This window comes from Corylus avellana, chromosome 10 (assembly GCF_965113065.1).
Source record: "Corylus avellana chromosome 10, dhCorAvel1.hap1.2, whole genome shotgun sequence".
Classification (NCBI taxonomy): domain Eukaryota; kingdom Viridiplantae; phylum Streptophyta; class Magnoliopsida; order Fagales; family Betulaceae; genus Corylus; species Corylus avellana.
Window position 1 is genome coordinate 17,724,466 of NC_142499.1, and position 61,282 is coordinate 17,785,747.

The window sequence follows — 61,282 nt, forward strand, 5'->3', positions numbered from 1 at the left end:
AGGCCAAGCCCATTATCACACCAGAACTAATGAAGAGAATTAAATTTTAATTGGATTATGAAAGTGTTGTGTGGGCATATGTTAAATCTCATATTTGCCGTGTATTAAGTGAATTAGAGTTACATACAGACCTTTATTGCGATTAATCCTTTTGAATTACATCCCTACAAAGTAGGCTGAATTCTTTGCAATTGCTGATTGGGTTGACTATTGAACAACTCTTTTAACACAGATTCACCCCTATAGATGGCCATTTGATGTGGTGAATCATCATGTTAAAATAACATGTTGCAATATTTAGATCGTTGGATTGTAAAGCATCATAATTAGGCTATCATAATTCAAGTCTTGGTTCATGAATTAGTAGGTGACCATGCAAGTTGTCAAGCATAACTGGCTCAACACGAGTTGTATAATTGGTGACAAGTGAGTCATATTCTAGATTCAGCCCTACAAGGATGCCGGATGTCAAGTCGTATTCTTTGACAAGTTCACCAATGGCAGCCAAGTTTTGTGCCAAAGTTTATGCATTTTCAAAGTAATCAAAAATAGACATCGCCAATTTCTTCAATGATGCAAGTTGAAAGCAGGACTGTATTATACGTGCCTTGGATTGAGAGGTAAACATTTTCTCCAAGGCGACCCAAGTTGAAAGCGGGACTGCATCATACGTGCCTTGGATTGAGAAGTAAACATTTTCTCCAAGGTGACCCAAGTTGAAAGCGGGACTGCATCATACGTGCCTTGGATTGAGAGGTAAACATTTTCTCCAAGGCGACCCAAACCTCACGCGAGGTTTTCATGTTAATAACATTTGCCAAAATGTTCGTAGAAAGAGAAACAATCAAGGCTCTTAAGATAAGCTTATCTTGTTGATACCTGAGAGATATTGGTAGTTTCACTAAATAAGCACTAAGTGGCGTTTGCCTTGAAGCTCTGATACCATATAATGAAATATGGATATTGATTGTAAAGCCTTAATTAGGTCTTTATCTTCTCATATATATATAAGTAGACTTACAAGGGAAGTTTGAAATATACAAAATAAATAAGATCTTATCCTAACAACTAGTTTGAAATATACAAACAAATAAGATCTTATCCTAACAACTATGATAATACTGTTACAAGCAAATCAAATAATACAATCAAAACAACCTAAGATACAATCTAAACAAATTGAGATAAGAATATCTCATGTAATATCTGTAATTAGATTATGACATTTCAATAAGGCCCACCAGAAGATATGACTTGAGAACCTTAAGAGATTGCCAACGCACATTTTTCCTTGACTTCCTTAATTCTCAACCTTGAGGATAAGGTTATTTTAGCGTGGGGGAGTGTTAATATTTCCAAATATTTTCTAATTTTTCTTTTATTTTGTCAACTATGCATTTACATTATGTTGATCTTGTTCTCACATTTAGGATTTTCATTTTAAGGTTTTGTCAACTATCAAAGCCTTTTATTGCTCATATTGCTAAAATATTTTTGGGCCTGGTATAGTAACCCAACAGATGTCTACAAGGCCTTGAATATCTCAATTGGTTGAAAATTATGCGTTATGAAATGAGAAGTCACTAGTTCGAATCTCTTTCTTCCCTTTCAGTTCTCTTGTGCGGATATGTAGAAATGCAACTGTGGCTTAAGCCAAAAAACCGATTCCATCACGGTTGTTAACTGAATCTGATCAAAATGTTACTCTAATTAAAATCCATCCTAACCTTTGTTCTACTTGCCAATAAAAAAAAAATCTATGCTAACCAAGCCATCATTTGGTGCACTTTTTATGATTTATTTTGAAAGCACTCCCACTTATTCTCACCCATAAGTAGTTTAAAACTACCATTAAATTTGTAATGAATTTTAATATAGTTTAACAGCTACCTATATATGTGAAAAAATTTATGGGCCTAACTCATCTCATAAAAGCTTATTCAATAAAAGAGAGTTGCCTATTCCTTATAAACATGCTCAAAATCTTGTTCACAAGTAATGTGAGATTATTTCTCAACACCCTCCCTCAGGTGCACGTGCAGGCCATAATTTTTCCTGGTCCTTGTTATGGGGCAAGTAGTGTGAGCTCCATTCATCTTGTGGTAAGCTCTAGGCCTAACTCATCTCATAAAACCGGTTCAACCAAAGAGAATTGTCAATTTTTTATAAACATGCTCAAGATCTTGTTCACAAGTAATGTAAGATTATTCCTCAATAATATGTAAATAAACCCGTGTGAGAAAATGAGTGTACCATTCCGCATATTTTGGATGAAAGTGAATTTGAAATTTTCATTTTTTAACGGAAATGACTTGGATAAAGAAAGACAAGTATAAATCACTAAACGGTTAAAGTCCTAATTTATTATTTAAAATTCATAATACAAATGTTCCAATATGGGTTTGTTATTCCCAGCATTTGCAAGGATAGGCCTAGAGGCCCGACCCTAAACCCTTACGACCAAAAATCACCTGCAATTTCTACGAATGACAAAGCCATATCATTATCTTTCTAAATTAGTGGTCATTCTATGTTAAAAAATAAGTGGTCTTGACATAGCACGCCTTTGCTCCGAAACTTTCCACCTCCGTGAAGGTTTTCCTCCACCTATTGGGGAGGGAGAGACCATGTTCTCCCTCCTCCCCTCTTTCTAGTGCAGCCACTTCTCCTCCCACCTCTTTCAGCTTCAACCTTCTTCCTCCGGTGGTTGCTACCGTTCGCACGAGAGTTCACAAGTTCACATTATGTAACCGCCTTGACAGAACTCGATTGACCAATTTTTCTATAAGTGTATGTAATTTCATATTGTTCTAATTCATTTTGAATCTGATGATGAAAAGCTCACCCCTCTTCAAATTTTAGTATTGCCCACTCTCTCCCTTTTGAATTAGGAGTGAAAAGGATCCTCAGAATCCTATTTCTTTTTCAATTAAAAAAAAAAGGTCGAATCTTTGCCACATCATAGATTTATGTGAATAAGAAAATTTAAAAACAAAAATTCTTCGATCCCATTCTCTGTGACAACAATAACCTCCACGGCCACAATCGACAGAGGGGTCAACTACTCTCTCACACAACACCACCATGGGCAAAATCTCAAGAGAGCCTTTAACTAATTATCATTCAAACAGAAATAAACAAAAACTCTTACAAACAGAGGACATGGGAAAATGTGCAACAAAATAATCGGATGTGATCAACCAAAGGAAAAAAAAAAAGAAAACCAATTCACGAATTAGATGAAAAAAAATAAACCATGGATCAAAATATAATATTGCAGACAAAAAGTGCATAACATAGCAATAGAGAGAGTAGATTCACCAACTAAAAGCCTAAAATATTTAATTTTAGTTCAAAAAACAGAAACTCTTTCACCTTGGGCAGAAATCAAGATAACGAAGTGGGAGGAAAGAAAAAACAATAAGTGATATCTTATTCCCCCCATTTCCTCCCACCTAATCTCATCCATGTCTCAAAACTGTAAGCAAACTAGATCAACACAACGAAAGTAAAACAAATTCTGAATACCAGAAAAGCAAATTATTGGGACACTCCAAGCCACTTGGTGAAGTTTTCGAACTCGGTGTAATCACTATCAGAAATCATAGTCTGGTACCAAGCTTTCCCTGCAGCCTTGATTGCAGCAGCCTCCTCCTGACAGATGAAAAATAAACAAGGGAACAGAAAAATGCCCATTAATAACTGCTGAAAATTCAAACAGAACACGCTGGCCAAGCATTTTCAATTAAACATTTATCATTCATCAACAAGAAAGCTGTAACTAGAACTGTGGCATTCATATAACCAAACATGCCTAGTAGACAAGGAGGCATAGTAAACAAGCACAAACATGTACCACAAAGTTTAGGCTCAATAAGATAAAAAATAAAATTATAAATTTAGAATATGTTGGTATACAAATAAAGGCATGAAATTGAGGAAGATGTCAGATTGTATAAACAATTCTAAAACTTCAAGAAATACAAAATTAGAAGAGATCAAATTTGCAAAATTACTATAGCTAATTCAACATGAATTTGATAGCCAACTAAAAAGAATGGAAAAGGAAACAACAAGGAAAGATGGTATGTTCCAAAACCCCAAATCCCTAAACAAAGAAAAAAATAACATTAGGGGAGACCATGAATTTCATGTTTGAAATGAAAATTGATATACAAACAAGTATTACACCAAAAGGAAACATCAAAAGTTTTGAAGAAACACTAATGCCAATTCACACGTACTCCATCAAGCCTTGAATGGACTTGATAAGAGTAATACTTGGGCCAAGTATTACCAAGTATTACCAGACCATTGTTTAGAAACTTCAAAAGAATTCAATCCCATTTACTTTGGACAAGGATCAATAGACAATAGACACCTAATTCATAAAAAAAATTACACATGCAATTGACATTCTTCATTTCTACTATTTTCGATACCTAATTCATAAAAAAAAATCACCACCTATAAACGATCAGACATACATAATCAGTTATTATACATAATCATGGTAGATAGAAACTATTAATCATTGGAATTATTAAGTAAGCAAATTTCTCCAGTACTTGCAAATGTGAAAGACTTCTGCTGAAGAAATTGTGATTCTCTAGAGAGTTTTCATTCAAGATTCTAAGATTTAGAGATAAAGATAATTAGTTTTATAAATCCAAAAAAGGTTTAATTTTTCCTAAAAAAATCATACTCAACTACATCTTCAATAACATAGACTTTGAAAAAGAACAACAATATTCCCTCCATACACACAATATCATCCAAAATTATATAAACAACAACGGCAATACAAAATTCCTGTTCATTTCACACAATTAATAGCAAGATAACCTTCACAATAACTAAAAGCAGAAGCGACATACCTTAGTGATTGGCTTCCTCTTCTTGTCAAGCTTTTCCTTTTTGGCCTTGACGCGCTCGGCCTCGGCCAAAACAGCCATTCTCCTGGCAGTCTTGGCGTACGGGTTCAGCTTCAGCAGGGTGTTGAGGTTCTTGAGCGGGTTCTTCTTCATAGGCGCCCGCTTCACATCCCTCTTAATCGGCCTCACGACCGACTGAACCTCATCCGAGTTGATAATCCTCGACAGGTCAGCGTTCACCATCTTCGACCTTGGCAGGACATAACCTTTCTTCTTCAACGAGGGCTTCTCGAACGATCCATAGATCGAGTCCAGCTTCTCGAAGGCCGACTTGGTCCAGATCACGAACCGTCCAAGGTGACCACCAGGAGCTAGCTTCAGAAGGTTCAGCCTCTCCACGTTCACAATATCAATACCAGGAATGTTCCGGAAGGCCTTCACGAGTTTAGCGCCCTCGGTTCCATACACAATCAGAGGACCCTTGCGGTTGATGTAGCGGCGATTACGCATCTTACCTTTACCCGGGCGGATCGCGTGGCTGTCCTTCGCCTTCTCGGCGTCGGGAAAAGCTCCGATCTGTTTGAGAACCTTGAGAGCCGCTGAAGTTTTCTCGACACTCTCGACGGAGTCGCTCACCACGAGGGGCAGTTCGGGGACAGACTCGATGCGGTGACCGCGGGCTTGAACGAGAGAGGGGACGGCGGAAGCGGCGATGGCCGAAACGATGGCGTAGCGCTTAAGGTTCACATTGACCTTACGGTGCCACCTTCGCCAGATCTTGGTTGGGGCAAACATGCGACCTCCACGGCACATGTTTCCGAAAGCACCCTGGCCGGCGCGGTGGGTTCCGCCTCCGGGAACACGGGGGATACGGGACACGGCACGCCCTGTTCCCCATGACTCGGCAGATGTCTGGTGGCCCGCCTTCTTCGACACGGCGTATGGTTGCCGCTTGTTCTTTGATATGTTAGCGTGGGTGAAGTTAACGATATCGGGTCGGATGGAGGCCCTCATCACATCGGGTAGATGAACGGTTGGGGAAGAGTCGGTCGCCATGTCACCCTCGAGCAACTGGACGGTAACGAGAGGACGGGCGGCGGCGGCCATTGGTGCGGAGTGTGTGAGTGTGAAAGTGAAAATGAAAATGGGGGAGAGGGGCTCAAGGGTTTAGGGGAGAGAAAGGAAACGAAGTTTGAGCGGCTTTTATAGTGTGGAAAGCTAGGGTTTGCTGAAGTGACTGACTGTTTGGGTGCGGGTTGGGCTAATCCTGAACCTGGTTTTTTATTCTTGTTTGGGTTTAGGTTATCCAAAACGTACTGAGAAAAAAAAAAAAATATATATATATATATATATATATATATATATATAATGTACTATTTCCATCTCTTTCATATACTCTATTTGGATTTCAATTATTTTTGACGATTATTTTATGTTGCATTTCTAACAGAAAATATTTTCGACTGAAAAATCTTTTGTAAAATATTTTTGAGGTGTAACATTTTTTTCGCCTTAAAACTTTTTATTTTCCGTGTATTTAGCAAATAATTTTCGATGACTATTTTTTTTTTTTTTGGGTCTACACCAAACAATGGTGGCCTTAAACGCACCTTATTTTAAACAAATTGTACAAAGTGATGATTGTTTTTTCAAGGTTGCTTGGTTTAATTGAAGTTGAAATATATAATAAACGACTCGGTTAAACCTCACTACTTTTGCTTGCGGCCTCATCGAATCAAACCGAAAATAGTTTATTTGAATAGGAAAACATGCAGTTAGGTATATTTAAAAAGTATTTTTGCATTTTCATTTTTTAAGAGACAAAAATACCCTTTGAATGTAACTAACTGGATATTCAATAAACTTGAGAGGATCCTAATTAGAATCAAACGGTATACATGTTTCAATTCCTTAGGCCATGCCTTGAGATGATCAGGATAGTTGTATGGGCCTTGCATTATTGAAATGATTAAAGAGAAAATGCAAAAATTAAACTTCAAATTTGAAGGATAAATACCAATTCGTCCTTTAGGATTTGGGTTATAGATATGCCCAACTCCAGGCCCAAACCGACTATCCCATTGAAAAAGAGGGTAGAAAAGAGAATTTGAGGAAGAAATCCTCCAACTACTTCCCCCACCCTTTCACCCTTTCAGCCCTGCATATCCCAACCTTTCCCTATCCGCCCAATTAGGGTAGACTTAAAAAATTCATCCGCCCACCCGAATAATGGATCCGACATTACCCTAATGGGTGGGCGGATACGAGCGGTGGAGCCAGTCTGCTCACCCCTAAATTCTAATTAACATCCCAATGTTTTCTTCAATTCTAGCATCTTTAATCAGTATCCTGCGAGAAGTCATTTGGCCTCAAGAACTTTAGTGACAACTATACCAAACTGCTAGACAAAGTAAATTTGCATAGAGAGCATAAAATCAGTCTATATGATCTTGCTAGTGTATGGATTTCCAACCAAGCAAACATAATTAGCAGATCCTTTGGATAAACAGTGTAACAACTACATAACACCCCTAGTCACACAACAAAATTCAATGGCAGCAATTTTATGCCCCCTAGGAAGTGAAAAATGGAGAAGTTCACTCACTCAGCTTCACAACTTCATCACATCACCAGCATGTTTACCTTCATAACACTTAATTTGAAGATACAGAAACCTTCTGGATCATCCGCATTACCTGAAAGAGTAACAATTATAGACAAGTGGCAGATAAAGCAGCACTGTTTGTCCCAGTTTGCCAACTCACCAAAATGAACCTAGAACCTTACAAATCCTAAATGAACTCCATATGTTTATGTCTACTTATCTTTCAAAAAAACAAGTAGCAACTCCTACAGCTTAATCTCTAGCATCTACATGTGTCATATATGAAACATTTAAGGATGTTTTTAGAAGGCACCGATCTAGCCACATGAAGTTAGTGATACAGATCTCTTGATCCTGCATAAACATCCTCTTGCAGGTCCTCAATGCACCCATGGCTCTGCCAATTAAAATCACGCCACAACAGATTGGAAACCAATTTTTAAGCTCTGAAATGAGTGTTTGCTCAATAGAAACTTAATCTTTGAAAAAGCTAAAAAGACTGAATTCATTTTGTCTGAACTTCAATTTCTAAATCGCATCAATCTTGAAGTTATAGGAGTGCAATCAGCAATGGTCAAGGATAGTAATACAGCCGTTAAACAATTGTTCTTCAATTTGTTCCTCATATAGATAACCATGCAAAAATTTTGAAGCATCTCACCATATACACCATCCTATTCATTCATTTCTCATGAATACAGAGCAAGGGGGGAAGAACAATTGTTTAACCATCAATTTTCACTACTTGTTATTCCACTGGACAAATGTCATCAATATATCCCATCTTCATTCCACTTGCCTCAAAAGTTTAGTTCTAGAGCATCTAGGTAAAGTTCTAACTAATGAGATCTTAGACAGCATAAAAGACATCACAACTCTCTTGCATCTCTCTAATGAATTCATTTATAGCCAATCAAAAGAACAAGGGTAAAATACAGCCCACTCAAATCAGCCCATTGCAAAGGAAAATACTCTTGCCTATCGTCAAAATAATTGGAATCCAGCCAACATGCGCAATATCCTTGCAAACACTTTTATTATTTTCTCTTTTATCCCAAACAACCTCATTTACTTTTGATAAAGAAAACTATCATATGTTTGCCATACTGCATATCTTTCTTACTATCTCAAGATTTTATTAAGCAATAAATGTTAAGGGCCTAACCATTGATCCGAAAGACTTAATACTGCTGGATACTGATTTGGTTAAACCTTTAGCCCTTAGGATCGTAACATTTCACACACTTCCGAATATGACGTCTACAGCAGCCCACTCTATCGGCACTGATTCTATGGTAGCCATTTCTCTTTTAGTAGCTCTAATCACTTATTAATATTCAATTACTTAACACTATACTCATACATAATACTAAGACATTTTAATCTAGCCTACAGATCGCCTCCTTTGTGATTTGAACCTGTGACGTGGTACTTACTTTGATACCAATTGTTAAGGACCTAATCATTGAACTAAAAGCCCTAGAATTGTTGGATATTGATTTAGTTAAACCCTTAACCCTTAAGATCGTAACATTCCACACATTTCTGAATCCGACGTCTATAGCAGCCTACTCAATCAGCACTGATCTAATGGTAGCTCTTTTTCTTTTGGCAACTCCATTCACCTGTCAGTATTTAATGACTTAAACACTATACTCATACATAATATTTAAGACATTTTAATCTAAACTATAAATCGCCTCCTCCGTGATTTGAGCCGTGACGTGGTGCCTACACTAAGGGCCTAACCATTGATCCAAAGCCCTAGGACTATTGAATACTGATTTGGTTTAACCCTTAACTCATGGGATCGTAACAATAACACACTAAATCCAAATCTAATCTTTAAACACTATCATGTTGTACTTGTTTTAATTTGTGCAACTCTCACAAAGTTTATAGTTTGAGTTACACTCCAATGCCAGAGTGATCTCTAAAACTTTGAGTTTCTCATTGAAGCTCACATGTAAACTCAATGCTGTAATTGGTGAAGAGTTACCGCTTATTTGCATATTCATGAGAGCTCGCCATTGATGTAGTCCTTTAGCATGTTTCTCACATTCAAAGGATTGCCAATACTGATAAGAGCTTCTTCAAACCGTATAAGTTGCTTCTTCCTCAGCTTAAACACCAAGTAGATATAAGATTCATGATCAATTGCAGCCAGCATTATGGTTAAGGAAGTGAAAATATTATCTTAGAATATAGAAGGTGAAATAACTCTTCAAAATAAGTGACAGAAACTTCAGCCCACAAACAGCATTACAATTCATGAAAATCTAAATCAAACAAAATCTACATTTTCTAACGAATGACAGGCAAAGCCTATAATTTGTGTTCTCAAACCGAGCTAAAATGGGAGGAATTCAAATAGACAATAAAATTGGACAACGAGAGAGGACACACATGTACATTAAAATCAAAAGGAACAGCATGAGTAACTCACAACATTACACTTCTGTTCAAATGTAAACCGAACTCAATAAAGAAGTTAACTTACCTAGACTACTTCAAACACTTAATAACTCAAAAGCACTAGCCTTTTGACCATCAATCATCATCCTCAGAGCTTGCATCCTCACTACTATAATCACTGCTGTCATCGTCTTGATCCAGAATATCCAGCTCAACGTGCCGAACCTGTATTGTCTCAGGTGGCTTATGCTGAGAAGGAGCAATGGGCCGCAATTGCTGCTCATCGGCCCTCGGACCCGGAAGAGACGTGAATGGGGGCAATGGCACGGGGTCGCCGGGCTTCCACCCAGGTGGGGGCATTGGTATATTGATAGGCAACTCCACGGGCATCCCAGGTTTCCAACCCGATGGAACAGTGATATTCGGTGGAAGCAGACCCTGAATTGCACTCAGATTCGAAAGAGGGTTCACCTCCGCTGGCTGTGCAGCCGGGGGCTCAATGATAGCTTCAATCGTTTTCTCGCTTTCTTCTGCTTTGGGTAACCCCACATCGAGATCAGCAAAACTGTACAGCTGCGAGGCGCGCATTTGCTCTTCTTGCGGGGCGGGTGGGAGAGCCCCGCGAAGGGGAGCTTGGCCGGCGCCGAATTCAGGCGGGGCAAAGGTCGTGTAGCTTATCCGATGGGCGCACGACAAAATGTCCGACAATTTCAGCTGAGACGCAACGGTTGTGGTGCACGAAGAATCCTCCTCCATATCATCCTCCAATTTGGATCTCTTGGGGCGGCGATAATCAGAGTAATCATCGACAAGAATATCGAGAACACGCTCGGCATCCTTGAGCTTATTGGCGAACGCAAGAAGCGCAGAATCCTTGGACTGGATTTCGCGGGCGGCTTTCCTCTTAGCATCCTGAAGATCAAGGATTTCTTGGAGTTCGGCGACGGCTTCGAAGAGCTGGGTCTGGAGGCGATTGAAAAGGGAGATGATTTCTTTGGTGGAGGAGGGAGAGGAATCGAGTGGGGTCGTTGAGGGTAGCGCTTGGGTTTGGGAAGAGAGGAAGGTAGGAAGCGAGCCGCGGAAGGCGGTGAGCCAGAGGGAGCGATTGGGCGAGAGCTCGAAGAGTTTGGAGGCCAAGGCGGCCATTTGGAGGAGAAGGGTCTGCGCGCGAGGGAGAGGTGGGAGGAGAGAGAGGAGGGTGGAGGAGGTGGTGGTGGTGGTGCTAATGGCGGATGAGAAATTGGAGGAGGGTTGGAGCTGCTGTGGTTGTTGATGGGGGAGTTTGGGTGGGGTAGGGTTTTGAAGGGAGGGGGAGTTTGGGTTTGTGAGGCCTAGCCTTGCTGGGGATTGCAGCATCTTTCTGTTTGGACGCCTCAATTTCTCCTTTCTTCTTCTTCTTCTTCAGAGAATCCTAAGGCAGGAAACTGAAGGATACGAACATGGTTCTCGCATACTCTGGAAAAAGCTGCTGCCGGTGCCTACTATGGATGGCCAAACGGCGGTTTAAGCACGCGCCTCACAGTAGATCCAAACTGCAAGCCGTTTGTATTTTGACCTAAACGACGTCATGTGGTTTACTTTACGGCGGGCGTTTTCTGTTTTAGTAGTGTTTTACCCGAAACTGCAACCCGTTTTGCGCCCGACGACGATCTTTTTTGCGCAGAAGGTTATTATTATGTCTTCCTTTTACGCTTTCCCTCCATTGTGAATGAAATTTTCAGACGAATTTACACAACTTAATTTTACGATTTCCACGCACTACTTACCACCCCAAAAAAAAAGAAAAAAAAAAAAAAAAAAAGCAAAATCAGTTCTTGATATGAAAGCATTCATTTTGAAAAGGTGATCGGACCACTCTTATTTGACCATTTGAAGGTGGCCAAACCACTTTCGGTAACCATGAGAGTAATTCGATTATTCCTACATCTGCTCATAAGAGGTAGCCAAATGAGAATGGTCTATCACCCCCTTCAATTTCTTTGTTTTTTTATTACATTTTTTTGGGTAAATTAAATGTTTCCCCTTCCAATTATCGTTATATTTACACTTATATTTACACTTACACAAACCCTTTAAACTGACTCGCTACAACTCACTCTTCCAAACCATCTGTTTGTTACAAGTTTGCCCTAAAGTTAGATTTATACGTTTCTGAAATTGACCCTACTCTTTGTTGGTGAAAAGACAATAATACCCACACCTGGTTGCTTTGAAATTTGAATATAAAAATTGAGATTTTTCTGCAAAATACCCAATTTTGAGGCATGAAATTACCATAATGCCCGTATTTAATCGGACATAATAAAGTAAAAAATTAAGAAAAATGCCAAATGGGAGATGATTGTAGTACCCTTAATTAATGGACTAAAATTACATACATAACCGATGAGTGTGCTGGGTAAAAGCTAAAAATATAAACTCATCCATCCATCCAAGTGTCTTTCCCATTATGGATTTTACAACACAAGTCAACAAAGCCTCGTCATAGCTCAAACTAAAAATAACACTATACTTCCAAGTGTTTGTACTTAATTAATGATAAACAGAAGTGTTAGCTAACAAGCACTTCTGCAATAGTGATATGACAATCAAATGAAATAAAAAAAAAGTAAAATTTTAGCACGCAAAAACCCTAATGCTGAAACATAACAACAATAAATATTTATAGATTCTTGTAATTGCACTGCTCCAGAGACGAGCCTACATATAGGAAATGGCATTTTCTTACATATATATGAGATGAGACTACTCGCAAGATATACACACTGGTTTAGTTGAACTCCAAATCAACATAATAGCATCAATCTTTTCCATTGAAGGTTAGTTGAAAGTCCACCTGGCTAGAGCTATATAGTTACGTTCTTGAACTTGCAGGCTTCAAAGCACGTTGCACAAGAACCATTGTGCACTTATGGTCGATGAGGCCAGCTAAGAAACAAGAGAAATTCCATCTAAATATCACCAACTTACTGCAAAGGGAGAGATGTTGCAGGGTAAGTATGAAGTGTGAAGAAAAAGCACATTCTATCTTTAAATTGTAAGTACTAACCAGTTCAACAGGATAGATCACTGGTCTGCTTCTTGGCAACAAATCCAGCAGCTACTCCTGCGGTTTTGCTATTGGTGTCGTATGATGACATGACCTTCTTCTGAAAAGCCAATTAAATCAACTGGTCAACCTCACTGAACAATTGTTCAAGAATTTCACCATTGTCCATGTATAAGAAAGAGCAACTAGATAAAAATCTACTTGCTGAGAATCCAATAACCATCTCTATTGGTTCTTCTGCAGCTAAAATCAGAAAATCTTGAAGAAACTGAAACCAACTATGTCAGCATTCTGTATATTGATGGAGAATGCGCAGAGATCGACATAGGGCTTGATCCAGTGGAAGTCTATGTCTACTTGACATTTCTCATTCAATTGTCAACAAACAACCATCTAAAAATGATAGATTTTCTATCACATATTGCTTGTGTAAGACCAACATGGCTTGTGTAAGACCATGTTAAATCACCACTTTATCCTAAAAAGCTTAAACCAATAGAAAAATGTGGTGTTAATCATTTAATAAATCTTCTAACACGTGATGTCTCTGGAGCATATTCTCATGAAATTATAATCTTCTAATTTTCTTTCTCAAAGGATCCATGAAATGAGTGTCTTATTCTTTTTTTTCTTCTATAGATTTCATGTTCCATATTTGACTCGCATTGAGTTTTATCTTCTGTATTAAAATCATTTGGAGTAGAACTCTTGAAACAGTTCATTTATTATATTCTTGTAGATCAGGACTCAGATCCTGTCTCCCCCCCCCCCCCCCCCCTGAAAAAAAAATAATAATAAAGAAAACCATTTTTATTAGTGAAAGGCCCATCTGATCAGGCTTGTACTTAGGAGGAAATCAATGGGAGCTTATTTCTGCAAGCATATTATGCAGATATGAGAAGTCCAGTGGGAAAAATTATTAAATTTAAATGTTGGCCTTCACATATTTAGGAGTATATCTACTCTGTTACGATACTCCTCCATTTCTCTCAATAATTAGAATACAGTTCTAGAAAAGAACATATGAACAATCCATATGCGCAAACCCACTCATCTAATAGAATAATGATACTGATATTTTCCATTATCGACAAAATTTTCTACCATATAGGTATTGTGTCATTTGCTTGTAAAAGCTGTTATCTAAAGCAGCATTGCTTTTTCTCCAATATAAAATAAAAACCAAAGTATGAAAAGAATTTTTTTTTTCTTTTTACAGAAAAAAAAGAAAAAAAAAAGGGTCTGCTGCAAAACCCGAGATTCAACAGAACATAGAAATATAATATTGGATTCAACTACCACCTATCATTACATAGAGATTGCAATTTGGTGGATTCAACTAGCACCAATGAGCCAAAACAAAGCAATACAAGCAAACATCGCAGAATAGAAATATGAACTCTTTTTACAGCAGTTTATCAGAATATCAAAAATACCAAATTCTGCAGATAAACTAAATTTTGAAGGTAAATGGGGCTTATGAAACGTAAGCTTGAGAGCTAGTAGATGTATATGCACAACTAGAATGACAGAGATATGTACCACAATGTTATTATCATAGCAACAATAAAATAAAATAAAATTACTTACAATTGGCTCAAAATCTGGGCTAGACAAGTTAACCGTGAGGTTTCTCATCAACAATAAAACCTGCACGAGCCACCAACTATATCTTAAATACAATAACTCGTATAAAATAAGGAAACACAAAGTTTGAGCTTCTTTTTCTCTTCTTTTTGGAATGTGGCAGAGGGGGAATACTATATATTAACATGTTCATTTTTGTGCCAATGCATGAATCTTATAAAACGGAAAATTCCTATACATGGCCCCAGCACGTCTTGTCTATTCTGCTTCTGCAGGAGAAAAACACATATATCCATAATGCTTCTGAAAAATTTAAGGCACCATTCTGTTTGGTGTAGACTTTGGGCTAAATAACTATTCGCCACAAGCCACCAATATAACAGGTCCTTTGAATTAGCTTTTCGTTATGGTAACAAATAAGTTAGCTCTTCACTAGGGCTTTGGCTAAACTGGTAAAGTGCACCGCTTCCACCCCCCCTCCAAAAAAAAGAAAGAAAAGAAAAGGAGAATGGTTATCTCTACCAAATTCAGATTGAATAGAAGCATCTTAGTGATCCGCTGATAATGAAACAAAGCATCTTCACTAGCTGTTCACAATGTAAGTTATTGAAACTAAAGTAGTTTTCATTCAACTCACAGTTTCAAAATTTATGGGATCCATTTCCTTGAGCTTCTGCACATGGCCATCGGTGTCTGGATCAAAAACACTCCCAATGAAGCTATACACTTCAGCAAAATCTGGTATACCTGCAAAACATATGCAAAGATAGCCCACCTTTAATAATTGTTTCTTTTTAAGTTCAAGGCAAGTGATGTAAGGAATTGATTAAATATGGTCCAGAAGATTACCATGAAGCATAGTAGCTTTTTCCCCTTGGTTTGGAATATCAGAGCCTGGAAGCGTTCTACTTGAGCTTCTAATGCCACTAACACTGCTGTTACTAATCCTTGCCACCCCCTTTGATCCAATATCAGCTGAATCAGTAACGTTGTATGCCATAAGAAGTGCTGGAAAGTTCCATGAATAAAACTACTCTACCACTATTATCACAAAGAAAATAACATGAAAAGGAGTATGCATGCCTTCAGTTCCCTGAAGACTAGTTAAATCATCTTGTGATGGCACAATTTTGCTTGATGAAGCATTTATCAGTGTGGAATTGTCATCCCATGGAGAATATCCTGGAGCAAGGTTATTTACCAAAGAAGGATAAGCCATGGATGCTTGTAGTGGCACCAAAACTGCCCATTCAAGAAATTGCATGTGAGAATGTAAAAATTCAATATTAAATATTTAGAGGAACAAAAGTCGTTATCCTAAAGACTGGCCACACCATTTTTGGATGCCTTTTGCGGGTAAGGATGAGCGGCCTTTCGCTTAGGGCGAGGAGGAGGCACATGTGCTGTTGTCCCATTCTTTTGTACCTTCAAGAAGTATTTTTGGGCATGACTCCGGATCTGCAAAAAACTATTACTCAGCAACAGACTTTGCCTCCTGAAAGGGAAGAAATTAATAAGAAAATCAACTCATAAGGGTAATTTAATGTGCTCAAACCTGAATCACTGTCTTTGAACCCACAAAATCTTCAATCTTTTTCCAGTCACGGTCAAACCTAAATCACACCCAAAAAAAGAAAAAAAAACAACTGATTTCAAAGTCTATCCCATGTTTTAGTCAATCATCGAACAAGGAACATCCACAAGTTTTGTTCGAACAAGAATAAACTAAATTAACAAAAAAAAAATACACCATAAAGGCCTTGTGCAGAGGTCGCTCAATGAAACTTTGAAACACCAAACAGACTGCTAATTCAGCCCAACTCCTTCAAATAGTACTGTATCGGACCCAACCGCCTCAAAGCCACAACAGAATTTTTCAGTGGTAACCAAAATTCGCCAAAAGAATAAGCAACAATACAGAGTAACAAAGTCGAAATTCAAAATGATTACAAAATCTGTTAACCAAACGAACAAACAAAAAAACAGTACCGAAAGAGTAACGACTACGCGTGAAATTCAGAAATTCAGATCAACAACCAAAGCTCATATCAAATTAAACCACAATTAAGCCAGATTTCCAGGTCAACCTAAGAATCAAAGTAAATTGAGATGCGGTTGGGTTATATTTCCGGAACGTAGTTAAATTTCGGTTTCAGCAGCATGATTTAAACCAAAATTTTGCTTTCAAAAGCAAGAAAGAAGATGGAGTGAAGTGAAGAGAACTCACAGCTGAAGCGCTTCGAGGAACTTGTCGTGCTCTTCCTCGGTCCAGCTCTCTCTGGACTTGGTGATGGTGTAGGCCTTCCTCACCTTCTTGCCCGAGCTATCAGTAGGCGTCGACGTCGCCATGGATTGAGGGTTCGAAGACTGCGAATTCATTTTCAAAACGCATAGAATCACAGAGAGAGAGAGCGAGAGAGAGAGAGTGAGAGAATTCTTGGCTGTGGCGGGTATGTGCGGTGGGTAATTTGGTTATTCCAGGCCGCTCAATTCATTTGGCCACTATTTTTAAAAACATCGGCTACGCCGATTTAATCGTCTGGTGTACGGAATGGCGTGTTTGGGAATAGGCATGGTGTGAATATTTTATACATTATAGTATTTAGTCAACCGAGTTTTTTGTGCTATAAAGTAGCTACCATTTTGTTCAAAATACATTTTATAAACCAAGCTTCACACGCTGTCGTTTCACTCAATCTTTACATTTGAACAGACAAAGCGAGTAAAGAGTACTAGTAAACTTCTTTCATTAGTCAAATGAGTTAAATCCATTATCCACTAGTTAGAATTTTTGTAGGCAAGAGTAAAAGATAATATTAAAATATATATATATAAATTCTAACTATAAGGAGTTGCTACATTTACTAGTTAAATGTAACTAGCAAATGTAGTAAAGCCAAATAATTTTTCACAATTTATTTATTCACTCTCTCGGCTCTCTCTTTCCGCAACATGAGCATAGCGGCATAGGTGTTGTGGCAACGAGCACAACGGGATGGGTTTCTTGACTTTTTATGGCTGTTTAAGGTATCAACACTCCTTAAAAGTATGAGGTTAATTTAGGCATGGTTAAGCTTCAAAGAGGGACAATGGCGAATGGAGTGATATCAGAACGAGGACAAAAGTGAGAGAGATATCAGTTAAAATAAAAATGAACATAAAACTATTAAAAATATTGTTTTAATAGAGTAGAGAGAGAATTTAGAGAGTGATATTATATGTGTGATATTTTTGAAAAGAAGGTAGTTAAAGTAAAATAAAATAAGAATGCATTGTATTACTTATAGAAATCTATAGACTTGCTAAAGTGATTTACCTACTATACTAAAAAAAAAAAAAACATAATCTCACAAGAACAATAATTTATGTAAGTGTATATATATATAAACTTATAGAAATCTTTAGATGGCAAATGCTAAAGTGATTTACCCAGTCAATTAAAAAACACATCATATCACGAGAGCAATAATTTATGTAAGTAATATGACAACTTTTTCACATTTCAAAATATATGCTTGGGATAGCAATAAATACTGACCTATTTATATAAAATACTGTATTGTGTGAACTTAGCATTTTGATTAAGATAATAAAAAAAAAATTAAAAAAAAAAAGAGTGAATTTAAATGGTTAACTATAAATATCAAATTAAATATTAATCTTGAGTGTCTATTTTGTTTGGTTCAATAGAACAACTCTTTAGTAACAATACTTATATTAGCAAATAGAAAATATACTCTTTCAATTTGAGAAGAAATTAATGCCAAATTTTAAGTAGTATTTACTTAAAATAATGACATTTATCTTACTTTAAATATTAGGTTAAAGGATTTGAACAAACTCAATACGAAATTAAAAGAGGCATTGGACTAAACGTTAACTCTCTCTAGAGAGAGCCGCACAAGTCCTCAGTTTGGGGTCCTCCCCCCTCCTGGTTTTTCTCGTGTACCATTTTTTGTTGGGGGCCTGCCTTGCCATCTCCACCGTGTTGCCAATTTTCACCGCACCTCTCCATCTCCGTTTTTTCGCGTCGCTCTCTGGCATCCACGCTCCTGTGCGACTTCCTCACTCTCCGGCCAAAATTCTCCAGTAGCCTTCCTCCGCTCCTTGCTTCGATGGTTGCAGCTGTTTTGTGGGTTTTTGTCTTTTTCCTTGTATTTTCTTGTTTGTTTTGTTGTCTTGGTGTTTGGGCTTAGGACGTGAATAATTTTCTGACAATTCGGGTCGAGAATGACTAGTTTTGGCATGAAGCTTTTGCTCATGCAGGAGAATGGCTACCTATGTCTCGGATAGAGTCTGCACCGGGCATATCTAATCTATAAGTTGAAGATTGGGCATGGGTTAGCGGATGTAGACGTCATATAAATTCAATGTAAGATTTGTATGTTTTGACTTCTATAACGTGTAATCATTTAGCTTCGGCTATGAATTTCAGAGCTGTATGCTATGTGATTATAAGAGTTTTTATTCTCTTGATTAATTCATGAATGAAATTAGAATGAATTTCTCTCAATATATATATATATATATATATATATATATATATTGGGTTAAAGTTTAATAGTTTTAGAGACAACATTTTAATTAATAACATTAATTCTGGTTTCTATAATTAGCTAATAATTTGTTTTAGTGTATCTTTATTTTAACGAGTAATCAAGTCGAATTAGTTAGATTTATTAATTTATGTTAGGATAATGTTTATATCTAAAAAATTAATCCATATAATTTATGTGAGAAGAGAATTTTATTGTGCAAATTTTTTTGTTAATTTGGGTTGTCGGAAAAAAGAGAAGCCAGTTAAAAGGTAGATCACAGTGTTCCAAGTGAGGGACTGGGACTCTTTCCCGTTCCACGACAGCGCCGCCGATGTTTTGCAGTTAGGCGAATAATCGCTGAACTTTTACGAGGATGTAGGCCCCTTCTGAGATCTGCGATGCTACGTGTGCGTCTCTCCAGTCCACCAGTTTCCGAGTAGCGCTTTCTCCTTCTATCGTGAGTCGTGACTGTCGCTTGGAATTGGGTAAAGTTGCTCTGCATTCAATCTCCGATGTTTCCAGATGACCACAAGATGATCAAAAGTCCAAAAAGATGATCACAAGATCCGACGGCCCAACATGAACAGTCCATACCGTGTGGTGCACAAGGGATGCTGTTAGGCCCAACCGCGCCCACTCTCAGGGACTGACTGACACGTGGCACGTGAATTATCCACTCGTGAAAAAAGAGAAATGTCGCGACTCGTTTATTGGGCCAGCCTGCCGACTGTAGCGTAGCCGCAATGGTTAATGGGAATGGAATGGAATGGAAAAGAAGAGTACACGCGATCGTGTTTCACGGTGTGGATTGAAGGGTTTGGTTTTGAATAAGAAGAGTCGTGAAAGAGGAGAAGACCAAACGTGTTCTCTTGCCTCCATTTATTTTTGGCCTCATCTCTTTAGAGCATTTCCTTTTTAGCTACTGGATTTTATTAGCTACTAGTTTTTTAATACAAAATGTCCCATTTAACTACTCTAAAGCTATTCTATTGAAGACAAAAAAAATCTCAAAATCTCAAAATATAATTATTATGAGCCATTTAGCTGATCTGTTGGAAATGCTCTTACATTGAGATTTTTGTTATTAGCGGAATTTTACAAAGAAAAATGTTAAAGCTCAATATTTTTTCTATCTCTCATCTTATGTGAATCCTACATAAGTTAATGGTTGACCCCATAAATCTAATTGTCTATCTATTAAATTTGTAAAAAAATATGAGTCAAATATGAACAACTTATTGACTCATAGCATTTATCATTTACAAATATTCAAACAATTTAAAAGAGAAGAATTGCTAGTTACGTGTCTCAAATAACAATAATTTTTTATAACATAATAAAAAGAATTTTCATTATTATTATTTTTTTTTTGGACATGTGCACACAAAAGAGGATGGGGTGATTTGAATTAGTAACCTTCACTTCATAAGGCATGATTTTCAGCTGATTGAACTACCCATTGAAACAAAAATTTTCATTATTGACTATGCAATAAAAGAGGAAAATAAGTCGTCAGCAAGCCATGGGTCTCATAGACTAGAGAGAGAGAGAGAAAGGCCTATATTCGACTACTTCTCGGGTCTTCTTGATTATTCTTAAGTGGGTCTTTGGTTTATTATTACTCTTATCAAATTTTAATTTTCTTTTGGAAATTTGATCCATACTATTATCCAATGAAATGATCAAGTTGATTAAAAAAATAGTATAAAAAAATAAGGAATATACACTTTATTAGGTGTTTGAAAAGCCAGCGAGGTGCCACTAATCATGAAATTCGGATTTATGGATGAAACCGCAATTAGAGGAACCCAAAACAAGAAGTAAAGTGCAATTTTAGCCATGAGTAGCCGAGTGCTTGTTTTTTTTGTTGGTGATGGGGGGTTTTGGCATCATGTTGTTGGCTGCCTGGGGTTTGGTTGGATAAGATAACCGGGGAAGAGCTAAGATTTTAGATATAAAAGACTTATAAGACACAAAGATTGTAACATACTATTATGTTTTTGTAATTGACATTCACATTGATAACATTCATTTCTCTTTTTGCAGCTTCACTCACCTATCAATATTTTAATCTAACCCATAGATCGCTCCCTCCATACTCGAACTTACGACGTGGTGTTTGTCTTTAATATAAAATAATACAAATTTTGAATAAAACTCATTATGAAAATCGGCTAAGAAAGGGAAGGTACTCAAAAAAATTTATATACACAATAATTAAGATTAGACTTAACCCATAACATAGCTCTAATGCAGCCAATTAGGTTGTGAGAATAACTGCATCAATAATCACTATTAAATTTTAATAAAAGGAAACGAAACCAGAGAATATCAGAATGTGTGCCAAACATGTTCCTTGTTCGAGACAGTCAACAAATCAGGTGGTCTGCAGACCACATGGGTCCCTGTCCCGTGAAAACATATACATAGAAGAGAAACACACCCACTAAGATAAGAGAGACACGTGTCGTGTGTTGTATCCAGCTTCCAAAGACTTATCATCCAACTCGAGCTTTTTTGATCTGCATCAGAATCTTGCTGGGATTCCAATGGATATTCAAGCTCGCGTCGGAAGCATAACATCCCGCAGCGTCGTCGCCAGAAAGCATTCTTTTTCTACTCTTTACTTGCCTCTCAGATTGCTCTGCTCCAGAAGGAATTTCCAACAACCTCAAGAAAACGATAACAACAACAATAAAGGTATGCCATCTTTTGCTGCTCTATTTTTATTTATTTATTTATTTATTGTATTTCTTTTAAATCTAGTACACAAATTGAAAATATGAGTAATGGTAGAATTTTTTTTTTTTTTTTAATGAGACTTTTAAAAATTACTACTGAATTTTAATTAAATTATGATTTTAATAGACGTCATTTCATTTTTTAAAGGACGATATGTAGAATTATTCTGAAGTTATTTATTTGAGCCATGCATGGTCCCAAAGTCCTAATAGTTAGTCCAAATGCCTAAGACCTATTTTAATTAAATAGGTTAAACTCTAACTCGTTAGTTTCATGTTAAATTTGGTCTCAAATTTATGAGTCATGTAAAATATTGCTTAAGTTGATTGTGCAAAGGGTTTTTTTTTTTTTTTTGTTACACATAGGGATGATAATATCCAATTGCTGCAATCTAGCAGGGGTTGTGTGCATCAAATTACTGATTTTCTGATGTTTGACTAACACTTCGAAAATATCAAAACATTTGCCTCACACTGAAATGCATTGATACTTTTAATATCATCTCATATAATCAATATTTTTCTTCATAATAAAATATTAAAAAAACTAAAAAATTAATTTAGTAATTGGAAAAATTGATTTTTTTAAGGAAGAAAACAGTAAAAGTTGATATATATATATTTGGGTTAAATGCGTTTTTAGTTTTTGAGTTTTAACAACTTTATTTTTTTCATCTATGTTTCATTTTGTAACATAGATGGTACTTTTCTTATGGGTAAATACTGAGATAGTACCTTCGTCCATCTTTCATCCATGAGACCAATAGAATCCCCACGTCAAACCAATCAAAATCTGCCACGTGTCATATGCCTTAACAAAAAATTTTAAAATGAAAAAAAAGAAAAGAAAATATTATAAAACAATTAAAAAAACAAAACAAAAAATGAAGAAGGGGTGGCTCGGCCCTTGGGGATGGTGAATCACTCCCAAGGGACCAAACCCCTAATGTTTTTTTTTTTTTGGCCTTTAAGGGGTGGTCGAACCACCTCGAAGGCCATGTGGGTGGTTCCGCCATCAAACCGGCCGTAGGGGGTGGCCGAAATTACCCCAGGCCAAACAATGGTAGCTCGGCCACCCCCAATGCCCTTGGGGGTGGTTTTAGCTACACCTTTTTGTTATTTGGGGGTGGCTCTCATTCTTTCTTTCTTTTCTTTTTTTTTTTTTTTCTTTTTTTTTTTTTTTAAGTTTTGTTTTTTAATATTTTTTATTTTTCTTCATTTTAATTTTTTGTATAGACATATGACATGCGGCATGTTTTGATTGGTTTGACGTAAAATTTCGTTAGTTTCATGAACAAAAGTACTATCTCCGTATTACCCATAAGAGAGGTATCGCCTACGATACAAAATGAAACCTACATGAGAAAAAATAAAGTCATTAAAACCTAGGGATCAAAAAGGACATTTAACCCTTTTTTTTTTTTTTTTTTATATGGGGTAAATTACACTTTTGCCTTGTAACCTACCACCTGTTTGTTATTTATCCCCTTCAATTTAACTTAATGCAACTCGGATCCTATTTTGAAATTTCAGTGTCAGTTTGCTTCCTTCATCCAAATCAACTGATAAATTGGACGGAAAAGTATGTGAAATAACTAAACTGCCTTTATGTGAAAGAAGAGATCAAATGTTGGGGGAAAAAAAAGCCCTCATTACCTATTCTCAAATACCCTTTATGTCCATTTTCAAAATCAAAGATAGAATAATTTTATAGCTAAAAATATGTCAAATAAGCATGCTAGTAAAGAGGAATTTAGTCATTTCGCATGTTTTTTCCTTTAATTTAATGGCGATTGGGACAAAGGAGCAAACTGACACTAAAACTTCGAAATAAGGTAAGCATTGCACTTAGTTAATGTTTATAGAAATAAGTGACACGTTTTAAATAGTTTGTGGGAAGAAAGTGTAGTTTACCATTTGTGTTTATGCATAAATAATTATGGATAGAAATTTGGTGGATTGCTAATTTAATTAAACATATCTATTAGATATATATACACACACAAGTATATATAAGCATATATACGATTAATGCTATAAGTCACTCTTGTGTCCCTCAAAAAATGATGCGACTCTTAAAATCATCATTAAGCTTGTGATCGATCATTATTGAATTTTGATCAAATGATGATTTTAAAAGCCATTTCATTTTTGGAGGAACATAAGAGTGACACAAGATTGACTTATAGAATTACTCTATATATATATATACACACACATATATGCATTTGTGTTTGCGTGTATATATATATATAGGAATGAATGTTTTCTAAGAAAGAACTAGTTCTAAGGAATGTTTTATGAGAAAATACGAGCACATTAGTGTTAATATGAGGGATGTAAAGAGGTGTAATCCATTTTACACCATAAATATCTAATTTTCTGTTGACTTCGAAAATCATTTTCATTTGTTGGAAGTCCCACATTGCCTGGGTATTAAGGAGATTGTCCATTTATAAGGTGAGGGGAAACCTCAACTCTTGAGCTAGCTTTTGGGTTGAGTTAGGCCCAAGACCCATTTCTAACATGGTATCAGAGCCTAACCCAATTAATTGGCTGTGGCCCACCGTCACCCATTGTCGCACGTGTTGGCTTGGATGTCCTCCCGCCACACGTGAGGGGGCGTGTTGGAAGTCCCACATTGCCTGGGTATTAAGGAGATTGTCCATTTATAAGGTGAGGGGAAACCTCAACTCTTGAGCTAGCTTTTGGGTTGAGTTAGGCCCAAGACCCATTTCTAACATCATTAACTACAATCTTTTGTTTGCACCAAACAATGAAAAACATGGAAAACATTTTCAGAGAAAATTTTCAACCTCTGCCTAAGACCCACACACACACACACACACACACACACACATATATATATATATATATATATATATATATATATAAGAACGTACCCTTACCAAGATTCATTATCTCAGGTGATAAATCCTCCACTGACTGGGACAAGGCGTGGTCAAACTTCAGAAAGAAAGGGAAAAAGACCCTCTTCTCACAGTTTTCTCCCGACAAGTACGTCAGCTGGAATCCTAGGCGTTCAGATTACCCGCTGTCTGAGGAAGTTGATCCCATCAAGAGAACAGAGAGGTCAAACCTCATGTTATGGACTAGTCCAAGGTTTACTCTGGCAGGGGCCATTGTGATTGTCACATTTCTTTTGGTCTACACCATTCTTGCACCAGTCAAGTGATCATCATCAATTTTACTTGCATTGTCTTTCCCTCCCAGAAATCATGCATGTGTTTCTTGTACAACTATATATATATATATATATAAGCAAGTAGTTGTAGGAATATTGGAGATGTATATTTTCTGTAAATGCAATCACTTACTCTTTTTATTCTCGATTTAATTAGGCCAATAAGCTTTCACATATATATGCATTGGCATTGTGTTGATTGGATCATTGTTGGTAAAGATTAAAGAAGTTGATCTATAAGTTATTATGTCATTTTTGAGGTCCTGCCGAACTCTCGGTTTTGATATCAGAGTTGGAGAGATTTATTTTCGATCCAAAAGCTTAAGCTAATAATTGTTTAGATTCAATTGTATTATATTATCCACTCACTTGTATGTTTCCTGGGGGTCAAATGTTTTTCATTTTGTGTACACTCAGCAGTAAGCATTGAAAATTTAGTAATATTTCTTTTTGTCCTCTAGGGCTGCTGTTTATTGCATGCTTTGGGCTCTTTTTGTCCAAACTGCTTTCTCCCCCCATTTCCCCTGCCCGGGGCCCTAAAAAAAAAAAAAAAAGGAAGAAAAAGTAGTAAAAAAGTTCAAGTGCTGAAAAAGAATTGACTTGAAAAGTATGACCCCAGCTGAGATTCCTCTTTCCTTTTAGTGGCATAATGTTTAGTTGCAGACAATGAATCATAAAAACAACCTACATGGGATACTTGGAACTTGGAAGAAATAATACTCCAAATATTTTGAAGTGAACAAACAGCTTTTTTGTTTGTTTTTATTGAATTGAGAGGTTTTTGTCTTTGGATTACTGTTCTGTTATGTCCCCAGCCTATCTGCATTTCCTATTGCTTTCATTCTACTCAGATATGTTTTTTTCCTCTTTGCTTTATTATTCTGTTGCTTGGGATATTTGCATTTTGTAAATAGTTTTTGCAGAACATTCTAGTGCACACTTGAAATGGCAGGCCACCATGACAAGCTGCAATAGCATAGAGGCAACAACTGCCGGCGATCTATTCTAATCACGAGGATGATGTGCCCTAAGCTGTCCCAATAACCTGTTAGCCAAGTGGGCAACACAAGCATCACCTTCTCTATGATCATGTCTTATGGTTCTGCTCAAGGCAGTGACAGAGGACGCCCAGGAGAACGCAGTGTCATCAAATAAGTTTGCCAACAAGTTCTTGGATCCCTGTCCTTTGTTTGCATGCCTTTTATGCTCCTCCCACAAACGGTAGACTTAAACCCCATATATTCTTTTAGTTTATCCCATTAAGTTTCCACCTTTTATGCCTCCTTCAACCACAGGAAGACACATATGATCCTTGTCTGCTCTCCCACTTACAAGAACTATTCAGGTCCTTTTCATGGGGGACAATATTGCTCGTTCAACAAAATGAATAGGATTTGATCATTTGACAATGGACTTTGGCCTGCAGGTAAACAAATTCCAGCCTGTGTGTGATCTTATAGAGCATAGACCTTGACTTATTCTTAGACTTTAGTCACTCTTAGGCCAGCCATCACAATAGTTTTACCTGCTCGGATTAAACTTAAAATGTAACACCTCAGTCCCATAGTAGAAATAACTAGCGTTTTTTATTTTTTATTTTTTTTGAGTCATTACATAAAAGCTAGCTAAATTAAAATATAATCAAAGATTATATAAATAATTTGGTATGTGAATGCATGAGCCAAGTGTGCATTTAATCAAAGCATAATCAGCATGAGAGAGAGAGAGAGAGTCTGTGAAGGCAGGCTATATCATTGGAAAGAATCAAATGATTTGGGTCCTTCACTCTATGAATCAACATTACATGGACATTAGTATTTTTCACTGCTACCTAATTAAGATTTGTCTAACTGGGGGCCGCCAGTTTTCCACTTTGGATTTTGCGAATCACTAAAGGAAGCAAAAGTCACAAATGATTTTTTTTTTTTGTTTTTGGCTTTTTCTTCTTTCCCACTTAACATCTACATGTTTGCAAGTTTCAGATTGAGCTATTAAAAAAAAAGGAAAATAAACCTTATACTGTTGCAATTTACTATTAACTTCTGTCATATCCTCAGCAAGTAAATATACAATAACACGATAACCTTTTTGCTTGTGACTCGAGCAATATTGGCAGGGTTCCCACAACACTATATATATGGTTCAGCAGTTTCCCCTCTTCCCTCCCTCTCTCACTCAGAAAACTAAGAAAACTTGCTGTTCTTCCGTGCAATTCAATAAAAAATGGCTACAATGGGTGGAACAACAATTCCCTTAAGTAGAGGGAACGCTAGGCTTCCTCCAAAGAGAGGTCAGATCAAATTCAAGATAATTTCCAAGCTTTTCGAGGTAGTAGTCAGAGCAGCTTCAAAAGCAGGAAGAGGAATCTGCAGAAAGAAAAAGGTGACAGAGGAAGTGGTCATGGCTCAGAAAGAACATTGTTAAAGCATCATCTCTCCCAACATAAATTATTGTCATATGTACTCTGTCTCTCTCGGTCTCTCTCTGTCTCTCTCTCTCTCTGTCTCTCTCTGTCTCTCTCTCTCTCTCTCAGCAATGTGATGGCAAGGCTTTGAAATGAAAATCACAAATCTAGTAAATTCTGACTTCTTCTTTGCTTCTATGTATAATGTTTCCTTTTCATTATCGTTTCTGCTACCTTCGTGAGAGATTTTACATCTGGGTGTGGGCTATTTTTTCATTATCTGTTCAATTGCTGCGGTGGAAGAATACTATAAGAAATCAATCAATCAATCATTAGCTTGCTTTCTTCCTGCATGGGAGAATTCAAGATCTGCTTGAAGAACAGGTCTGGAAATCGGCATAATGCTTGCATATAGCAGCTGAGCTGGCAGACCAAAAGTGTCTTGCAGATTTACGTGTAGGCTTTCGTAGAATTGATGTCCTTCAATCCTCTGTTTTCCAGTTCTGTACTTTATGCTTGCTACAAGTTGGGTAGGAAAACATGATTTTGGCATTTGCACCCAACAAGGAACAAACATGTGGGCCAATTCTTTTGTTTTGTGTTGGCCAGGGGAGTTAATTAACTAATTGCTATTGAATCCAAATAATGGGATTAAGGCCATCGTTTTGCATACTAAGAGCATGTTTGACTGTACGTTTGAGGGGCCTAAAAATATGTTTAACATTTAAAAAAAAAATTGTTTGAAGAAACAAATACCCAATAGTAAAAAAAAATTGAAAGCGCTTTTAATTTGCATATTTCCCTTCAAAAATTTATATAGTAAATTGAAATAGTGTAAAAAATAAGAGAGTTATGATGAAAAAGAAGAAACTCCACAATGTAAAGAAGATTTTTATCTAAAGTTCATTAGTTATGTAAGGTACAGTTTCTTAATCCTCTATATTAAGAGTAATGTTATAAGTTTCCTAGGGTCCTCTTCAATGTGATGAGACTTTTAAAATTACCGCTAAATTTGAAATGTGATGTATTGAACTTTTATCTGTTGGTGATTTTCAAAGTCACATTACATTTGGGATTACTCTAGGAAGATTCTAGCAAAACTTATAGCATTACTCTTATATTAATGTTCTTGACTTATCTTATCCGATATGATTTTTTTACTATTAACATGTAAGCAGCACTATCATTTTGATCAAATATGCTTATGTAGCAGTTTCAATTAATTTTTAGATTTTTTTTTTTAATAATGACAAATTTAATTAAGAGCCTATTGAAGATTAGAAAGTTTAAAAAGTATTCTTAATACTGAAAAAGTTGGTTTGTTTGGTAAAAAACTTTAAAAGTACTTATTTGAATTTTTTACTAAAAAAAAAAAAAATGGTTAAAACGCATTTATGAGAAAAACTTAAAAATAAAGATTTTTAAAAAAAGTTATTTGTGGGCTTTAAAAATTTTATTCTCAAACTCAATTTTAAATAGGCTTTAAAAGTTAGTGGGAACCGTCACACATCGATATTATAAGATAATTATGAGATAAAAATATAGTTTTTACTATTACTCTTTTGTTTTAACATTGGATTGATGGTAGAGGCCAGGTGAGTTTTTCAACAATGGAAAATTGTTTGATACTTTTCTTTTTTAAGCTGATAATGGTTAGTTTTTAAGAAGTGATAAGAATTATTTCCTATCCCATCTTTTACTCATGATCTTTATAAAGTAAATTAGTAAATTCACCATTGAATTTATATGAGATCTACATGAATTCATAGTTCATTGAATTGGTAAAAATAAACGATTGAAAGATAATTGAGAGAATGATGAGCCGCCACCCACGAACTACAACTAACTTGGTAAACATGGAAACTAATCTAGTCACATTTATTTAATCCCTAGCTTTAAGATTAATCGATATAGGATTAATCTTAATAATCCCCAAAGCTTTTGCTAATCAATTAATGCAAATTTCATATAGTATGTTTATGATTGCGTTAATAAACTTAAATAATATTTTTAGTACATAAAAAGTTACGCTAAACAAAAAAATAATCTGTTTTTTATTTTTAATAAACTGTTTCTAATAAGCACTTTTCAATTTTTTTTAGGGACAAAAGTTTTATTTTCAATTCCACACACCTTCTTAATCATTACATTAAATTCAATGTCTTACGTGGGTGCTCACGTACTGGGATCCTTGATGCACACGTTTGCCTGCCTATGCAATTAATGGACACATAATTTGGTACTTACAGAAATTTTCTCCAAATTAATTATGAGAAATTACTTTTTTATTTTATTTTTAATCAATTCTAATAAATATCAAGTATTCTCTAACAGTCAAATTTACTTATCTTGGTAACACAAATTTTTATATTTATTTAAATCATTAGATGAAAGGAGTCTAAGTAAGTCTAAGTTAGTAAACTACTATTAAATTTAGTAGTTTAAAAGGTATTTGGCACTATTTTACTTGACATTTAAAAGGCACATTAAATTTAGTCTAAGTTAGTAAAGTACTATTAATGAGTTTAAAACTTTAATGCACATTTTAAATGTTTAGACACTTTGCATTATTTTACATGAGTTGAAGGATATTTCCTCCAAATTGGGTTAGAGGAAATTTCTGTCCTTAATAAAATAAATGACTCAAATTTAAGAATATGGGAATCTCATATTTTATAAAATATGAGGCGATCCAAATCAGCAAGAGACATGTTTTCTTTAACATTTTTAATAATAATTTATTACCCTTTTATTAACCTATGAACTCAAACATGTTAGATGAGAGTATCTAGTTAGTGTATTTTAGTCTCCAAGAGATAACTCAATCGGCTGGGACCACGCCTAATGAAACGGAGATCACTAGTTCGAATCCCTTTTCCTCGTCTTGTGCGGGCATGTCAAAAAAAAAAAAAAATAGTTTATTTTAGAGAGATAAAATTGTTTATTTCAAATTATTTTCATGTTAGATGACATGTAACATTTATTAGAGTGGATTGAAGAAAATTTTCTCCAAGGAAAATTTGTGTCAAATGGTATTATTATTATTATCTTAAGAGTTGGATTAGCCATGGCTATTTTATTGCCACGTGTTGACGTATGATGTTGGGTTCTAGGAGACACAGAACAGGGAAAACTGTCGTTTGGTTTACGCAGTGGGGGGTTTGTCCTCATGATGAGTCTTATTCACTCACACGCTCACTTGTATTCACAATAGATTTCGCATTGGACTTGCTTTGCCGAGTGACCGAGTCTAACCGACCATCATGACTTTTTTTTTTTTTTTTGTCAAACCCATCAAGTCCGTCTGATTAGAGCATTTCCCAGAATCTCACATGGGTATACTTTTTTGTTTGCCATTCAATAATTGAAGTGGGGGCAGTTTCTACGGATTGAGGTACAAAATAATTCCAAAGAGAGAGGCTAAAAAACAACACTTTCTTTCTGTTCCCATTGAGTCGACTCGCCTGATTTTATGGAGTCAAATTTTCTTTTCTTTTCTTTTTTAACTAGAGTTGATGGCATGTGAAAATGTTGGTGGGATGATAGTGTAATTTTTAATATTATTCAGTTTCAAATATTCAACTGTTAGGCTGAATTAAGCTAGGTCAACTTAAAAATAATGAAAAAAAAATGGGTCGGCCAACTGTGGAAAGAGTGGTCACACTCACATTTAAAAGGAGTGGTTGGCCACCCAAGTGTGTAGGTCGCTTGAGTTTTCTCCGAAGATTCTTGAGTGGTTTAAAGAACGGTCATATTCCTCTCACCTTTAAGGGAATGATTGGCCCACCTAAGAGTGTAGGTCCTTGAAGGCTTGAGTCTTCTCGAGGGTTTATGGGTGGTTAAAAGAAGTTTTTCTAAGAGGTAAAACCGTGGTCTACCACTCCTTAAAAAAAGTGGCCAATTTCGTTAGGGGCCGTCCATCAACACAAATACTTTACTTTTATTTTTTAAAGGTCTACATGGTCCAATCCAGTTACATTATGTCCCAAGAGTGTAGCTCGCTTGAATCTTTTCCGAAGATTCTTGGGTGGTTTAAGGAGTGGTCACACTCCTCTCACCTTCAAGGGAGTAGTTGGCCACCCAAAGACGTAGGTCACTGAGGGCTTAAATCTTCTTTGAGGATTCATGAGTGATTTAAGGAGGTTTCTGTAAAGATAAAACCGTGGCCTATCGCTCCTCAAAAAAGTTGCCAATTTCAGCAAATGGTAGTCCATCAAGACAAATACTTTACTTTTTTTTTTTTTTGTCAGGTTTATATGGTCTAATACAGACTACCCAGTTACATTATGTCATATGAAAGTGAGAAATGACATGATGCTTTTTCTAGAAAGACCGTGTTTGGATAAGGATGTAGATGAATTTTCTTTACAATTGTAGTAAATTTTCTCGCCTCCATTCATATGGATTGTGACAACAAACATACTTCCACTCATTTATCAAGACAACCTTTTTTAAAAAAACAAAAAAAATCCAGAAAAGATGCTTTACTTCTATGATAACCCGATAGGCCGATATTCATTCTTTTATTAGTAAATTAGTGATTTTCAAGGCACAAATCGGGAAGGGACAGGACCATAAGGGGAAAGACTAGTGCACATTTAGACAAATTGCAGATTAAGCATCAGTTTCCAAATTTAATCAGTTTCAAAGTCCCAAAACTTGTACAAATATAAAGATACCAAGACTTTCTTCTGTAGTCATCATTGTTTAACCTAGTTTCCATGCTCTAAAAAGGAACATCTGGTAAATTTATAATCAAAACTATGGAACTTTCAGAGAAAGTGAGGTTGATGATGATGACACTATTCGTTATGGATTGACATTTGACAATAAAAAGACAAACAAAAACCAAACTTCTGCAGAAGCATTTGTATAAGGGAAATTTTCTGTCAAATCCTGCCCCTCTTATCTATACCAAGTTAATGCACCATGGAAAGTTGAGACCATATTGAGCTTTCAACTTATCTTGTCAGATAGATGTCCTGCTGGAAGTTACTTTCTCCCTTGGAACTACTTTCCTCCTATTGAGCTGGAGCCTCAAAGACAACCATATATATGATACGACAAGTAGGAAGGTGAGCAGAAACCATCCAGGTCCAGATGTAAAAGATCTAAGAGCATGTTTGCCAAAGGACTGGATTGGACCGGACCCAAAGACTCAAAAAATTCATCTCAAAATCAACTCCAACATTCTTACTTTTTACATCACATTAATCACTTTTTATTATTATTCAAATAAAAAAAAAATACTACAAAACAAATTTTATTTTATTTTATTTTTCACTTTTTTCATACAAAACATTCTTACTTTTTTTTCTCACATCAATCAAATCTACTATAGTTTCAGTCCACTCCCTTTTTCAAGTCCTTTGCCTAGAGGTCCATAAAAAAAATTGCTTAAAACTCAAAGGAGAAGAGCTCCATGTATGCTTCAATCGATTCTCAAGAAAATTATGACAGTAGCAATCATGTTGTCATGGAAAAGTTGAGGATGTTAGCCCTTTCAACTTTTCTTGTCGGGTAAATTATGACAATCACTCCCAAAATCTTATCCTAGCATAAGTACACATCTTCAAGCCAAGAAGTTTGCAGGAGTCCCAAAAGCAAACCTTATTTACTAAAAATTACAGGATATATAATCTTGATAGTTATGGACTTGATAATAAGGATACTGATAGTTTTTAACTAATTACAATAGCATTAATATCTTGACTTTTAATTCATAACCTCGTTGAGGTTGCCAAAAATGAGGCTTTTAGTTTGTAGCAGGAGCATAACCTTAATAAGAGCATGTGGAAGAGTAGATTGTGACTCTCAGGATTAAGTATGAGTGCCTGGCTCCTGGATTTGGAGTGATGTCTTTGACAAGCTTGCTTCCAACTCATCTAATTCATCCATTTCCAGTTCATCATCATCATCATCTTCGTCTTCAGCAACATCACCGGCATTTGTTAAGCTACTCGGTCCAACTCCAGCAGAATTATCATTGACCTGAAGTTGCATCCAATTAAACATGAGCTAAACAAGCGATGGTCATGTACAGCTAGTCCAATTAATTTCTGTAGCAGTCACATATTTTTCACCCCAAACAAAGAAGAATTACTGGAAAATTATCAATCACTGTTCCAGTTCCCTGGCTGGAGTTCACTACCAATAAGATCAAAACGTTTATTGCATGCTTCAACAGGCACATGAGAGAGTTCCTCTGAAATAACTAGTGCCGAAATAATACAATTTACTAAATTTTGCAGACATCTTTTAAGGTTTACCTTCAATTCTAGTACATGGATTGTTTTCAAAAAGCATTAATAATAGTTCCATAACCAAGATGTGACATAGATTTGATGAAAGGAGGACATTCCTCCAAAATCAGGCCACATTGGCACCTGTATGCCCATACTCATTTAGGCACACCATAATTTATCAATCCGTATATTTTTAGTTTTTTATTGGATAAATTAGGGGATTCTCCCTCCCCCCCCCCCCCCCCCCCCCCCCCCAAAAGTATGGTTATAACCATTCCTCACTCAGCAGAGGATACCACTCATTTCGAAAAATTGAAAAAATCAGAACATGCACATGGCATTGAACAGCATGTACTTCCTCACACCAGTCATGTCACTGTCCAACACAGGCATGACTTCTTTGTTGTTCCAACAACAAGAACAGTGCTAAACAATCCTGCAAATGCAAACTCAGTTATGTTGTCACCAACGTTGGCTTCTCTAAAATAATGGAATTAGACATGAATGTATGAAATAATCAATGGATAGTCAAGTCTCACTAATTAGGAGCTATGATATTTGTAGTCTATGTGCATAGGACAGTAATATAGGACAAAAACCCCACTTTTCATGAATTTCGTTATGTTTGGTTACTTTTTAAAATGTGATTTTGTCATAGTAAATCCATTAAGAATCCTTGTTCATTAGGAATTAGGAGTGCTAGAGAGAAAAACAAATGAACCCAGAAAAATTTCCAAACTGACGTAGCAAAGGTTTTTAAATTAAAAAATACAATTCTCTCTCCCTTGTTTGCCACTGACGGTATGCAATTCTCTTTCCCTTGTCTGCCACTCACGGTTCGCCACTCATTTGTTTGGCTCCCTAGCACTTATCTTTATTAATAATAATTAGGAATTCTTATATCTTAAAGATTAGTAGTCCTTATTAAATTTTTATTAAGATTTCTAGTATTCTTAGGATTTGGATTTGTAGCCTATATAAAGGCATGCTTTGGTGTTTCTAATCATTGTTGTTCATTAAATAAAATTTATTTTGAGAGATTCTCTTTTTTACTTGTAGATTCCATAGATTTTCCTGGTGGATTTTAGAACCTTTGGAGTTATCGTGCATAACACAGCTTATCTCACACCTTCCACTGCAATAATTGGTATCAGAGAGAAAAGTATGGCTAATTATAGAGCCAGAAAAAGATTTTCCCTCGATGGTACTTGTGGGAACAAAGTTTCAAAAATGGAGGTTGATGAACTAAAGCAGTAGATGGTAGAGATTCGCTTTATGCTCACTAGACTCATCGTTAACCGAGGTCTCACTACCAATAGGGTATGCGCTGGTGATGTAGCTCACGGCCTACCTGTTGATAGATCTATTTATCATCAACCCACCAATAGGTTTTGTGCCTGAGAAATTGCTCGTGGTCAGCCTATTGACAAACATATTCAATATCAAGCCATTTCATGCAATGTGAAGCAAGAAAATCAGGTTCTATCTCAACCATAGATCACATGTGACAAGGGATCTGATGATGAGGAACAAAGGGAGCATAGCCAAAGTGAAGGTAGTTTCTATAGAGAGAAGGGAGAATGAGAAAGAATTAAAGAAGATCAGGAAGAAATCATAGTCAAATAAGTTAAAGACATGATTCACCACAAGGATATTCTTGAGGTAATTTCATGGACACTATTCAGATTTGCAATACTATTAGAGTGTTAAATGAAATTCTTCAAAGAACAATTTTGGTGAACAATCCCTTATTTTCTTCAAAAGACGAGCATTGCAATATTTCTTGCAAAAAAGAAAAAGATAGTTATTTCCTAGTTAAGATGAATTTTTTGCACACTATTCAATTCAATTTTAATAAGACTGGTTATTATTTATCCAAAAAAAAAAAAAAAGTCGACACAACAAATTTCTAAGATTACAAGAATTGAAAATTCACAAATACTTGGGAAAAAGATTTAGTGATACATGACGATTATAGCATGTTGCTTGGTTCGTGTCTAAAGTTGAGGAAGATTTTTTGGGATCCAACTGGTAAGGTATGAGTTTTTACAAGGCTACATGATTATATGTTGATTTTGGTTAGAAGATAGAGAAAAAGAAGAAAAGCATAGAAGGTGTTAATTGGCACTCCAATAGATCAAGAGAGAGATACCTATCACAAAAAAAAAAAAAAAAAAAAAGATCAAGAGAGAGATGATAAAACTCAAGGATGAGTTTTCGTGAAGTGGAGACTGATGAAGGTGTTAATTGGCATTCCAATAGATCAAGAGAGTGATAATAAAACTCAAGGATGAGTTTTCGTGAAGTGGAGACTGATGTAGGACAAAAGATCCACTTTTCATGAATTTTGTTATGTTTTGCTAGTCTTTTTAAAAGGTGCTTTTGTCATAATAAACCCATTAGGAATCCTTTGTTCATTAGAAATTAGGAGTCTTCATTTATAATAAGTAGGAATTCTTGTCCTTTAAGGATTAGAATTCCTAATTTAATTTCTATTAGGATTTCTAGTATTCTAAGGATTTGTAGCCCATAGAAAGGCATCCTTTGGTGTTTGTTTTCATTGAATAAAATTTCCTCTGAGAGTTTCTCTATTTTCTTGGTGGATTCCAGCCTTTTTTTTAATTTTTTAATTTTTTTTATGGATTCCATAACCTTTGGAGTTATCGCTTGTAACTCTATTTATCCCCCACTTCCAGATAGACATGAAACAATCTCTATGTTCTGTCGTTGAAATTGGTGACCATCAACTCCATATATGTAAGATTCAATGCTCAAAGCACCACAATAGACCAAGATCACCAAAGTGCAAACGCATAATTCTAATTTGGCTTTCAAAAATGTAACTAACCTGTTGCATCACACCATTGTAGAAATATATGAATGCATGTTTACATGTAAGAGCAGTGCTTTATAAATCAATAGTAGCAGACATTTATAAGCATCACATCAAAAGATTACAAGCAGTGCTTTATAAAGTGATGGTAGTAGAAATTTATAAGCATAGCATCAAAGGATCATACTTCATCCACCAGAGTAGCTTGTGAAGGCTGCAAGAGATCTAGGAGAAAGTAAAGGCTGAAAACTAATAAGTGAAAGCTTCACCTTTTTTTCAGTAACATCAGATCCTGACTCTCTTTGGTACTTCTCATATGCCTCAGCATCATCCACAAACAAGCTAGAATCTGATAGGAACAGCTCACGTCCACTGAAATGAAGGGAAAAGTACGACATGTTCAGCAAAAAAATCAAGCACATGACCACCCGCCATTTTGCCGGGTGGTATGTATCTCTTCAAATTTAGAGAGGGGAGGTACATGAGCGAGGATATACCTCATACGGTCATTCTTAGCCCTCTCTGCCTGCTGTGCAGCCAAGCCTGCATCTCTTTCTGCTATCTTTTTCTTCTTCCATTGCATAAACAACTCAGGAGTCATAGGAGTTGAAGTTGTTAATTTTGCACGCTAAAGCCAAAAAAAAAATATTTAGTTAGGTGATGATATCAGAAATGATGGTCATTGCAGAACCATAAAGACAATTGATAATCTGTAAGCTTCGGGCCCTTTTTTTTTTTTTTTTTGACAAACAATTAACCCCAAGGGGAGGGGGGGCGGCTTAGGCCTTTCTTTTTATGGCCAGAATAATATACTCACACTAGAATCCTATTGTTTCTATTGGGATGACATGGCTTGCTCCAGAAAATTATATAATCACCTGATTTTCAATCTCCTCCTCAATGGGTATCTTTTCTGCCTCTTCCTCTAACAGAGCTTTCATCTGAGATTTCAAAATATATCCAGGCGGAAGAGCATGCCTGTAATGGCAGTCTGTACCACCGTTTGGGCAGACCCAAAACCAACCATATTGCTTCTTCTCCACTGCTTCCAAAAAGTATTTACAGACCTGGAGGAGTGACCAGAAGTAAAAGAACATTCAATTTGAGCTCTTTAGAGCAAGTGTGATGTGAAGAGAATGTCATATGTTGTTGTGCAGACAGCCCTTATATTAACTAAAAGATGCCAAATCAGCTGAATGTATATCACCAATCTCACTCAAATTATGGCCATGAATCCAGTTAATCTTAGATGACAATGTCTTTGCTTGATATGAAAATTGCATTCATTTCCCTTTATTTCCATGAACTTTTTTCCACCAGTATGTGTCCCACATACACCAAACTGATGGGAAACAAAGTTGCCAATAATTATCCCAGCTTGTAGATCTAAATGTGATTGTTTAATGTTAAATTTGGGATTTCCTATAATGGTTCCCCCTTGCAGAGCTGCAATGAGATCCTATATACCTAAATTTGGAAAGGCCTACCAGCATGCTTTTAAATCTTTCCACAACTTGCTCAGGAAAAAAAAAAAACTTTTCCACAACTTTCTATCTATGGTTTTTTACTATGGTTCTTTGATGTTTTAAGATCTGAATTGTGAAAATTTCTCAATAGGATTCCTTCTAGGCTTGTCAATTGATTTTAAACAGTTTCATGCTTCCAAAATTTATATATTCATTTTAAAAACAAAAATTACATTTCCGACCTACTTCTGCCGGTTCCCTTTTCTTCTCATGGTATTGGCTAATTACTAGACATGTAGTAGAGAATCAAAAGAAATGTGTTTTGGTAACTAAACACATTCAACCCGCCCACCCCAACCTCCCAAAAAAACAAAACGATGATCAATTTCCTTATTTCTCAAAGGTAACCAAAGTATGACCAAATTTGTTTTATGCTTAACAAGTCAGATACTTTTATCATGACAAACAATATCAACCCTTCATTTCTAAAGGGTACTACTATTTCCATAGATGCTTCTTTCACTTCTGTGCACTCAAGAATCCCAATGGATATGTGCATGCAAGAGCTAATATCTGGCAATAATACTTCCCAATCACCAATATTCCCCAGAAATTCCTAGTTTTCCTAATACTGTCGGTAGAAAAACTTGACATCAAGCACCAAAAATGAACAGGAAAATTGTGAAATGTCCATCACTCAGATTCAACAAACAAATTAGTTTACTCACCATATAAACAATATCACAAACAAAAAACTTACAATATCAGTTGGCTTGTTCTGCTTATACTCAGTTTTCTTTGATTCGACAACCTTCTCCAAAGTCTCTTGATCCCAGTCGTCCATTGTTTCTTTGAAAAGACAGATATCACTAGGGGTGGGCAAAAACCCGCCCAACCCGCCCAACCCGCCCTGCCCCGCCCCGCCGGATTTAAGTTTTTTTTTGGCATACACGGGTTGGGAAACATCAGACCCGTGCGGGTCGGGTCGGCTCGCGGGTATAGGATTTTTTAAGAGGCGGGTACCCGCCCCGCCCCGCCCCGCCCCGCCCCGCCCCTATATGTTTAAAACCCTAAATTCCTAATATGATATCCTCTATTCCTCTTCCCCCTTCCAGACTTCCTCTAATCCTCCATTCTTGATGGGTTTTAGTCCAAATGTAGTTTTTAAAAAACAGTTACAAAAAACCAGTTTTTTTAAAAAAAATTACAAAAAAACCAGGACTTAAATTGAAATTGATACCCATTAAAAATACCCGACCCGCACCGAGCAACCCGCCCCGTTCTACCCGAAACCCGGCGGTTTTAGTGCATATAACCCGGGTAACGGGTAAGGGTTTATCAAACCCGATGGGCACGGGTCGGGTGGTAAAAAACTCCAAACCCGCCCCGAACCGACCCGTGCCCAGCCCTAGATATCACATGATAGTCATAATGAATTAAACAAATCAAAGCCCATAATTGCATTTGCATAGACCAAACTTTATCAAACTAAAAGTAACAAAATCCAGTGACACCTGAAAATGATAAGATTCCTATTCAATACCTTGGTCTCGCTTATCGCTGTAAAGATCAATCTTTTCTCCCTTCCTCTGAACATTCAAATCATGTGAGAATTTGCATTTAAAACCTTTAGCACACTGACCCACTTTATAAAATTCACACAATATGGATTTGGGATCAACACCTGATCACATACCAGATTAGTACTTGATTGCATACAAGCCACAAAATGCGTATAACATAAACTTCATTTGTCAATGACATGCGTAAAAGAACCAAAGAATAAGATGATTACCAAGTGGCACTTTGGGCTGACTGACGGCAATCTTGAACAAATCATTCAGCTCCTTATCCTTGGCCTTCTCTTCCTCCTTCTTCTTCTGTTTAATTATAAAAGTCTTATTAGTACTAGGCCTAGCCAAGTAGAAATTTTTGTTATACAATGAAACTCTCAGATTCAGCGGCCAAATTTCTTTTCTTTGGGGAATCAATTGATAACACCTGTCCATTTGCTTCCCAACCAACAACTTACGACGAAAATGGAAACCAACAATCTATGTCGGATATTCATTTGCTCTAAATTTTTGTAGATTATATACGAGTTAAGTGGTGTTCTGTCTTGTCAAATCCTCAAAAAAAAAAAAAAAAGTAAACTAAAATTTAACGCCATTTTTGCTTGATTATTTCTGCTTAAATTGATCAACAACCTAGCGGAAAAAAAAAAAGTATAATTTTTGAAATTATATATCTAAAAAAACCTGACCCATCATAAATGTGATGTCGAAACTAATCAGAGAGCTAAAGATGTGAGCTTCTTAATTTTCTAAAAACAAAATGCATGGTAAATGGTACAATAAATCAATGAATTGAAAAAATAAAAAATAAATAAAAAATTGAGAGATAAATATGGAACCTTAGCAGCGGTCTTGGCAGGATCAGGCATGGGCTGCACCGTCTGCTTGAGGCTCTGGACATACTTCTGGACATTCTTGCTCTTGTTTTTGTTCTTGAGCCCGAAGGTCTTGTCCTCTACAATCTTCTGCTTCTTCGCCAAATCGCCCTTCGATTGCTGCTTCGGCGGCATCTCTTATCGGCATCAAAAACTCCCTTCTTCTTCTTCTTCTTTGAAAATTTAAGAGACCAAAAGTTGTAGCTGCGATGGGAAATCGATCTCACTATCCAGTATCCACGTTTGGAGGAGATGTACGGAAGTGGCCGGTTTGGGACTCGGACCTCTTCTTTGGTTGCGAACCGATACGTTCTAGAATCCAAATGTCCATTCCCGGATGTGCCCCTTATGCTTGTGGACGTGGACAACATAAAACTACCAACTATCCGTACATTAAAAAAATATATATAAAAAAAATTGCAGTTTATCTCATAAAGTTTTAAGAGTTTTTTAATTTTAATAGTAAAGTTTAAAAATTGACAATTTATCCCCTGAAGTATACCGTAATGCCCATGTGTTGTAGTGTTAATTTACATTGCCTTGTCTTTAAAAAAAGGAAAAAATACATTGATGAGTGGATAAAAATATAATTTGTACCATTATTCATTATCTAAAACAGAATTGTTGCATGTATTTGAGACACGTTATTTTTTTAAGAGTATGTTACAAACTATATCAATATTTCACTATTATTGCACTATACTGACGTGACATTGTTAATTTACCAATATTATATGTTATCACTGACATGACACTACCTTATGCATCATTAAATGAAACAAAACAGAATAATAATCATGATATTAACCTACCGTCAAATTCACATTTAAATGGATGAACAAACACTTCTTACCAATCAAAGCCCATTATTAATGTAACACTCTCAACCAGTTAATGTAATGCTCAAGCTTTTAATTAAGTCGTAAAGTGGATTTTAATTGAACAAAATATTATCCAGTCCATTTAGATCGAATAGGAGCCGATCCTTTAAAGTGGAACGGGCTCCTCAATCGAGGATCCAAATTCAATTTTTTAACCTACTCAAAAAAAAAAAAAAAAAACTATTGACATATTTGGTAGGTTAAAAGAAATATTGTGACGGATATTAACTTACTCACAATTATTTATTTTAAGATTGTTCTATAAACTTATGTAATTATTAATTTCTTTTAGTTTTAACCTACTCACAATAAATTTAATATTGAAATATCTCCAACACAAGCCTTTCAAAACCAATCCCAAATGCAGCTTCCGAAACCCATATAAACCCCATAACACACTCTCTCTCACGCACCCACCAAACGGTTGGCCAAGAATGAGAGAGTTCGTCATCCTTGGCTCCTCCTCGTCCATTGCCACTCCTTCCCACCACCACCATCACCACCACCACCATTCCAGCAAGCCCTACAGATCCTCACTTCCCAATCCCGCCAAACTGTCTCCCTCCAAACCACCAATCCCAAGCCTTCTTCATTCTCCTTCCCCTCTCCGCTCCACCCCCGACAGAATCCACCTTAACTACTATGCTCACCTCGCCTCCAAGCTCGCCGGGGACGGGAAGCTCGAAGACTTTGCGATGATTGTGGAGAGTGTGATTCTTTCAGGGGCAAATACCGCCAAGTTTGGCGCTGCGTTGAGCGCGGAGCTTGTGGCGAAGGGGATTTCGACGGCTCTTCGAGAAGGGAATGTTCGGGCTGTGACTCAGGTTTTGAGGAAACTCGGGAAGATTCGGCTTGGTCAGTTGAAGCTGGCCGACGGGCCTGCCATGGAGTTGCTGGGCGTAGAGTGCCGCCGCATTGTGAAATGTGGGGAAGTCGAGGAAGTTGTTGACTTGATGGAGGTTCTTGCAGGTGATTATATGGATTTGCGTTTAACTATCTCCAATTTGGTAGCTTCTTGTGTGATTGAAATTCATGTAGTATAAGAAATTTTCAAATTATTAGATTAATGGTAAAGAGTTCTTTTTTTTTTTTTTTTTCGTTTATACTACGGCTACATTTGTATAAACTGGAATTATTGACTGCAGGACTCTTGGTTGTGTGCTTGGTCTAACTTAGTTTTATATGTATTAAGTTTTTGGAAAAAGAATCGTTGAAAGTATTTAAATTTGAGTTGTTGTAATGTCATCATTCTTGATTCAAAGAACTAAATTACTGCCATGTGAAAGGGGCTTAATTAGCTGCGAAGGGGGAAAAATTAAGAGTTTCTCATATTTTAATCATGCTTAAAACTTAGAAGATTTGACGCGTGTTAACTTTTTGTCATGATTGGGATTTTGTGCATTGGATAACAGATGATTACTTGATATAGGTTTTCGTTTCTCAATCAAAGGACTACTGAAGGATTCTGACGTGATTAGAGTGTGCGTTGATAAACGTAACCCAGAATTGGCAATAAGGTATGATTCACTTCTATTATGGATTGGTCTTTGTAAGGTTCAAGTTTTCTCTTTTATTTTATATGCATCAGTGAGACATCTTTCCAGATGAGTATTGTTAAAATATGCTGTCTTTTAGAATGCAAGTTTTCCTTTGTAAATGGCACAATCTCGACTATAGCTTCACTGGCTGTGGTGGCACATTCAATGTATGTTCATTTTTTGTTACCTTTGTCACTACTTATGCGACAGTATCATGCTTTGCAGGTATGCTTGTATTCTTCCACATTCACATATATTATTCTGTACCATTATACATGAATTTGGAAAGAAAGGGGACCTGGTGTCTGCATTGACAACATATGAAGCATCCAAGCAAAACTTGAGTGCTCCCAACATGTATGTCTTCCGCACAATAATAGACGTCTGTGGTCTCTGTGGTGACTACATGAAATCTAGGTACATATATGAGGTACTTTCTCTGACTGCTTTATATATTGTTTAGTAACTTATTTCTACTTATCAAAAAAAAATATATTGTTTAGTAACTTATTTCTGAATGCTTTTGTTTGGTTTGGGAAATTTAACCTATCTGAATATTGTTTTGATTGAAAAGCAGCATGTGCATCACTTTTGTGTTAGAACATGTAGACTATGAAGTATAAACTTGAGCACATTGCCAAAGTTGATTCAACCTGCAGAATCTAAGTTAAATCTAGTTTACCTTTTTTTTTTCTTTTCTTTTTTTTCTTTTTGGTCTTTTTGGTGTTGAAGGTTCATAACAATCGTGTTTTCATAATTCTTTTGGCATCATTTTAGGACAATTAGAGATTTTATGCTGCCGTTGAGTATTGGGCTTTCATTTGTATGGGTTTTGCAGCAGGACTTACTCAACCAAAAGATCACCCCAAATATTTATGTTTTCAACAGTCTCATGAACGTCAACGCCCATGATTTGAGCTACATATTGCATGTATACAAGAATATGCAAGTAAGTCTCTCTCTCTCTCTCTCCTCACAAACATGAAGTTTGTCCCTTTGCTGGGTTCCATTGACAATTAATTTTCTGGATTTTCCATGTACAATTGTATTTGACCACCAATCAGAGTGAATAATCTCTGCCATGCTTAATTAGAGATACATAATAATGGAACTCCAAATGGTCAGTATGCTTACTGTACTGCATCCCTTGCCTTTTTCCTTCTCCCTGTCTTATTTTTAGAAAAATTGATCGGTTGCATTAGGTGTTGAGCTCATAGCGTCGCTATTCTTTTCCTTTTTTGATAAAAACAATAAGAAATGATGCATTGATTTGTTAGCCAGTATACTTGATAGGTTAATTAACACTATCTATTGCTTTTATTAATGTTTATTCAGCTCAGCAAAAAACAGTACAAGCTCATAAACCTTTATTTTCTATATATTCAGAATCTTGGTGTCATGGCGGATTTGGCATCTTACAATATCCTTTTGAAGGCATGCTGTCTTGCTGGCAGAGTTGATTTGGCGCAAGATATTTATAGGGAAGTACAGCATTTGGAATTGTCGGGAATGTTGAAATTGGATGTTTTCACTTACAGCACCATTGTAAAGGTAACTCACTGTATATGGACATTACTCTCAATATCTGCATCCTCATAATTTCATTGCTTGTGAATAGACCGTAGATTTTCTTTTTCATTTTTCTTGGGGAAGTGGAATATGGTTATTTGAGACTCTTGCACAAACTTTTTGACATCGTCATGGTCTATGTATCAATTTCCAGGTCTTTGCGGATGCAAAATTGTGGCAAATGGCACTGCACATCAAAGATGATATGCTGTCAGCCGGTGTGACTCCCAACATTGTTGCATGGGCATCATTGATCAATGCCTGTGCCAATGCAGGTCTTGTAGAGCATTCAATTCAGTTGTTTGAAGAAATGCTGCAGGCTGGCTGTGAACCCAATACACAGTGTTGCAACATCCTTTTACATGCTTGTGTTGAGGCTTGCCAGTATGACAGGGCCTTCCGGCTTTTCCAATCCTGGAAGGGAAGTAGAGTCATGGAGACTACTAGTGGAGATCGTAGTAAGAATATATATGGGAATTTAACTTCAGAGAATGCGGGCGAAGAATGCAGTACTAGCATGGCAAATTGCGTATCTAATTCACATCACTTAAACTTTACTAAGAAGTTTCCCTTTACACCCTCAACTGCCACATATAATATTCTGATGAAGGCGTGTGGTACTGATTACTACCATGCAAAAGCTTTGATGGATGAGATGAGAGCAGTCGGTCTTTCCCCTAATCAGATAAGCTGGTCAATTTTGATTGATATATTTGGAGGCTTAAGAAATGTAGAAGGTGCCATACAGGTAGTGTACAAATTAATCTTGATCTACTTCGTCTTTTCTCTTCCTTTTTGCATAATTTTTCATAATGTGCTTAATTAGCTGATTATCTTACACTAGAATTATTCTTGATGCTGGTGAGAACTTGAGTGAAGATACCAATAAAAAAACCTTAGCCCTTCCCTTTTAATTTTTTGGTCTTCATTCATGTCCTTTTCATTAGGATCTAAGTTCTCTGATAACTACTTTTTCTTTCAGTGCAGATTTTGAGAAACATGTTTGGTGCTGGAATTCAACCAGATGTTATTACATATACAACAGCCATCAAGGTTACATCTTTCTTCCTACACTAGTTTGGTTATTGTAAAATGGTTGTCCTGTCATGACCACTTAATAAGATGCCTTTTTTTTTTTTTCTATTTTTTTTTAAAAATTATTATTATCTCAAATCTGTTGGACCTGGATTTTTATGCATTGTGCCCTTTGGTTTATAGGTTTGTGTGGAAAGTGAAAATTTGAAGGTAGCATTTTCATTATTTGAGCAAATGAAAAAGTATCAGATACGTCCAAATTTGGTAAGTGCTTAGAGTTGATATGCTCCTGTTCTTTATGCATGAGTGTGAATTTTACGACGTACTGTTGCAAAGCAGTTGAGGGAAGATCCTTGTCGCCTGCCCTCTAGAAGAGGCTGGTCTAAGACGTGACCTGACAAAAGGATTTTGTGTTTTCTGTATATGGTTCTGCATGGTATTGTAATGAAATTGTAATCAAAATTATGGCAGTTTCATATTGCACGCTAGATACAGTTTAGCGTATAATCATTGCGAATGGCATTCTGAAAACTGTGACTCACCATATATAACTCGTTTAAATTGTTTCTTTTCAGGTGACTTATAATACCCTTCTAAGGGCCCGCACCAGATATGGTTCCTTACATGAAGTACAGCAATGCCTGTCTATATATCAAGATATGCGCAAAGCAGGGTATGTTACTATAAAGTGATTGTATAAATATTTGTTGCATTCTTATTACCTTTTTCCTGATAACTATGAATATGTTCTGCTATCCTTAATTTACCAATTAATTATATTGCTTCATTATGGTTTATCAGTTCTTTGGGTATCTCATCACTGGAAGTGAAACTTATCAGATTACTAATATTCATAAATGCCACTTTGTGCTCTTCATTAGGGATATTTATCTAATCTAACCATTAACGATTGTTGTCCCTCTACCATCTTGCATAATCTGATTGTCTGATGAGTTGCAAGTTTCTATGAAAAGTTATATACACTCCATGGCAAAGCACCTCAGACTCATTTAGATAAAATTGGGCCAAATTTTGTCATTTCCAATTAGATAGGATTGAAGAGTGCATTATGTTTTGAAACTTGTAAGACTGGGGTAATAAGATTATATTCTATATATTTCCATTAATTTTGTCTTTGCTAAACCTTATTTTATTCATATATGCACAGCCACATACAAGTAATGTTCTTACATATTCTAAAAAGCATTTGTATCCAAGGTCATGGATAGAATAGAGAATAATCAGAGTTTCCTGGCATTGCCCTTTGTGATCAGGGGAAAGATAATTATATATTAGTTGAATATACTCTTCCTTCTGTTAATCAAGCATGCTAATGTAGGTACAAATCTAATGATTATTATCTCGAGGCGCTCATTGAGGAATGGTGTGAAGGAGTAATACAAAACAACAATCAGAACCAAGGAGAGTGCAGCTCCTGCAATAAGACCAACTTAGGGAGAACTGAAAGTCTACTTCTAGAAAAAATTGCAACACACTTGCAAAAAAGTAATGCTGAAAGACTATCCATTGACCTTCAAGGGCTTACAAAGGTATGGATACTTTTGATATTGGGATTAAGCCTCAATTGTGTTTTACTGGTTTTAAGGAGAGGATAACTAGCTTGATACTTGCTTGCCTAGATTGCAGTTTAAATTTAATTACCATTTCTGCTTTTGTTTGTACTCTTTCAGAAATTTTCATCTCACAATTCTCAAGCTTTTTCTCATTAACTTTATGCAATATGTGTCCAACAGGTTGAAGCTCGGATTGTTGTTCTTGCAGTTCTACGAATGATCAAAGAGAACTACTATACTCATGGTATGAAAGAATCTCTTTCAATGACATCTGCAGGAAACTGTCTTGCACAGTCCATTTAAGTTAATTCACAATTATTTATATAGCTGTCAATAGTCAAAATCAGGTTAAGCATACAAGTAAATTGAGATAAAGGAGTTAATTGAATCTAAAACCCAAAAATGGGTACGAATTTTAAAGGCTGATGTTTGAATGATTCATGGTTGCAGGATATTCAGTAAAAGATGATATCTTGATCGTTTTAGGAATCCGTAAAGTAGTAGATAGAGATCCAAGAAAACAGAATTTAGAGGTGAAAAATGCAATGATTAAACTTCTGCGGGATGAATTGGGCCTTGAGGTTCTTTCAGTAGGACCTAGAAATGCACTTCATGAATCGGATTTAAACTTGGAAGAATCCAGAGAGTTGGATTGTTCTACTAGAAGACCTGCGGTTGTACAGAGGTTAAAGGTCACAAGGAAATCATTGCATCATTGGTTGCAGAGAAGAGTAGGTGCCATCAGAACATGACTATTTCTGTATGTAAAACCACTTTAGGAGTTTGTGCATGATATCAGATGTGCTAAATTCTCAACATTTTGCATTCAAAGCAGAAGAAAGTGGCGATTTGTAAGCCAGATGGTGTCACTTGTAAGTAGCACAATAATTGTATGTAATTTTTTCCCAAATTATTATATAAAACAACTCTTTTGCTCATATGGTCCTCTTGCTTCTTTTGATATTGAAACCAATACAAGTGCAAACCGAAAGGATACATCTGGGAAATTTCAGCATGACTACACAAATTTCCCAGTACTCATTACAAAAGTAAAGCAAACAAAGAGAAACACCAAGGAAATACCGTTACAGCCAATCCCTCTGCTGCAGCTTCAGGGGCAAATACACCTCAGACAAGTACTGAAACCCAAACGTGCTCAAAGCCTGAATCTCAGCCTTCTGCTTCGTCTTCACCATGAGAGTCAGCTCCTCAACCCAGCCCGGATTCTTCTTCACAAAATCCTCCTCCAACAAGTCCTTGCCGGTCTTAATATCCTGCTCCGTCATCGGCAACCGACACTGCTCTGGTATTTTGTATTTGTCCAAATCGCTCGGTCTAATCCCCAACCACTTTATATCCGGGGTCGTCAAATTGGCACTGTCATACGACATGTTCTTTGACCCGCACCCGTAGACCGACAAAATCTTCAGCCCGTAGGGATCGCTATCCACAAGCGCAAGCACCGGAAGCTTCAGCTCCATCTTCATCTTCCTCAAGAACAACCTCGTGGCCACATCGGGCTGCCCCTTGGCCGTCACGATTATACACGGGAATCGATTGTAGAACCGGTCCTCGGCCAATCGAATATACGCAGCGTCCTTCTCAACCAACAGTATAAACAACGCGTCGCTCTGCATATCCCCAACCCTGTCAATGTTGGGAGGAATGGCCTTTCCGCCCATACCCATCTTCGTGCAATCGATCATGTCGCCGTTATCGCTGAAAATGAGGCGACCCACGACGACACCTTTCTCGGCGGCGATGACGTTGAGGCTGGAGCGGGTGCAGCCGAGCATGCACGAAACGTCGTCAAGGACGGAGTCGGACTGGGTCTGGTCCTGGAAGAGCTTGACGTCGGTGTAGAAGAGGTCACGCTTGGTGACGTGGATGCTCTTGGCGCAGAGCTGGTGGATGAGCTGGAGGATGCGGGTGGTGATGGTGGATTTGCGGACAGTGGAGATGTTAGCGTAGGGGCGGAGGGAAGTCTTATCTTTAAGCACGATGCGGTCGAGCTCCGGCACGTAGAGCTGGTTGGCGGCGGAGCGTGACGGCACGTCGAAGGAGAACCCGTGGCCGTCGAGGATGGAGCGCGCGATCTTCAGAATCAGGGACTCGATGGCCGACTCGACGGAGGGGAGGGAGAGCTCGTTCACCTCGCGGCACGTGGAGGCGAGGGCAAGGTCCGCTAGGGTTAGGGTTTTGGAGGTGGATGCGGAGGAGGAGGAGGTATTGAGGAGGTCTCGGAGCGATTCGAGGATGACGGAGTCGGGTTTTAGCCGGTTCTTGAAGGGAAGCCGGGTTTCTTCGTCGGAGCTCGGGTCAGGTCGTCGTCGTTTCTTCTTCTTGTCGTCCATTTGAGGTGAGAGAGAGAGAGAGAGGCTGAGAAATGTGGATCGGTTGAAGAGTGGAAAGGCGGGAAATGAGAGTGAGAGCCTTTTGGGGGTGATCTATCTCTTCTCTCTAGGGCTAGTGAGCCTGTGAGGGGCCGTCTTTATACGACGCGGTATTGCTTGGTTATATTATTCAACATGTGTACCTCAGGTTTCAAGGTCTTTTCTGTCCGATTTCTAAAATAAAATAACAATTATAGCATATTTGGGATTGCTTTTGAAAAATAGAGCTTTCAAGTCAAAAAGAACTTTTGGGCAAAAGCTTCATTTTTAAGCTTTTGTCAAAAGTATGTTTTGTTCATTTTTAGGTTTTTTATACCTTTAAAAGCGCTTTTAATTTTTTTTATCAAATGAGTACCTTTTTTTTTTTTTTTAAAACGAGTTTTTTGAGTGTTAAAAGCACTTTTAAGCTTTTCAAATGCAATCCTAAACAGACCCTTAGAGCCGTTTTATTTTAAAATTTAGGTAATAGCGGTTTTATATAAAACTCAACGAAGAAAACTATGACATTTGAGTCCATAAAATTACTATCTGTTGCATTTAAGCTAGTTGTTACACATGACCACTTTTTAATTGGCATTTCTATGATTTTTTTTTTTTAATTTAAAATATTAAAGTAATAAATACAACTTTAAAAAAATATAAAAACAAATGGTGGCCAAACGGCCAAACTTAGGGCTAGGGGTTGTAGCGAACCACTCCAATGGCGGCCCCCAACTCACTGGGGTTGGCCATGGTGGCTGGCGGTGGATCAGCCCTTCCTATTTTTTTTTTTAAAAAAAAAATTAATCTTTTTTATAGATTAATAATTATAATAAGGTAAATTTGGTTTGTTAAGTGAGTGTTAAAATAAGAGTATTTTCATAAGACTTTTGGCCAAATATGACTTTTACGTCCAAATATATGGTCAACACTTCTGAAAAGACGTAATTACAACAAAATAATATGGTTTATTGGGTTTTGATATCTTGGACGTATATAATCTTGTGATTTGGATATCAATCTTGTGGCAAATATGTCAATACAGTTCTGACACCATGCGCACAATGTGTCACATGTGTACACATGGTAGGCAGATAAACCTTAATTTTAACAGTAAAGTGACGGAAACATTAATTTGAAATCGGTTGACCTGAATATGATTATTCCCTTTCTAAATTTCAGGCACATTACGCAATTGATGCCGGCTGGCTAGAAACCTCCGAAAATGATGCACTTTGATCAGTTGACTATAATGCCGAGTTGGCAGTAATATATGCCACCTAATATCTTTTACAGTAATATCATTTGCCCAACTCCTTGGATGGGCTTCCAACACATCCCATATACATCGAGTCACTGCTGAAGGTACGAAGCACCACCCAGAACAGAGCAGGCCGGGGTATGCCCTAAGAACAAAGTGAAAGGATGTGCGTCATTTCTTCTTCATGAGCAGCATGCTTTCAAAATATCTTCAATATCAGGATCATCCCCAGCTTCTTTGTCCTACTCAAATGAACAAATTTAACATGATGTTAGAATATTAGAAAGAAGTCCCCAGCACAAGAAATCACAACTTACATAAGTTTCAAGTGGAGTCTTTAGACACTCAAATCTTAATGCCATAAGAAAAATAAATTTAGATAAGCTTCAAGAAATTGTTGAAAAATATGTTGATTTGTCTGTGCTTTAGAAAGATTTCCAAACATCAGCAAAGATTATATGCATGCCAACATCCTTACTGTGTCATTGATCAGTTACAAAGAAAAAGGAACATGTTAGGATGGGGGGCTTGATTACCTTGTGAACGTATGAGATGTTACTTTTGCCAGGACCTGCAACTATAACTCCACCTTGCTGCCTGAGAATGGACAAACTTCCGTCAGCTTTGCAAAATACAGCACAGAAACTCACACATGACAAGTTTAGCTCAAATCAGATAAAGGTTCATCAAATCAATCTCACACATTTGCAGGTAGGTTTACATTTCTATGTAATTGTATTTTTTTTCTCTCTTTACTGGATGAAAATTGTAGTAAGTTGCCAGATTTCTTTGGTTTCTTCCTTAGGATCTTGTTATTTGTTGAAGCCACTCAAGTGATTTAGTAGACTACAAATATTTGTGATGGATGCTATAATATTATTCACTCATAAAGGAGAAAAAAAAAAAAAAAAAGAACTGAAAAATAAGAAACAGGTCAGCTTTGTGTTTATTGTTTTATCATGACTACCGAGTTGTTTTGGATCAACAATTCTGCATTATGATAAGATTTCAGAAAAGTTCACAATGTGAGAACTTGTGAACTTCACCACTAAAATATGTACATGGTATTTGTAACAAGAAGGTTCACATACCAGCCACCTCTATTCACGGTGTCCCTTTCAAATGAGAGCTTCCAGTCTTGTCGATAACCTTCCATGTATGACTGTATTATCTTGAGACCTGCCTAGAGTGTCATGGAAGCAACTAAACTGAGAATTCCTACATGCAATCACAAAGTGCCAAATTTTCACAAACACCCCCACCATCTACTAAGTCACTAGAATTTATATGCATTACAGCATTAATTAAGAATGGATTTTCACGTACTTTAGGAGTGAATGTAGTTGAAACGCCATAAACAAATCTTAAAGCTTCATATGATGAGTGGGTAGGATCAGCATAAACTTCTGAAACAAAAAACAAGGTTTCATTAGTAGGCTGCAATAAGAATAGACACACGTCTTTGGCTGTAGGACGGCATGGACTATATTTGAAGAGCTTTATCTTTCACTCTTCACACCTCTATTCTGATGAAGAAAAAGATTTTTTCACTTAAAAAAAACACAAAAAAAGTAAATTCTATGAAAAAAATAAATTCTCAATTAAAAAAGAAGAAGGTAAATTCTACATAAAAAGAATTATATGTAACTCAACACAAAATACACCATTCATTGAAACTAAATGTCTTGTAGTAGAAATGAATCATACAAGTCCTTTGAAAAAAATTAAGAGCAAAAAGTGAGAACAACGCTTTTTAAATAGTATTAATATGATTTAATTAACATTTATATATAAAAAATGCTCCACTTAAATTTGTTGTCTTAGGCCTTAAAATCTATCGAGCCACCCTCTCTCTCTCCCCCCTCTGGCCCTCCCCCTCCCCCTCCCCCAAACAAAATAAGGAAAGGATTAAAAAGCTAAAAAAAATGTCTCCATTGTACCCCATTGGCAGTAAAAACAAAGTAAAACTTAAATCACTGCTGACATATTATGATTCACATAGCCTATAAATTCTTCAGAACGTACCTCCTTTGAACTTTGTTTGCTCAGTAAATGCCCTAGCCTGCATAAAATTACTACTAATGTTTAATTAAGACAAAGATCTAGTAAAATATGAAGAAAAAAAAAATTGATTTCAGTGAAGCATCACAAGGTGAGTCACATATTTGGCAATATTAAGTTACGGACAGAGATTTCTTCCAAACTGGATTGGAGAATTTCTTTCAATCTAATTTATAAAAGTGACATTTATCCCTTAAACATGTAAAAAGCACATTTACAATCAGTGCAACGAGTATAAACCAAAAAGAGTAACATTCGAAGAATGTCATTTGGTATTTCGTCCAGCCAAAACCCAAATTTGATGGGAAGTTTATTCATGAACTTCAATAGACATGCAAACATATTCTGCACTCACCTCCATTCCCCATGAGCATGCTATCATTGCATACTTAATTCATCTATTAAGCTAACAATTAACTATCAAGAGTTCAATATGCCATTTCAGGACAAACCTGATCAATGCTACCAGGTCCAATTAAAACCAGTGCCACACCAGATTTATCCATTATATCCTGTCACCATATCACTTACGTCAGAACCATGTTAACACAACTTGCAAGCAAAAGGAAGCATTTCCCGTATATCATCTTCTTCAGAAACGTTCAGTGAATTAATTTGCAGTTAGTTGTAATACAAAGCAAAATTTCATATACAAAGATCCAACAATTTCTAATCAGCATCGATATTTCCATTCAATTTCAGCTTATCAACAACAATATCTCTGTGAACTCCTTTGTTGTTAACATGATTGATACCCCAATATCAACTAAATCTAAAACATGCCAGTTACCTGCTTGGAGGCAAGATAATCAGCTCGTTTGCGGCAAAGGACACATCTGAGAAAACAAAGACAGGCGATCTAAGCAAAAGAACGATTTGCTCAACTAGCTATTTTCTATTCAATAAGGCCATAAGGGTAACAGAAACTCACCCGAAATGGCGAGCGAATGCGACAACAGCTTTCCTATCCTTCCACAAATCAGAAATCGGAATCGCGTTTCCGTTCAAGTCGAATACGTTCACTGTGTCCAGTAAACTTGTGGTATCTTCACTCACCACCGAAGTCTCAATCCCTGTTTCACATCCGTACATTCAAAACTTCATCAGCTGAAAACTACCATACAGAACTGCGTTTGGTTACCGAGAAAATGAAGAAAGTTGAAAAAAAGAGAAATCAAAGTTTTCCTGGAAATTAGCAAAAAGATTAAAAAAATAACTACCGGAAGAGCCGGATACTGCAGAGGGTACGATGACGTGGCTTTGCCGGAGATTGGCTGTTTTCTTAGAGTGTTTCGGACTGCGAGAGAGGTTGAGAGTGCGAATAGGGAGCACACGTTTCGAACATGGATTGGTGATTCTGTTGGAGCGGATATTATTGGTTGAAAGAGTAGTAGACAGAGAAGAAGTCGCCATGGATGTTCCAGAAGAAAAGCAGAAACTCTACCAGGGATTGGTGACCCTTTGAGTCTGTGACCGTTGGCTGTAATTGTGGGAAGTTGAGCTACACGTGGCAAGACGTTAAACCAAATGACGATCGGGCCCCTCAATCGAACGGCTATGCTCTGGATATTCATACTGCATGACGTTTTTTATTTCGTTAGTGTAAACTGCATGTCGTTCTGTTTTTGGACCAAATCCAACAGAATAGAACATTCCTCTCTTCTTTCAGGTTAAAAGTGTCCAATTAGGGTTCTCAGCCCAATTCCCATCTCTCCGCAACTGAAATCTCTCTCTCTCTCTCTCCTCCAATGGCGGCCATAACCCGCCTGGCAAAGCCCTCCTCCTCCATTTCTTACCTGAGAAGGTGCTTGTCTACATCCATCTCATCAGAAACCAATCCTCTTTTTTCAAGCCGCAAAGATCCCAAGGACAGAAATGTCCAATGGGTGTTTCTCGGCTGCCCGGGCGTGGGCAAGGGCACCTACGCCAGCCGCCTTTGTAGCCTCCTCGGCGTTCCCCACATCGCCACCGGTGATCTCGTTCGCGAAGAGCTCGCCTCCTCAGGGCCCCTCTCTCAACAGGTTCTTCTGTCTCGTTCGCTGATCTATTTGTTAGAGCTCGTATTACTTTGGATTCTCATTACTACTTGGATGATTTTTCTTTGAGCTCCTTGATTGGATGGCATTGATTTTAGAATTAGTGGTAGCTTTTTTCCTTGGTGGAATTTATAAGAGGTAGAACTATCTGCTGTGTACGATAGCCTGGTTTGGGTGCTTGCTTGATAAGAATAAGAGAAATTAGCATTCAGGATTGAGTCTGCGGCTAGTTATATTTCCAAATTGAGATGCATCAGATCTCAATCTCCTAGTAATCAATGTGAGTTTCGTACAAATTTAGAGGTGGCAAAACGGGTTGGCGGGTTGACCCGTTTACGACCCGCAATGACCCATGACCCGTTTAGGGTAAATCCAAACACGACTCGTTTAGCTAACGGGTTAGCCCCACAAAATCCGGATACGACACGAGAATTTCACGAGTCACCTGACACGACTCACTTAACCCGTTTAGCTTAAAAAGTGATTTTTTATTTTTTATTTTTGAAAATGAAAGTGATGAGTCGGGTCATAAATGGGTCAATGGACCCGTTTATCAAAATAAACGGGTCAATTGACCCGTTTATGACCCAATCCTGTTAAGGGTAAACCAAAAAAATAATAATAATAAAATAAACGAGTGTAACAGGTCACCCACGGGTTGAGCCGTTAAGAGCAAAATAAACCGATCCGTTTATAACTCAAACCTGTTTAGGGTAAACCCAAACCCGGTAATTTTGTGTTGTGTTCGTGTCGGGTTGTTGGGTCGTGTCAAAATTACCAGCTCTATGTACAATGTGCATTTTTTTTATGGGTATTATTGGACAGTTATGCACCAGAATGGGTTGTTATTTGTAGGATTTAGAACCTGTAGATGGCATGTCCTGATGCTTGGGTTTTAGGAATGCCAGTCTGCTACTCAAAGAGTCAAAGGTCTCACGCAATAGGTTTTCATGGTAAAGGTCATTTTCTTAAATAAAGAAATGTTGTTTCTCAATTTTTTCCATTCTAATTTGTTTTGAAAGTCATTTCACAAACTCTATGAAAACAATAGTTTTTTCCTAAATAATTATTTTGAAATCTTAACTTCTTTGTCCTTTTTAATATACTGAAATGGGTGTAGTTTGTTGGTCGCCTATAACTTTGATGATTTAGTTCTATGATTTGTTACAAGTAGTTAAGAACCACTCTATTTGAGCTATATGGGCTTCCAGGCTTGCCAGTTGCCACGCTTTTGAATTCATGTTTTATTGTTTTAATGCGTTATTAGCGTGTGACATCCTCCACTTTAGTCTGTAGGGTTCAAGGGAGAGACAATTAATTAAATTGAGAGCATTTTTTTGAGAAGTGCTTTGAGAAAATTAAATTTTATGCTCTCTCTCTCTCTCTCTCTCTCTAAACCTCTGTTGTCTGCTGCAGCTATCGGAGATTGTAAACCAAGGTAAATTGGTCTCGGATCAAATTATAATAAACTTATTGTCAAAGAGACTGGAGGCTGGAGAAGCTAAAGGTGAATCAGGATTTATTCTTGATGGTTTTCCTCGAACAATAAATCAAGCGGTGAGCATCTTTGCTGTGGTCAAAAGAGATAGTTATTACTTAAATTATTTTTATTTTCTCTATTTATTTTATTTTATGAAAATAAATGAACGGAGTTTTTGATTGAGAAGGTTGTCACCCCTGCAATATTATTGTATCTCAATCCAAAATAAAAGAACATGTTTTTGCTGCCTACAATGAAGTCTATAATCATCTTTTTTCCCTTTCTAGCTATGTACTCTCTTATATACTTTCTATGTACTGGGATTGCGCCTTTTTCAAATAATTACATTACTTATTAAAAAAAAAAAAAACTACAGCCAAAAACACCTTTGAAAGATAATATCTGGTTGGCAAAGCGGAAATTTAGGGCTCATTTGGCAACACTTTTTAGGACTGCTTTTTGTTTTTTTAACAAAAAAATTAAAAACATTAACAAACAACTTAACACAAATAATCACAAAACATTTAAAACATCTTTCACTTTTATGTCACATCACAACCAAAAAGCAAAAAAAAAACCTTTAAAAAGCATTAGCAAACGAGCCTTTAGAGTTTGAAGCAGACCCCCATCGATTTATTGGTTGAAAACCTAAATTAAAAACAAAAAAATAAAAATCATTTAAATCTCAGCACCGCGGGGGGGGGGGGGGGCGGGGGGGGAGAGCTTTGTGTGAATTATAATTGGGGTGCTAGCTATTCCTTTCCTTTTTGGGAGGAATAGTGATTCCTCATTTTGAGGAATAGCTACAGAAATAGTTATTCTCAGGCATAATAAACTAACCAAACATCATAATAGTTATTCCTATGGAATAGCTATTCTATTCTGCATATCGCATGTGTTTCAAAATTTAGTTCTACTAATGGGGTTCATATTCCTCATTTGGGCTCAATAACAATTAGTTTTGCGAGTATTCCCCAACCCAGACAGTATTACATGAATCTCTCTCTCTCTTTGTGGAGTTGTAGAAATATGTTCTCTCTCTAGTAGCCTTTTGCCTTCATGGTATGTGCTCAAATTTCTCTCAATTGTTTGTGTTCTCAGGAAATATTGGAAGGGGTGACTGACATTGACTTGGTAGTCAATCTGAAGCTCCAGGAAGATGTTTTGCTTGAGAAATGTCTTGGAAGAAGAATTTGCAGCGAATGTGGGAAAAATTTCAATCTGGCATCGATTAATGTCAAGGGTGAAAATGGGAATCCTGGTATTAGCATGGCTCCACTTCTTCCCCCAGCACATTGCACGGTAAAGCTTATTACTCGGTCAGATGATACTGAAGCAGTTGTAAAAGAACGGCTTCGTGTATACAGTGAAAAGGTAATTTTCAATTCTTTACTATGCTATTTATGGAGGGCCATTTGCAAGACACTTGTGAATGCCATGAGTTTAACCTGAAATATATTTTCCCCGTTCATGTGGTCGACGTTTGTATTGTTCAAATGGTTTTATTGAAAGTAGATTACACCATATTATTATCTATGGCTCCTTTTGAATTTGGTAAATGTCTTTTTATACTTTTTATTTGGGGTGCCCTTACACTTCTGTTGTTTTTGCAGAGTCAGCCTGTGGAGGAATTTTATCGTAGTCGAGGAAAATTATTGGAGTTTGATCTGCCAGGAGGGATCCCACAATCCTGGCCAAAATTGCTTGAAGCTCTCAATCTTGATGATTATGAGGAGAAGCAGTCTGCTGCAGCATAAGCTTTTGTACTGTACCACTGAAGGTGAGTATGTTATTCTTTGCATGCAAGGTGCATGCCCGTGATTTTGCAGGAGGAAAGAATGAGAAAGAACATTTTTTTTCTCCATTATGAAATTAAAAAAAAAAAAAAACTTGAAATCTGTGTAGTAATTTGATCTCTACCGGATGCCTGGAATAGGCTTTTTCTATTTTGTTTGGTTTTAGATGAAGAGGTTTCTAGTTTATTATTGTGTAAGAGGGAGATAGAGAGAGAGCATTTGTTACAGTATTGTTTGGTTGAGGGATGCTTTTGTTTTAGGAAGTAATTATATGGCAGCAATAAGCTTCAACAGTGGAAGCTGATATATTGATACAATGATACTGTATTGTTGTAACTTATCATTAATGCTTTACTCTTAAGCACTTAAGTGCTTAAGTGACGATCTGAAGTTCCTGACAAACGTAGACTTTTTTTTAAGTGATACTAGATTTCATCTTTCTTATTGGGTGATTAAAATTTCTGATATTTTCTTTACAAGAAGTACTAGTGTACAGTATACTAAAATCGAATGAGTTCCAAGTTGAATCTCTCTTGGAATAGGATACTTCTCTAATGTATATATGCATGTCCCATTTGCCCTTTCTCTTCCCTTGGGCTTTATGATATTTCTTTCCAGTCAATCATTTAATGAATTATAAATGAATGATTATCAATCTGTGCTTGATTGGGTTTCCTTTGCAGCTGGCCGAGCTGGTTGGCTCTAGTATTGCCAGGCAGTAAGTTAACACAGCTGCATACATTGAATTAGGGCACAGTACCAGCTCTTGACTGCAAGAGTTTGAGTAGTGCAAGATAGATTCTGCTGTACATTTTACCTATTTGAATCATGTCAAATTAGAAATTTAATTTACACCTCAGTAATGAGATGCATAGAATGAAGTTGATTTCTTAAACAATTCAATATGGTTTATTATAGTTGATGACATAGTTTTAGTTCCTATGCAAAGGCAACAGAAAACATAGGGTGAACAAAAAATTATAATTTTTTGAGACAATTTTAATTTAGCTTCACTTGCCCTACAAGCTAAATTTTGTTTGTTCTTTTGATGGATGGCCCTACTTACTATCTATGATAGTTCTGGTTTGGAGAGGTTATAGCTTTATAAGGATCCTCTGTTCTTGAAGCAGAATTTGCTAGCTGAAAGAAGGATGGAGTTCCTTTTTCTTTTTCTAGGCACAGAAGGATCGATTTCAATTAGCATTCTCCATTACCTTCTAGCTTTAGCTTTTGCACATGAAAGACATCTAAGCCTTTATTTTCACGTCTGGCCTCTCCCTTTTTCTTTTTGTGGTTCTTTTTGGCTCATTTTGCACTCTTCATTTTCTGCTTTATAGCTGTTTTCATGGACCTTTTCTATTTGGAGGTTTAGTGATGGGCCCGTTAACTTCAACAGAAACTAAATAATTAAAATTTATTTAAAAAAAAAAAAAAACAGTTTCTTTATTTGGACAGCTGAATTCACATGGCCTCTCTCACAAAAGCTAGCTACTCAATTTGGACGCATAATTATTGTATATCTTCATCCAGAGAGAACTTTGTTTTAGGGTTACGGGAAAAGAGATAAGACGCCTTGAACTTTGATTGCTACTTTCATAAGACGTCGCTTATTCTTTTTAGGAAAATAGCTTCTCTCTTATTTTTTATTATTATTTTTTTTATGAGAAATACTACATGTATGATCTATTTAAAATCTAATGGTAATTTTCATTGCCACATAAAATTAAAAAAAAAAAAAAAAATGCACTTGAAGGTGATTGTAGCATTTCTCCTCTTTTATTTGGGTATTTGAAAAACCTTAAAGCTCTTTCTTATTGGGGAGACCGTCACTTTTAAACCTTTTGTTCTAAGTAACCCTTTTTTCTTTGAGGAGTGTTAGACTTACAAATAAATTTTACAGAAAATTTTTTTACAAATTGATGTGACACTGTATGATTAGGTTTTTCAAAATTTGAACTTATTTTATATCCAATCATATTGTGTCACATAAGTTTGTATAAATTTTTTTGTAAAATTTGTTTGTAAGCCTAACATTTATCTTCTCATTTTTATTATGAAATAATGTATTTACACAAATAAAAATTTAAGGCTCTTCCTTGTGGGACTGTATTGAAACTTGGGCATCCCTCACTGGTGATGGATAAGACGTGTTTGTCAAGTTCAATATACCTTAAAAGAGTAGCAGTGGTGGAGACAGGAATCCACCAAGCTGCGTCCAGCTATTGAACCGTCAAAGCGGCATGGATGTCCCCTTGTCGTTTCAATGCTCACATGCGTGCTTATAAATCATAAAACGGAAATAAATGGTTATTCACAAATAATGGCAGGAAAGAGAGCGTGACATTGGTAAACTCTACTTGACTTCTCAAATTATTATTTAATTTGTAATTTTATTTTCAAATTTTAGAAAAATTATAATGCTCCCCCACAAATTACCAAACCTTTTTACTTGGCCTTTGCTATTAATATTTTTTTGTTAATTTGGACGGAAAATGCTAATTGTATGTGAAAATACAATTGTATCCTTATATTAACAAAAATTTATAGCCATGGAGGTGACCCACGACTAGAAATGATTTGTAATGACGAATTTATTTTATACTTTTTATTCGAGTTAACACTCCCTCTCCCGAATAAAAAATAAATAAAACACTCCCTCTTCCATTTTGATCCATGAAGGCCTTGATTGAACTTATTGGCCTTGTCCATGAATTCTTGAAGGGTGGAAAGAGTTCTCTAGGTGCATTTCTCCATAAAGGCGCTGCACAACCAAATTCCTCGGAGGAGAGTGGTAGGATCACGCTCTAGAACATGATCCTCGAGAGTATCTAGTTAATTATATTTGAGGGGTATTTTTGTCTTTTCACTTTTTGAATGAACAAAAATACTCATTTAATATAATTAATTGGATACTTTCAAGTACTAATTCTCACGCTCTCTATTGAAGTAGACCATTGAGTTATTAAGGGACTTTGTTTCACCTTTCTTAAGGGTGAAGAGGTACATCACTAGTCTCCTACTATTGCGTCTTCCAATAAATCGAGTGATGAATTATTTGTACAAGTTCATGAATGACCTTATTGCTGCATCATATCGTGGCTTTGTTGCAGGGTTTGGTTCATGTTATAAAAATAAAAAATAAAAAAAGTGCAATGAGCTGCTGCTCTTGAAAATCGAGCTAACCGGAGATACTATTGTTGTCACCTCTAACACTCTTTGATGACATGGTGTTCAACATGAGGTGGTCTTTGTCTAAGGTATTTGCAAT

At 36.6% G+C, this 61,282-nt stretch overlaps 9 protein-coding genes across 12 annotated transcripts; 3 read left to right on the top strand and 6 right to left on the bottom strand.

Moving 5' to 3' along the window:
• Positions 1-3,316: 3,316 nt before the first annotated feature.
• On the bottom strand, positions 3,317-6,061 carry LOC132191922 (Ribosomal protein L4/L1 family). The gene is made up of 2 exons (XM_059607055.2): positions 4,878-6,061; positions 3,317-3,654 (listed from the first exon to the last, which is right to left on the bottom strand). Exons 1-2 carry the CDS (start codon positions 5,979-5,981, stop codon positions 3,541-3,543), a joined length of 1,218 nt encoding a protein of 405 aa, XP_059463038.1. The 5' UTR covers positions 5,982-6,061; the 3' UTR covers positions 3,317-3,540.
• A 3,801-nt stretch (positions 6,062-9,862) lies between these two features.
• On the bottom strand, positions 9,863-11,412 carry LOC132191849 (hydroxyproline-rich glycoprotein family protein). Its single transcript, XM_059606962.2, has one exon. The coding sequence runs from the start codon at positions 11,248-11,250 to the stop codon at positions 10,030-10,032; it is 1,221 nt and encodes a 406-aa protein (XP_059462945.1). The 5' UTR covers positions 11,251-11,412; the 3' UTR covers positions 9,863-10,029.
• Positions 11,413-12,385: 973 nt separating this feature from the next.
• Positions 12,386-17,006, bottom strand: LCL1 (LHY/CCA1-like 1). Of its 2 annotated transcripts, none has more exons than XM_059571817.2 (9): positions 16,758-17,006; positions 16,086-16,143; positions 15,865-15,988; positions 15,614-15,712; positions 15,380-15,505; positions 15,168-15,277; positions 14,534-14,593; positions 12,944-13,043; positions 12,386-12,863 (listed from the first exon to the last, which is right to left on the bottom strand). In XM_059571817.2, exons 1-8 carry the CDS (start codon positions 16,907-16,909, stop codon positions 12,948-12,950), a joined length of 825 nt encoding a protein of 274 aa, XP_059427800.1. In that variant the 5' UTR covers positions 16,910-17,006; the 3' UTR covers positions 12,386-12,863; positions 12,944-12,947. The 2 variants fall into 2 exon arrangements, with proteins under 2 accessions (XP_059427800.1, XP_059427799.1); XM_059571816.2 differs by having other exon boundaries at positions 15,614-15,772; positions 16,758-17,005.
• A 4,524-nt stretch (positions 17,007-21,530) lies between these two features.
• On the top strand, positions 21,531-25,162 carry LOC132161874 (2,3-bisphosphoglycerate-independent phosphoglycerate mutase). Its single transcript, XM_059572085.2, has 2 exons — positions 21,531-21,768; positions 24,737-25,162. The coding sequence occupies exons 1-2, from the start codon at positions 21,618-21,620 to the stop codon at positions 25,003-25,005; spliced, it is 420 nt and encodes a 139-aa protein (XP_059428068.2). The 5' UTR covers positions 21,531-21,617; the 3' UTR covers positions 25,006-25,162.
• A 7,727-nt stretch (positions 25,163-32,889) lies between these two features.
• LOC132192078 (zinc finger CCCH domain-containing protein 11) lies at positions 32,890-40,729 on the bottom strand. The gene is made up of 8 exons (XM_059607283.2): positions 40,376-40,729; positions 39,758-39,842; positions 39,506-39,646; positions 38,723-38,811; positions 37,375-37,563; positions 36,994-37,124; positions 36,766-36,868; positions 32,890-33,409 (listed from the first exon to the last, which is right to left on the bottom strand). Exons 1-8 carry the CDS (start codon positions 40,544-40,546, stop codon positions 33,239-33,241), a joined length of 1,080 nt encoding a protein of 359 aa, XP_059463266.2. The 5' UTR covers positions 40,547-40,729; the 3' UTR covers positions 32,890-33,238.
• Positions 40,730-41,684: 955 nt separating this feature from the next.
• Positions 41,685-47,946, top strand: LOC132191528 (Tetratricopeptide repeat (TPR)-like superfamily protein). Of its 2 annotated transcripts, none has more exons than XM_059606598.2 (12): positions 41,685-42,261; positions 42,722-42,809; positions 43,056-43,260; positions 43,669-43,779; positions 44,217-44,381; positions 44,554-45,147; positions 45,387-45,452; positions 45,618-45,698; positions 46,010-46,107; positions 46,774-46,984; positions 47,189-47,252; positions 47,459-47,946. In XM_059606598.2, the coding sequence occupies exons 1-12, from the start codon at positions 41,727-41,729 to the stop codon at positions 47,758-47,760; spliced, it is 2,520 nt and encodes an 839-aa protein (XP_059462581.2). In that variant the 5' UTR covers positions 41,685-41,726; the 3' UTR covers positions 47,761-47,946. The 2 variants fall into 2 exon arrangements, with proteins under 2 accessions (XP_059462581.2, XP_059462582.2); XM_059606599.2 differs by having other exon boundaries at positions 43,672-43,779.
• Positions 47,947-47,985: 39 nt separating this feature from the next.
• RHL2 (Spo11/DNA topoisomerase VI, subunit A protein) lies at positions 47,986-49,482 on the bottom strand. Its single transcript, XM_059606600.2, has one exon. It carries the CDS (start codon positions 49,360-49,362, stop codon positions 48,094-48,096), a length of 1,269 nt encoding a protein of 422 aa, XP_059462583.1. The 5' UTR covers positions 49,363-49,482; the 3' UTR covers positions 47,986-48,093.
• Positions 49,483-50,586: 1,104 nt separating this feature from the next.
• On the bottom strand, positions 50,587-54,194 carry LOC132191550 (Thioredoxin superfamily protein). 2 transcript variants are annotated; one of them, XM_059606639.2, is made up of 9 exons: positions 53,923-54,194; positions 53,634-53,775; positions 53,493-53,538; positions 53,155-53,214; positions 52,667-52,703; positions 51,968-52,047; positions 51,733-51,824; positions 51,178-51,238; positions 50,587-50,883 (listed from the first exon to the last, which is right to left on the bottom strand). In XM_059606639.2, exons 1-9 carry the CDS (start codon positions 54,113-54,115, stop codon positions 50,824-50,826), a joined length of 771 nt encoding a protein of 256 aa, XP_059462622.1. In that variant the 5' UTR covers positions 54,116-54,194; the 3' UTR covers positions 50,587-50,823. The 2 variants fall into 2 exon arrangements, with proteins under 2 accessions (XP_059462622.1, XP_059462623.1); XM_059606640.2 differs by lacking the exon at positions 53,155-53,214.
• A 179-nt stretch (positions 54,195-54,373) lies between these two features.
• On the top strand, positions 54,374-58,404 carry ADK (adenosine kinase). Its single transcript, XM_059606638.2, has 4 exons — positions 54,374-54,723; positions 56,155-56,295; positions 57,320-57,592; positions 57,832-58,404. The coding sequence occupies exons 1-4, from the start codon at positions 54,451-54,453 to the stop codon at positions 57,973-57,975; spliced, it is 831 nt and encodes a 276-aa protein (XP_059462621.1). The 5' UTR covers positions 54,374-54,450; the 3' UTR covers positions 57,976-58,404.
• The last annotated feature ends 2,878 nt before the right edge of the window (positions 58,405-61,282 follow it).

What these genes read in the sequence shown, in the direction of transcription:
- LOC132191922 (XM_059607055.2), bottom strand. Translation starts at nt 5,981, where the DNA reads ATGGCCGCCGCCGCCCGTCCTCTCGTTACCGTCCAGTTGCTCGAGGGT. An exon ending in AGAGGAAGCCAATCACTAAG is followed by an intron (nt 3,655 to 4,877) that starts GTATGTCGCTTC and finishes TTCATCTGTCAG; the next exon opens with GAGGAGGCTGCTGCAATCAA.
- LOC132191849 (XM_059606962.2), bottom strand. Translation starts at nt 11,250, where the DNA reads ATGCTGCAATCCCCAGCAAGGCTAGGCCTCACAAACCCAAACTCCCCC.
- LCL1 (XM_059571816.2), bottom strand. Translation starts at nt 16,909, where the DNA reads ATGAATTCGCAGTCTTCGAACCCTCAATCCATGGCGACGTCGACGCCT. An exon ending in TTCCTCGAAGCGCTTCAGCT is followed by an intron (nt 16,144 to 16,757) that starts GTGAGTTCTCTT and finishes GGTGTGATTTAG; the next exon opens with GTTTGACCGTGACTGGAAAA. An exon ending in ATCCCATAAATTTTGAAACT is followed by an intron (nt 14,594 to 15,167) that starts GTGAGTTGAATG and finishes TGGCTCGTGCAG; the next exon opens with GTTTTATTGTTGATGAGAAA.
- LOC132161874 (XM_059572085.2), top strand. Translation starts at nt 21,618, where the DNA reads ATGGATATTCAAGCTCGCGTCGGAAGCATAACATCCCGCAGCGTCGTC. An exon ending in CGATAACAACAACAATAAAG is followed by an intron (nt 21,769 to 24,736) that starts GTATGCCATCTT and finishes TCATTATCTCAG; the next exon opens with GTGATAAATCCTCCACTGAC.
- LOC132192078 (XM_059607283.2), bottom strand. Translation starts at nt 40,546, where the DNA reads ATGCCGCCGAAGCAGCAATCGAAGGGCGATTTGGCGAAGAAGCAGAAG. An exon ending in CAGCGATAAGCGAGACCAAG is followed by an intron (nt 38,812 to 39,505) that starts GTATTGAATAGG and finishes GTCTTTTCAAAG; the next exon opens with AAACAATGGACGACTGGGAT. An exon ending in GCTAAGAATGACCGTATGAG is followed by an intron (nt 36,869 to 36,993) that starts GTATATCCTCGC and finishes CCTTCATTTCAG; the next exon opens with TGGACGTGAGCTGTTCCTAT.
- LOC132191528 (XM_059606598.2), top strand. Translation starts at nt 41,727, where the DNA reads ATGAGAGAGTTCGTCATCCTTGGCTCCTCCTCGTCCATTGCCACTCCT. An exon ending in CTTGATGGAGGTTCTTGCAG is followed by an intron (nt 42,262 to 42,721) that starts GTGATTATATGG and finishes TACTTGATATAG; the next exon opens with GTTTTCGTTTCTCAATCAAA. An exon ending in AGAGAACTACTATACTCATG is followed by an intron (nt 47,253 to 47,458) that starts GTATGAAAGAAT and finishes TCATGGTTGCAG; the next exon opens with GATATTCAGTAAAAGATGAT.
- RHL2 (XM_059606600.2), bottom strand. Translation starts at nt 49,362, where the DNA reads ATGGACGACAAGAAGAAGAAACGACGACGACCTGACCCGAGCTCCGAC.
- LOC132191550 (XM_059606639.2), bottom strand. Translation starts at nt 54,115, where the DNA reads ATGGCGACTTCTTCTCTGTCTACTACTCTTTCAACCAATAATATCCGC. An exon ending in GACCTGGTAGCATTGATCAG is followed by an intron (nt 52,704 to 53,154) that starts GTTTGTCCTGAA and finishes AATTTTATGCAG; the next exon opens with GCTAGGGCATTTACTGAGCA. An exon ending in GCAAACAAAGTTCAAAGGAG is followed by an intron (nt 52,048 to 52,666) that starts GTACGTTCTGAA and finishes TTTTTGTTTCAG; the next exon opens with AAGTTTATGCTGATCCTACC.
- ADK (XM_059606638.2), top strand. Translation starts at nt 54,451, where the DNA reads ATGGCGGCCATAACCCGCCTGGCAAAGCCCTCCTCCTCCATTTCTTAC. An exon ending in CAGGGCCCCTCTCTCAACAG is followed by an intron (nt 54,724 to 56,154) that starts GTTCTTCTGTCT and finishes TGTCTGCTGCAG; the next exon opens with CTATCGGAGATTGTAAACCA. An exon ending in TTCGTGTATACAGTGAAAAG is followed by an intron (nt 57,593 to 57,831) that starts GTAATTTTCAAT and finishes TTGTTTTTGCAG; the next exon opens with AGTCAGCCTGTGGAGGAATT.